This window comes from Heteronotia binoei, chromosome 18 (assembly GCF_032191835.1).
Source record: "Heteronotia binoei isolate CCM8104 ecotype False Entrance Well chromosome 18, APGP_CSIRO_Hbin_v1, whole genome shotgun sequence".
In the NCBI taxonomy this organism is placed as follows: Eukaryota; Metazoa; Chordata; class Lepidosauria; order Squamata; family Gekkonidae; genus Heteronotia; species Heteronotia binoei.
The window spans coordinates 33384661-33454701 of record NC_083240.1 but is presented as its reverse complement, the minus strand read 5'-3'; the positions used below and the strand labels follow the sequence as shown (position 1 = coordinate 33454701).

Here is a 70041-nt window from a genome sequence, read left to right as displayed (position 1 = left end):
GACTCTTACTCTGGAAAAACCAGGTTTGATTCCCCTCTGCTCCACATGCACCTGCTGAATGACCTTGGGTCAGTCATAGTACGAGGAGGAATGGAAAGGAGATCTTAAGCCGCTCTGAGACTCCGAGTGAAGGGTGGGGTATAAATTGAATATCCTCCTCCTCTTAACCACTGGGATGATCTCAGCCAAAAGCCATGCTACCTGGGGTGAAGTAATCCAGAAAGCAGAAGAACAAGATATTGGATTTATATCCCGCCCTCCACTCCAAAGAGTCTCAGAGCGGCTCACAATCTCCTTTACCTTCCTTCCCCACAACAGACACCCTGTGAGGTGGGTGGGGCTGGAGAGGGCTCTCTCACAGCAGCTGCCCTTTCAAGGACAACCTCTGCCAGATCTATGGCTGACCCAAGGCCATGCTAGCAGGTGCAAGTGGAGGAGTGGGGAATCAAACCCTGTTCTCCCAGATAAGAGTCCGCTCACTTAACCACTACACCAAACTGGCTCTCTTACGATAGGTAAAAACTTCGTCCTGCTCTTACGATAGGTAAAAACTTCAGAAAATGTTTTCTGGAAAAGGAATGATCCTTTGGTGGAAGAAGCTGGCCCAAATGCAATGTGGATGTCCCAGTCTGGTTCCGTGACCCTGACCTGCAGCCCTGCAGGGCTGACTGTGAGCCAGAGAAGTAATGATGAGCAAGCTGATTTGAGGAGCTGTGGAGTGAAGCTAAAGAGAGAGATGGTTCTACCGCCCAGAGCAAAAGGTTGACATCACTACTGCAGAACAAGCACCCAGGAACATCACTACTGCAGAACAAGCACACAGATGTTCTGACTCAGCAATGTACACCTTTAGCAGACAAAGTTCAATTTCTTTGTGCAGTGCAAGTACATGTCCAGCATGGGTACACACAGGTGGCTGGAAAACTGCCAGTATTGGGTGCCTCTTTCACAAGAGCAGGACAAAGATCTCCTCCCCCCCCCCACCCCTGAGATGTTACAGCTTCATTCAACAGCATGCTGAACCCCAACTGCTAATTGTCCTCTCACGGTGATGTGGCCCTTTGTAGACCTTTGAAGATCACAGCTGCGCCATCCATAGCTAGGAGGAGAGAAAGTTAACATACAGCAAAAGGGCCAAGCAAAGTTCTGAGGTAATTTGCCGTCAAGGTGACTGGAAGGCCCAGGTTCACACCCCACCCCAGCCATGGGATTTGCTAGATGTTGGCTCATGTACTCTCAGCCTGGCCTATCTCATAGAACTGTTGTGGGGATAAAATAGTGGGAGGAGTTACTGTATGGATGAGCTCCTTGGAGGAAGGGTGGGATATAAATGGCCAGACAGATGTAGCTGTCAAACCCCTCCACAAGTTCTCTGTACAGTTATTTTAACTCATGGAAGATACCTGGTAGGAAATAACATGACAGCCAGGGTGATCAAGTAACTCTGGGATGGAAGAGAGAAAGGGAGAGCAGATGTCAGACACATGTGTCCTGTCAAGTAACTTCTGACATATGGTGAACCTATGAATTAATGTTCTCCAAAATGTCCTATATTTAACAGCCTTGTTCAAGTCTTGCAAACTGAGCCAATCCATCTCGTGTTGGGTCTTCCTCTTCCTGCTGTAGCTCTTTCTATAATTATTGTCTTTTCCAGTGAGTCTTGTTTTCTTGAGATGTCGCCAAATCCGTTAGCCTTGGTTATTTTAGCTTCTAGGGGAGTTCAGGCTTGATTTTATCTAGAACCCCCTAATTTTTGGGGGGTGGCTTTGGTATCTGTAAAACTTGCCTCCTATACCACAATTGAAAAGAATAAGAAGATATTGGATTTATATCCCGCCCTCCACTCCAAAGAGTCTCAGAATGGCTCACAATATCCTTTACCTTCCTTCCCCACAACAGACACCCTGTGAGCTGGGTGGGGCTGGAGAGGGCTCTCACAGCAGCTGCCCTTTCAAGGACAACCTCTGCCAGAGCTATGGCTGACCCAAGGCCATTCCAGCAGGTGCAAGTGGAGGAGTGGGGAATCAAACCCGGTTCTCCCAGATAAGAGTCCTCACACTTAACCACTACACCAAACTGGCTCTCCTGGCTCACCAAGCTTTCTTCCTGTCAACTTTCTTCACTTCCGCCTCCATGCAGGGTGGTGGGAAATACCTTGGTCTCCAGCAACACATCCTTACACCTGAGCATCTTTTCCTAATTCTAGAACTAATTTCTTCAAGCACACTCATACCAGGACAGACTTGTCTTCTGTACGATCTCAGGATCAGCAGGTGACAAAGGTCTTCATGCCGTGCTCACTTCTCATTGTCTGTATTGCCCTGTCCTTTCACCAACTGCCCATCTCACATAGAATATTTTAAAATCATTTTTTCCACTTCCTTTTCAGACTAGAGTTGTACCAGGTATTGCCTCCAGGTGGTGTGACAGTCACAGGAAAACTGGGGCTCGTGTTGTTAACAAAGTTAGCATTTAGTAATTCACAAGCCCTAATGCCCAGGCATGCAGTGTTGCAAGTGCTGGGCTGGAGCCGTGACTCAAGTTGCCTTGACCAAGGAAAACTTGATTCCGATAATGGGAATGCAGCCACCTCTCAGGTGAAATGGCATGGCCTAGATTCCTAAGAAGCCAGTCAGGCTCCATCCTGAGTTCACGCTTGCAGGACATCTCGGTGAACGACATAATAAGAAAGTACTTGAATGCCAAACATCTGCAAGCCCTGGTGATCAGCTGAAGAACTGTTCAGATCATGTGATGCATAGCCAGCTTCAAGAGTTGATTGGATAAGCATATAGAGCAGAGCTCTATCAGTGGCTATTAGCCACAGCTTATCATTGGAACTCTCTGTATGGGGCGGAGATGCTCTGTATTCTTGGTGGGGCAGCAGTGGGAGGACTTCTAGTGTCCCGGCCTTACTGCTGGACCTCTTGATGGCACTTGGTTTTTTTGGCCACTGTGTGACACAGGGTGTTGGACTGGATGGGCCACTGGCCTGATCCAACATGGCTTCTCTTATGTTCTTATGGACCACAAGAGTTCTTTCTGAAGTCTAGCAGTCTGCTTATGAACTGTCCAGCCTGGGTCAGCCAAATGGCAGGTCCACCTAATTCAGCAGCCTGTTTGTAACAGCGGCTAGCCATATGCTTCTATAGAAGTTCACAAGTGGAGCAGGGAGGCAAATGCTCTTGCCTGCTGTTGTCCACCTGTTGGCATTACTAGCATATGGTTTCTCTGAGAGTGAGCTTGTCCCCAGGCCCAGGGACTCGGCTTACTTGGGAGGTGTGGGGTGGCTGTTTAGGAATCCGCTGGGACAGCAAAGGAGAAGTCTGCCAAGGCAACAGCTACAAGGAAAACTGCTGTAACAGCAGCAACAGGATTTGGTTTCTTTATTCCCCCAGTGCAATTACTGCCTACAGCTGTCTATAGTTCATTCCAATGGCAAAATGGGAGTGGGGTGGGAATGGGGAGATTGCAGGTCCAGCCTCTCTAATATGCTTGTTTAAGGAGCCAACGTTAATAAAAGGTTTCCATGTAGCCTCCAGCACAGATCTTAAAACAGTTAAACACAGACAGGACTTTAATTTGGTACTTGCTCTCAGCTGCTAGGACATTGTATGCACAGCTGTGGAAACAAGAAAAAATACCAGAGAAATGGGACTGGATTGTAAAAGTTTTATCGTGGCGTGAGATGGATAAACTAACTAGAACTCTAAGAGTCTATGATTTAGATATATTCAAAAAGGAGTGGAAGAAATTTAAAGGATATATGGAGAAAGAGTGGAATGTAAAAAGACATTGGACAATTTTTTAGTATTAATGAGAAAAAAAATATTGAACTTTGATTGGTTAGTGGTACCTTTAGTATTGAACTTAATCTATAACTTCGGGGACGTCAACATTGGAGGGAGGGGGGGTTGAAATATCATATGGGTTAGTATAGAAAATTTATAATTAAGTTTTGTAACCATATGTTATCAATAAATTGTTAAAACACATTAAAACAGTTAAACACCCAGCTCCCCCAGAACGCAGAAGAAAACTAGAGGCAAAATATAAAGGTAAAGGTAGTCCCCTGTGCAAGCACCAGTCATTTCCAACTCTGCGGTGACGTCGCATCACGATGTTTTCATGGCAGATTTTTTTAATGGCATGCTTTGCCATTGCCTTCCCCAGTCATCTACACTTTATCCCCAGCAAGCTGGGTACTCATTTTACTGACCTTGGAAGGCTAAGTCAACCTCAAGCTGGCTACCTGAACCCAGTTCCCACTGTGATCAAACTCAGGTCATGAGCAGAGCTTGGACTGCAGTACTGCAGCTTACCACTCTGCGCCATGGAGCAAAATAAGAACCAACCTACTGCAGTCGGAGCCCTCTGCTCACGACCTGAGTTCAATCCCGGTGGAAGCTGGGTTCAGGTAGCCAGCTCATGGTTAACTCAACCTTCCAAGGTTGGTAAAATGAAGACCCAGCTTGCTGGGGAGAAAGTGTAAATGACTGGGGAAGGCAATGGCAAACCACTCTGTAAAAAGTCTGCCGTGAAAACATTGTGAAAGCAACATCACCCCAGAGTCGGAAATGACTGGTGCTTGCACAGGGGATTACCTTTTAAAAAAACAGAGGGGCTGTGGCTCAGTGGTAGAGCATCTATTGGGCATGCAAAAAGATCTCCAACTAAAAGGACCAGGTGGAGAGGATGTCAAAGACCACTACGAGATGCTGGAGAGCTGCTGCCAGTCTGAGTAGACAATACTGACTTTGATGGACCAAAGATCTCATTCATTATAATTGCAGCTTCATGGGCACTGAGATGTGCAAGAGCACCACCCACTGGCAAGGATGGTTATATAAGTATTAAAAACGTCCTGTAATTAAAACTATAATGTAATTATTAGGAAGGGGGCATGATCTGTCATCCAAAATGGTTTCTGGGAGTGTCTTCCTGCTTGAGTTCTATAGTCATAATTTAAGCCCCTGTAATTGATAATTGAGCCTTCGGGTTCAGGGCATCCTGCTAGGTCTTAATGTCTTTTGCCTGTAGCGCCACATCAGATGCACTAGAACTTCTCGCCAATTCTTCTTCAAAGACTGGACGCTCATCAGAAAGCACAGGGACTTGTAGTGACATATCCGCCAAGTCTCCCTCTGCCGTACCTTCTTGAGTGCATTATTCATCTTTTCTTTCAATGGCTCTGTGTACCAGAAGGTAAATCTATATCAGCCAAACACATTTTGCTTGCAACGAGTCTCACAGATGAGTCACAGACGAACCTGTACATCTCCTGGTCTACATCCTCAGGAACCTGAGGTAAAAGCCCCTTCACAATCCAGAAAAGCTCTGCAGGATGACACTCAGCGGACACACTAATAAAAAAGGGGATTTTAGTAGTTAGGAGGAGGTTGATGGGCAATAGGTACGGGACAGACAAAAGGAAATGCTTCTGTGGTATCGATACGGATAGTAATGTGCCTCCAGTGATAAGCTTTGAGGCAAGCAGTGAAGGTCCTTTCGGGTTGGCCCTTCTATTTTGGCTTATCAGCTTCTCACTGGTAGTGGGAGACATCCAACTGTCCCACTTCGTCGCCCACTGGTGACTGAAGCTCCTGAAGGAGGAAACTGATAAAAAATGTGAGCGCCAGAATCATGCAGACATTTTTGTCAAAAACTAGAAGTGATGTCGTGGTGCAGGGCACTCTAGGATGTGTCAAAACTCTGTGATAAAACCATAGAGGTTTTTTTTTTTTGGCAAGTTCTCGATGGGCCCCTGCCATGTCATTTCCAGTCTTATGGTATCTCTTTTGCCATCTTTTTATTCTTAATTGTTTTGTTTTAAAAATTACATATTGACTGGTTTTTAATTGTTACATATTCTGTTGTTACCTGCCTGAACCTGTTCGGAAAGGGTGGAATATAAATATAATAAATAAATTTTCAATTTTTTAACATAAGCGATGTTAATATACTAGTATGCAACCAGGGCATCAGCCTCCACTCCCCCAAAACGCACCTGTCAATTGCTGGCTGCGGGCTCTCGACCCTGTTTCTACTGCCAACCCTAGCAGGTTCTAACAACTGTAATCATACATAGTTACGTAATTGCAGTAAGAACTTTAATGAGATAACTAAACTGTGAAGGTTCAGCTGAGAGGATGTGGAAAGTAATAACTAGGTTCCTAGGGGTGAAATTTTAACTAGGGATTTTGTGCTTGCTAGTAGTAGGAAAGGGCCCCGTGGTGCAGAGTGGTAAAGCTGCAGTACTGCAGTCAGAACCCTCTACTCATGACCTGAGTTTGATCCCAGTGGAAGCTGGTTCAGGTAGCTGGCTCCAGGTTGACTCAGCCTTCCATCCTTCCGAGGTTGGTCAAATGAGTACCCAGCTTGCTGGGGGGAAAGTGTAAAAGACTGGGGAAGGCAATGGCAAACCACCCCATAAAAAGTCTGCTGTGAAAACGTTGTGGAAGCAACATCTCCCCAGAGTCAGAAACGAATGATGCTTGCACGGGGGACTACCTTTACCTTTACTAAGTAGGAATGGAGCAGTTGTAAGCCCTTCTTCCTGGAGTGTTCCTAACACACTCAATAAACAAAATTGATTTATTTTTCAATTTATATCCCACCCTATTTTGCAAGCGGACTCAGGGCAGCTTACAATAGTAAAACAACATAAACAAAGCCTCTCTTTACCTTCAGTCTGGTAGCGGGATTCCAAAAAGTGCTTTTCTCCAACTTCATCAATCCTTCCAGGCCTGTTCCTGGCTGTAGGTCTCTTTTCAGACCTCTAGTTTCACTTTCCTTCCTGTAGCGTTTCACTCTGTAAATCTTTTGTTATTGCTGTGCTTGAATGTGGGGTTTTATTTTTATGTTGCTGTGGGTTAAAATGTAGAGCCAGTTGGGTGTAATGGTTAAGTGTGCAGACTCTTACCTGGAATAACTGGGTCTGATTTCCTACTCCTCCACTTGCACCTGCTGGAACGGTCTTGGGTTAGCCATAGCTATTGCAGGAGTTGTCCTTGAAAAGGCAGCTGCTGTGAGAGCTCTCTCAGCCCCACCCACCTTAGAGGGTGTCTGTTGTGGAGGGAGAAGATATAGGAGACTGTAAGTCGCTCTGAGTCTCTGATTAACAATGGAGTAACGGAGCTGTAACTTACTAAAGAGCCTGTCCTAGCTGGCTGCATGTGGAGGAGAGGGGAATCAAATCCGGTTCTCCAGATTAGTGTGTGGCACTCTTAACTACTACACCAAACTGGCGATGAGGACAAGTGGAGCCCCAGGAGGAGGAGAAAGCAAGCAGTTGGCAACTGGCTATTCCGCCAGGGGAGCACAGGGCATTAATCTGTCCCTGAGAGTCAGTTTGGCGTAGTGGTTAAGTGCGTGGACTCTTATCTTGGAGAACTGGGTTTGATTCCCCACTCCTCCACTTGCAGCTGCTGGAATGCATCAGCCATCGCTCTCGTAGTTGTCCTTGAAAGGGCAGCTTCTATGAGAGCCCTCTCAGCCTCGCCTACCTCACAGACTGTCTGTTGTGGGGGAGGAAGGTCAAGGAGATTGACTGCTCTTAGACTCTGATATTCAGAGTATAGGGCAGGATATAAATCTAAATTATTCTTCCTTGGTAGCCAGGTGCTTAGGTAGCAGGAGACACTGAAAGTAAAGCCTCTGAGCTTGGAAGGGGAGCTGAAGGTTCTCATCCCTTCAGTGGGAAACTCCTATGTTGATCAGGTGGTGGTGCAGGCTACCCTCAAGAGAAAGGAAAGCCCCTCTGGGGAAGTTGGAAACCCCAAGCAGGGCAAGGCAGAACAGGGCCAGCAGGTCAGAGCAGGCGTGTTCTGCCACAACCTTTCCCACTGTAGACTGCTCATTATTTTAGGGAACGGATTGCCTCAAGAGGTACGAATGCCACCGCCTTAGACAGAATTAAAAGAGGACTATGGAAGATAAATCTATCAACAGCTACTACCCATATGAGGATTTAATGCATTTGGATTTATTTGTCAGCCATTTCAAGCAGATCTCTGGAAAAGTAACATCTAAATTTTCTTTAAAAATAAATTACATCTAAATGGAACCTCCGTGTTCAGAGAAAGTGTACCTGCTGGGAGTTAACATTGGGTGTAGTCTACACATGCACTGTCATGTTACAACTTAGAGGACAGAGGATTGCTTCACAGCACTCTGCTTTCTCAGGAAGTCTGGAATGTCAGTTTGGTGTAGTGGTTAAGTGTGCGGACTCTTATCTGGGAGAACCGGGTTTGATTCCCCACACCTCCACTTGCACCTGCTAGCATGGCCTTGGGGCAGCCATAGTTCTGGCAGAGGTTGTCCTTGAAAGGGCAGCTGCTGGGAGAGCCCTCTCCAGCCCCACCCACCTCACAGGGTGTCTGTTGTGGGAGAGGGAGATAAAGGAGATTGTGAGCCGTTCTGAGACTCTTGAGTGGAGGGCGGAATATAAATCTAATGTCTTCAATGTCTTCTTCTTTTAGTCTACTGAGGAGCTTTGGGGGATGAGGAGAAGAGGAGAAAGATTTGGAACAAATGCAATTGAACAGAGGGGAGGGCATGCTATTGTGTGTTACTCTACGGGTAGCCTTTATTGCTTATGCTGATAAAAGTAAACACATCATGCCAAAGGCAGATTTATATAAAGATACCTTAATTTTAGAGCTCTGCAGTTCTATAATTGCATCCATTCATAGTAATTCCAGGGGGGAATTTATTCCTTTGATGCTCAAAAGACCCTTACAACAAAGAGTGTTACCACATATGGAACAAGAAATGCCAGATGTTCAAGCTGAATTCAGAAAAGGAAGAGGTACTAGAGATCATATTGCAAATTCAATTTGGTTCCTGGAGCATATGAAAGAATTTCAGAATGAAATTAGCTTGTGTTTCATAAGATACAGCAAAAATTTTCTAACTCTGTGGATCATGAAAAAAATGATGGTTGTTTTAAAATACGGTTACCATATTTTGAGAAGCAAAAGAAAGGACATATTTCCTGACTGACTACTTCAAACAAGAGATCACTATGACAGATTTCATTTTAAATGCCCCTGCTATTTAAGTTGTGACACGTGCTACTAACTAGGAATAGTCCTAACCTGCAAACCCCAAAAGATATTTTCATCAGGTTTTTAAAAAGAGCTCAAAAGAGGCCAGACACCCCCCAAAAGAGGACATATTAAAATTATTTTAAATTAAAAAGAAATTAATGTGCCACAACATCTCATTATTTGGATGTGGAACCTGGACAAGAGGCTACTGTTAAGATAAAACATTGAGAAACAAAATGGTTTCAAATTGGCAAAGGTGCCACACAAGGATAAATTTGATCTCCCTGTCTTTTCAATCTATGTGTAGAACACATCATGCAGAAAGCTGATTAGATTTAGATGAAAGTGGAGTGAACACTGGGTGAAGAAACATTAACAGTCTGAAATATGCAGATACCACCACATTACTGGCAGAAAGCAGTGAAGACTTGAAACAACTTCTGATGAAGCAGAAAGTGCTGAAACAGGATTACAGCTGAACATGAAGACGAAAGTAATCACTACTGGGGAATTACACAACCTTAAGACTAATGATGAAGGAAATGAAATTTTCTATTTCTTGGCTCCATCATTAACCAAAAGGGGGAGATGGCAACCAAGAAATCAGAACAAGATTAAAGCTGAGAATATTATAGTAATGCATTCTACACAGGTCAAAGTCAACTCAAAACCTCCAGCTGGTAAAGAACACTTTAGCCCAGTTACTACTGAGTGCCAAGTGGGGCATACATGTCCCCCACATTCTGCAGTCATTCCATTGCTTACTGATCAGCTAGTTGGTCTAACTGAAGGCACTAGTTGTCACTTACAATACCTCTTAATGGCCTTGCAACCACATACCTGCAGAACCACCTCTGCTGCCACATGAGAGCTTTACTCATCTGAGCAAAGCCTTCTGAAGGTAAAACTACCAATTCTTGTGCATTTTCTGTGCACCTGTTGGAACAGAATGCCTTGGAAGTCCGGGGATGCCTCTACACTTTCTGCAGAAGTGCTTAGCACAGCATGTTTACAAAGGGATTATAACTGTAGCAGAATGGAAGAGTCTAATGGAGGGGTTGTAATGGAAGAGGAATGTAGTCTATTGCAGTGATTAGGGTATTACTTTACTGCATTATCCGCTCCATGTTTGCAATACCACTTATTATCTTACTTACAGTCTTGCCTTAGGCAGTCAACTGTCTTCCCTGTCTTGTAATTCTGTAGGCACTTGAACTGTTCATTGTATACCTTATGCTTAGTATCTTGCTTTCATTCTGTCACCCACCTTGAGTCTTAGCAAGAGAGACGGGCCACAAATAAAGTCCACAATGGAAGAGGTGTGTGGTCTGTGCCATTTCTCTGGCCAAACTTGGGAGTTATACAAGAGAAGCTTCCTACACACTTATCCCCATTGAGATTTCCTCATTTCAGCACCTGTCAGGGCTACGAAAAGCACTCAGTGTGTAGGGCTGCTGGCCTCCAGGTGAGGCCTGGAGATCTCCTGGAATGACAATTGATCTTCAGACTACACAGATCAGTTTCCCAAGAGAAAAACGGCTGCTATGAAAGGTGGATTTTATCCTATTATATCCTGCTGAGGTCCCTCCTCTCTAAGGGTTGCCAGCCTCCATATGGGGCCTGGAGATCTCCCACTTTTACATCTGATCTCCAACTGGCAGAGATCAGTTCCCTTGGAGAAAATGGCTGTTTTGAAGGGTGGACTCTAGGACATTCGTAATGTGCTGAGGCCTCTCCTCTTCCCAGACCTTTCCTGGATCCACCCCCAAAGTTTCCAGGTATTTTCCAACACAGAACAGGTAGTAATCCTATCCCCCCCACAAAATGCCACAACCTCCCCAGTTTCGAGGAATTTTCCCACCAGTAGCCGGCAACCTTCCTAGCATTGCGCTTCAGCCTCGATTAATCCAAGCCAACCAGCACAACGCTGACAAAAACTGGGGCGACCTCTTTTTCCTCTCCCAAGCAAGCCGTCCTGGCAAACAAAGGCGCCACCCAAGTAGTGTTGCCAAGTCTGACTCAATAAATATTTGGGGAGTTTAGAAGATGACGACTGCAGATTTATACCCCACCCTTCTCTCTGAATCAGAGCGTCTTATGATCGCCTATATCTTCTCCCCCCACAACAAGCACCCTGGGGGTGGGGCTGAGAGGGCTCTCACAGAAGCTGTCCTTTCAAGGACAACCTCTGCAAAAGCTATAGCTGACCTAAAGCCATTCCAGCAGCTGTAAGTGGAGGAGTGAGGAATCAAACCCAGTTCTCTCAATTAAGAGTCCACATATTAACCACTACACCAAACTTTAGGGATGGAGGCAGGATATTTTGGGGATGGAGCCAAAATCAAGGGTATGACAAGCACCATTGAACTCCAAAAAGAGTTCTGCCAATCACATTTAAAGGACCATGCACCTTTTAAATGCTGTAATGGAGGATAGGGGCACCTTCTTTTGGGGCTCATAAAATTGGACCCCCTGGTCCAATCCCTTTGAAACTTGGGGAGTGTTTTGAACAGAGGCACCGGGTGCTATGCTGAAATTTTGGTGCCTCTACCTAAAAAACAGCCCCTCTGAAGCCACAGATACCCACGGAATCGATCTCCATAGGGTATAATGGAGTGCCCAGCAGACATTTCCCTCCCGGGGGTGGGGGGGCTCCAAACCGGGGAGCCCCTGCCCCCAACTGAGGATAAGCCACCCTATACCCAAGGTCGCCTTCCGACGTCTTGCAGAGCCCTCTTCCGTGGCGCAAAGCCTCGAGATCGGGTCAGAATCAGCAGAGCGCCACCGTCCCGCCCCCCCCCCCCCCCAATACATGCGCAGAACCCCCGCGGCTCCCTCCCGTTCCCTTCCACTGCGTCACCCACCGGCGAGGGGCTCCCCCAACCAGCCGCCCTTCAATCCCGCCCTCTCTCTCTCCCTTTCGCGCAGGCGCAGCGCGACCGGCGCAGTCAAGCCGAGAAGGGCAGGCGGTTTTTCCTCCCTCGTGACGCCATGGCGTCGGCGCGGCGCGCTGACGTAGGCGTTGCCGGGGAACGCTGCGTCCTCCCTCCCCCCCCTGCAGTTCGCTCGCCAGCCAGCCCGTTCTTCCTCCTCCTGGGTTCAGACCCAGCTGGTGCCGGGAGGGAGCCTGAGCGGGCCGGCGAAGCGGCCGCCATGGTGCTCGTCAAGGAATAGTGAGTTGAGGGGACCAGGGGGGCGGCCGTTCTTTTCCGTTCTCCTCAGGCGGAGGAGGGGGAAGGGGCTCCAGCGGCAGGGCTGGGGGTGTCGGTGCGGGGGAGGCGAGCGGGCTCCCTTCCCCGTCCTCCTTGAGGCGGCTGCGGCTCCTTGAGGGGACGGGCGCCGAGGCTGCCGCTGCCGTGAAGGTCATACTGTGGCTTGTGCCGCGCAGTAGGAGACTTCTCGCCCCGTCCCGTCCGCCTCTCCTTCCCCGTCCCGAAGCCCTTCCTCTTAGAGAAGCCCCGGTCTCCCCCCTCCTGCCGCGGCTCCCCCGAGCCAGCCTCCCCCATCCGTGGGTCTCTGGCGCTCTCCGTCCCTCCTGGAAGTTGCCCTTGAGGTCGGCAGTTCCTCTTCCGAAAAGCTGCCGCAGTAGGGTTGCCAAGTCCAATTCAAGAAATATCAGGGGACTTTGGGGGCGGAGCCAGGAGACTTTGGGGGGAGGGGTGGAGCCTGGAGCAAGGTTGTGACAAGCACAATGGAACTCCAAAGGGAGTTCTGGCCATCACATTTCAAGGGACCGCACGCCTTTTGAATGCCTTCTCTCCGTTAGAAATAATTTAGGATAGGGGCACCTCTTTTTGTGGCTCACAGAATTGGACCCCGCCCCCCCCCCCCCCCCCGTCCAGATCCTTTTGAAACTTGGAGAGTGTTTTGAGAAGAGGGAGCGGATGCTATGCTGAAAATTTGGTGCCTCTACATTAAAAAAACAACCCCCCCAGCCCCAGATATCCGCGGATCAATTCCCCATTATACCCTATGGCAATCCGTTTCCATAGGGAATAATGAGTGCCCAGCAGACATTCCCCCCCCCCCCGAACTTTCTGATGACCCTGAAGCGGGGGGAGGGCCTCCAAAGCGGGGGATCCCTGCAGAAGCCCTGAAGGGGGGAGTGGGCTAGGCAATGCCAGTTGCCCTGCCAGGAAACCAGGCAGGAGTCCCTCCCCCCCCCCAGGTGGGGTGGGGGGGGACCTTGAAGATTGCTTCTTCACAATTGGGGGGACACTTTCCTGAGACAGGAGCTCACTTTTGTCAGTTGCAACAGGAAAAGCAATTCAGATGCCATTGGAAAAGCTTCGGGTTTGCAAAAAAGGAGCTGAAAGGGGGGGGGGGTAGTAGAGAAAAGCTAATGGGGGGATTATCTGGCCAGCCCTCACAATCTCCAAGCCCTGGGTGCAGCTTCAGTGTTATCTCTGTGCTCTCCAAGAACAAAAGCCACAGGGCAGCCTTCTTCTTTCCCCTCTCTGCAGCTCGGAGTGATTTTTTTTTTTTTTTTTAGGCTGCAGAATCTTGATTTTTGTGTTTCTTCCCAGCAACTTCTCTGTAAAGCGGTCGCTGTTTTTGATGCTGATTTGGATGTGAACTGGAACTCCCTGTAGGAAGTGATTTATAAACTTGCCTGTGTTTGTGGCCCAAAATAGACACATGTGCTGGTTTGTGTATCAGAAGAGTGCAGTTCCTTTTTAGGAGCCCCTTTTCTTGTTGAGCTGGGATATATCGCTGCTTCAGATGTTCTTCTGCTTGGCTGTTTGTCACCTGGTGTTTCTGATTCTTGAAAAGAGATTATTTGGGCCAGGGACAGGGCTGGAAAAGTTTGGTGCTTCTTAAGTGACTGCGCAGAGCTTTGAGCTGGGCATTTCATAAAATGTAGATTTTGGAAGCGTTTCAGGCTTCAATTGCAGTCCTTGTCCTCCTCTTCTGAAGTGCTGAAGAATTGCCTGATGCCAGGTGTGTGTCTTCTCTTTGATCCTCATGTGGTATCTTCCAGCATATTTGTGTAGTGCCAGTTTTGGAATGGGATTCACCCATGTAATGTGCCCATCTCTTATGTAATCGATGTTAGCCATGGGGCTTAAGCCTGGGCTGGTCCCTGCCTTGCTGCTGTGGCTTGTGATGGGTGCTGATGGGCCGAATTTTGTATTTGGGAAGATACTAGCATCTTCCAGGTGTACTTCTGTTTGTGAAACTAAGGGGGCGTTAAGCTGCCCTGTGGGTGCCCTTTCTTGTTCCCTTTCCCTGCTGGAGTTTGCTTTCATGTACTTTATCGGGCTTGAAAACATCATAAGCTTTGCTAAGTTCTGGTTTTTATACATATATATAATTAGGGCCTTTTTTGAGCAGGAATGCACAAGAACACAGTTCTTGCTGGCTTGGCATAAGGGAGTGTGGCCTAATATGCAAACGAGCTCCTGCTGGGCCTTTTTTTTAATTAAAAAGCCTTGTGTGAAACAATGGTGATATCAGGGGATGTGACCTTATATGTAAATGAGTTCCTGCTGGACTTCTTTACCAAAAAAGCTTGTATATAATGTCCTGTTATATTTTTTGCCTTTTGTGTTTCCTCCTTGTGATGCTATTGACATAAAGCACTAAGGTCACCTGAGCATCTTTTAAGTGTGGCCTGAGGCCTAGAAGTAGCTTCTTTCAAGGGTATACTTTGGTGAGGTATTCTGCCTTGCTTCAGGAAAGTTTTTGGTATGTGCTGTTAAGCTTACTGGAGACATTCGTTTTACTGCTGTTTCTCTAAATCTGGCAAATTTCTTACTTTTGTTGTCGTTCTGTAGCAGCTTTGCCATTATGTGAATTAATTTGAGATGCTTGCCATTGGTGTTCTTTTATGGTCCGCTAGTCAGGAGCCCCATGGCACAGAGTGGCCAGCTGCAGTACTGCAGTCCAGGCTCCACTCATGACTTGAGTTTGATCCTGGCGGAAGCTGGGTTCAGGTAGCCAGCTCAAGGTTGACTCAGCCTTCCATCCTTCTGAGAACAGTAAAACGCATACCCAGCTTGCTGGGGGTAAAGTGTAGAGGACTGAGGAAGGCAATGGCAAGCAACCCTGTAAAAAGTCTGCCAGTAAAATGTTGTGATGTGATGTCACCCCATGGGTCGGTAATGACTCTGCGCTTGCACAGGGGCTTACCTTACCTTTTTAAGGGTATCCTTGAAATACTTTCATTAACTCTCCTAGAGAGCCAGTAGCAAAATTTAGGACTCAGGTTTATTTACCAGGCTTGAGGGTTTGCGGTTTTTATGACCATGTTTTCTAGAAGTTACTACACATGTAAAATTTCTGGGAAGCTCTAAGCTTAAAAAATGGATTTTTACTCATTTTACTGCTTTAACAACATAAGCATATAATTTATAATTTAGAATACAGAGTTGCATTTGGCATATTTATGAAATTTATGCTATAATGTCTTGGATTTTGATAAAACATACAAATATGCCTAATATATTAGAGAGAGCTGCTAACTGCTGCACCCTATGCTATCTTGCCAAATGAACCTTAATTTTTGCTATCTTGAGAGGCAGGAAAAATAAACGTTAAGGGTAGAAAACACTCTGTAGTAAAACAAGATACTATATTTTGGGGACAAATGGTCAAAGAGTACCATTAGGTAAGGCCAGTGAGATATTTGGATACGAAATTAGTTTTTAAGTTGAACACTATTTCCTGTTGGGGAGAATGCACATTATCATTGAAGAAGTGGCTGTCTTTTTTCAATACATCCATTCAGCCTCAATCTTGGATGTTTGAAAAAGTCTGTTAATCAGTACCAAATTGCTATGTTTTAATGATTGATTTACTGAAAGGTCTATTGACCACATGATAAAGCATGTAATGCTGAACTCTGTTATACTTACATAGCATTGTTGCCAAAATGATTCATGTTTAAACAAGTATGCCCTTGAAAATATATTTATATCACTATGTAGATCATCTTGCATAGATTTTCTTACTGTACATTCATTACAAGGGAAGAAAAATCATAACTTTGTTTCAGTGCTTCATCAAATGTTTACCTCTTCTCCCCTCAGACCCTCTTATCTTTAGTGAGTACTATCACAAAAACTATTCCTAAATTCTTCTCATAACTTCATTAATGTTAGGAAGAGAATTGTGTTGCAGTGAGGTGATCTTGCTTGTTATCACAACAAAAAAGCTAACTTCCCAGCCTGTCATAACTTCTCCCCAATGTCAATAATTGCTTTTAACCCCCCCCCCCCCCCACTGAATTGAATACTGGAGCCAGTACAGAAACTGCTAGTCAAGAAAGGAATTCCTCCGTTATCACTGAAAGGGACAAAGCAGTGGCCAAGGTAAAAGCAAGCAATGGCAAGAATGTCATGCACATGCATTTTCATGTCATATCACAAAACATTCTGATGTTTTGTATTAGAGTGGTAAAGCTGCAGTACTGCAGTTGGAGCCCTCTGCTCATGACCTGAGTTCGATCCCAGCGAAAGCTGGTTCAGGTAGCTGGCTCCAGGTTGACTCAGTCTTCCATCCTTCCAAGGTCGATAAAATGAGTACCCAGCTTGCTGTGGGGAAAGTGTAGATGACTGGGGAAGGCAATGGCAAACCACCCCATTGAAAAAAGTCTGCCGTGAAAACGTCGTGAAAGCAACGTCACCCCAGAGTTGGAAACGACTGGTGCTTGCTTAGGGGACTACCTTTACTTTAAAGATTGCTGAGACACTCTCAGTGACATACTGGGCGCCATAATGACATGTAAATGTCATGGTGACCTGTGCATTTTGGGATCTGTCAAGCCTTGCTTTATGGAAACTAGTAAGATGGGTATTATAAAATGTTTTGCACGCCCCCCCCCCATTCTTGTTTGGTTTGTTCTTTTCTCTCTGTACGCTGTTAGCCTTCTTGGGTCCCCATCATGGAAAAAAGCGGAATATAAATATGCTACATAAACCGGTCCCTGGAGTGAGTGGCCATGGGGATTGTGGCAGCAAAGCTCAGCCTCCTCTTGGTAGGTGTGAGAAATGACATGGAGGCCGTCATGCATTTCAGGGCTTGATAAAAATCCCAGGCACCAGCCATCATAGTCTTTAGACATCATAGCCTTCCTGGCGGAAGCTGGGTTCAGGTAGCCAGCTCAAGGTTGATTCATCCTTCCATCCTTCCGAGGTTGGTAAAATGAATACCCAGCTTGCTGGGGCTAAAGTGTAGATGACTGGGGAAGGCAATGGCAAACCACCCTGTAGAAAGTCTGCCAAGAAAACGTCAGGATGTGATGCTACCCCATGGGTCAGTAACAACTGTGTGCTTGCACAGAGGACTACCTTTACCTTTATTTTCCAGTTTTAGTGATTACTAGATTTATATTTTGTATCTTTGGTTGTTTCTGACTGACCATTGCAAGTTCTAGTCTTTTTAAATTAAAGTGCTCTGTATGGAACTGTTCTACAACTATGTAATGTATATCCTCCTTAATTATTGTATCATCTTTTGCACAATCTTAATAAATACTTTAAATTTGTTTTTTTTTTAAATATTTGTGCTTGACGTTCTTGTCACTGCTTGTTTATATGTAAACCTAACTTTACATGATTCAGTGGTGGCGGATGAATTCATTTCTTAAACAGTTGCTTTCTCTGTTCGATTACATGGAGTGTTTAAATCAGTAATTGTAAAGAAAAAAGAAAAAGGGAGGTTACAGGTTAGCTCTTTGTTATGGTGACCCCATATGGTGACCAGGGTTACCCCATATTTATGTTTGTATAGTATTAATACAATTGAGATTTGTATAGTGTTAATAAAATTGAAGCGTTTTAGGATTAGATATGAAGATATGATCATAAAACATGAAACTCTGAATGAGACTGACTCCTAAGTTTTTTGCCTGCCTACTAAGGCCAGAGAAAATCTGTCAAGGCATGACATAGCTAAAAGTCGAACCACTTGGGCTCAGATCCTCAGAGGGGGCATTGAGCTTCTGCTTTTGTCTAAATTTCCCCAGCTACCAGGCCTTAGTCAATCTCCTCTTGTGTTCTGTTTTCTTGCAGTCGCGTCATTTTACCCGTCTCAGTGGAGGAGGTAAGTTTGTTCCTGCTTCTTCCTTTTTAGGCCTTGTAAAAATTATAGTCGTGTTTAAACTTATAGCCAGCACCAGAAGTGAAAGATGGATACTGATGTTCATCTTCTCAAAGATTACCGAGGATGTGGCAAAACTAAATGTACTATGCTGCTTTAAAAGTTGACTGGCCCATTTGTAACCTGTGGCTTGCGTAGAAAAGAGTCTGCTTTGTCAAATGCAAGGAGAAGCACTTGGGATCTGTTGCCAGGTCATTAAGGGGTTCTTGGAAGACATTAAATGAATTGCTGGGTTTCACATTTGAAGGTTGAAATGCCCTTAGAAGGGCAACAGGCTCTTTCCTGGGCAGATGGTGTGCTTTGCTTCATCTTCACAGGTTGGTCATCCAGTGAACTGGCTAGTCCACATAGGGGCTATTCCTGCATGTGTGCAATAGAAAGCAAACACCAAGGACCAAACTATACAAACTGTGCACGACTGTCCCCTGGCTGCTTCTTAAAAAACAAAAAATAGCATTCTTGTATGTTGAAGGCAATAACTTTTTTCTCCTTCGGCTGTTTTCATTTTCAAAATCTCTCTTGTGCACACCGAGCTACCGTACTTTCCTTGAAGAAAAGCTTTATATGTATGATTTTTCACCTGGGGAAGTATAAAGCAGCTGTGTTTGTATGTGGCAGTTTTATGCATAAAGGGAATAGCTTGGATCCTTAGAGTACTAGTAATAGCACTTGGAGTTTAAGTGAAGTGTCCGTTGTGGGAAGTGGTTCATGTATTTAATGATTTCATTCTCACGACAGCCCTGTGAATTAAGCTGGTGTTCCTGTCCCCCTTTTGTAGGTGGGGGAAGGGGTGAGGCTGAGAAAGAGTAGCTTGCCTAGTGAGTTTGTGGTAGGAGTGAGATTTTCCACAGGGGATCTCCTAGAATGATCATAGCCCATTCTCTTAACCCGCTTGCCAGACTTCACGCAGATGGGCCCCTAATCCTTCATGGTTATGCTGTATGCCACGATTATGGGTGATGTTATTTGCTGTGCTTTTATTGCAAGCATCCTCAAGAACCAATTATGAATAGAGATATTTAAATAAAATCCAAATACTTGCGTTTTCCTACCCCAACAGATGGCGGTTCCTGGGACGGAAAATCACTTGACCCTCTTTTGCAATAGTGAAAAACCGCCGCATGCACTGGGGCTTTTTCCTGAGCAGGGTGTGTGCGCACACCGTTTTGACTGTGAGGCAAGGCTGTGCCATGAGACCGAAATGTTGAAAGAGGGCAAAAGTCAAGCTTAAATACATAATGTGCACTGTCAGTTTATCAGGAGGCAAAAGAACAAAAAAGGCCTGCTGTGTCTTCTGAGCTATCTATTAAAAAATGGGGTGGTGTGAGCAAGAAGCCAGGAGCCTGTCAGAGGGGACAGGACAAACAGAAGCACAGCATTCTTGGCAAGTGCCTTTGCCAGCCAGCTTTCGTGTTTTGTTTTGGGGTTTTTTTGCATCCTTCTGCAGGAGCTTCTAACAGCATCAAGAACAAAGGTGCCTTAGCTGAGCTAAAGCTCATTTGTGCTTAGGAGCTGCCATTTAGTGATAGTCCACAACTTGGGGTGTTACCTGTAGGGTGTTATCCTGGTGTTACCTGTGGGAATTTGGCATGTTATGAATCATGGGGAAGTGATGGCAATTAGAAGAGGCACCTGAAGTAAATGTGTGGATCAATCCAGAGGGGTTAAAAAATGGAGTTCTGTGTGAGCTGCCTAACTGAGGGGAGTGCTCTCGGCAAGATCTTGTGAGGAAGCCCCTCCGCTTGCCTGAGTTACGTGGGGCTTATACTGGTTTCTTGGTTCTGGAATCCATAGTATAGCTCTGCTCTAACAAGCTAAAGCCATTGACTGGAGTTGGTATGTGTTGGCTGAGGTTTTGGTGGAATGTGGCCCCCTCAGCTATAGCACTTTATGGCTTTAAGCAAACCACTACTGCTAAAAACAGCAAGAGAAAGATGTATATGGAGCATGGAGCCAGTTGAGTCCTGGGATGACAAAGCAATGAAAGGAAGATAGGGAGATGGCAGAGAAACCGAATGAGTTATTTGCATTTGTTTTCACTGTGGGAAAATGTGGGGCGCATACCCACACTGGAGCTGCTGTTTTGGGAAAGAGTTTCTGAAGAACTGAGTCGGATTGAGCTGATGAGGGACAAAGTTCATCGACTGCTAGGCAAATTGAAAACTGCGAAGTCTCTGCATGTGGATGGCATCCACCCAAAGGTTCTTAGGAAATTTAAATGTGAAAATGTTGCTCTAGTACAAGGGTGGCCAAACTTGCTAAACGGAAGAGCAACACAGAATAAACTTCAGATGTTTGAGAGCCGCAAGACATGAATGTCAGATGTTTGAAAGCTATAAGGCAGGAAGGGGAGAATGCAACTAGAAGTGGGCAGGAAGGGAGGGAGAGGTGGAAAGAAATCAGCTTTAAATGCATTCTCTAAGCCGCCGGCTGGCTTGGAGAAGTCATCTTAAAGAGACAAACGCCTTCTCTAAACTGGCTGACAGGGCAGTGGAGGCTTCAAGAGCCATACAATATGTGTGAAAGAGCCACAGTTTGGCCACCCCTGCTCTAGTAACTAGTATATGTAAGTTGTCATTGTCATTAATCTCTGTACCAGAGGAGTAGAAAGTAGCAAATGTCACACAGATTTTTAAGAGGTCCAGAAGGGCGTCCAGCAAATTATAGACCAGTGTTTGAGCAATTTAACAAGCATATGTGATACAGTATGTGTACAATACAAGGACTGGTATTGGGAGCAGTGGTATTTAATTTGTTTCTAAATGTTCTGGAGATAGGGATGAGAAGTGCATTGGCTAAGTTTGTAGACTGTAATTATTCAGGACGGTGAAACCCAAGGCAGGTTATGAAGAGCTCCAGGAGGATCTCTCTACATTGAGTGAGTGGCCATTAACATGACAAATGGAATCCAGAGTAGTGAAATGTAAGATGATGCACATTGGAACAAAAAAATTCTGACTTTAAGTACAGGCTGATGAGGTCTGAACAGGCTGACTATGAGCAAAAGGGATCTTGGATCTGTAGTGAATAGTTTTTGAAAATGGCTTAAAAGGGGGATTATACAGATTCATGGAAGAAGATATTGGACTTATATCCCGCCCTCCACTCCAAATCTCAGTGTCTCAGAGTGGCTCACAATCTCCTTTATCTTCCTCCCCCACAACAGATACGCTATGAGGTAGGTGGGGCTGAGAGGACTCTCAAAGCAGCTGCCCTTTCAAGGACAACCTCTGCCAGAGCAATGGTTGACCCAAGGCCATTCCAGCAGGTGCAAGTGGAGGGGTGGGGAAGCAAACCCAGTTCTCCCAGATAAGAGTCCGCACACTTAACCACTACACCAAACTGGCTATGTCCATGAATGACTACTAGCCATGATGAATACAGGAATCCCTTTATATTTAGAGGCAGTAAGGCTCTGACTACCACTGCTAGGAGGCAATATTGGGGAAGGCTTTTGTCTCTATGCCCTGTGTGTCGCCCCTCCAGGGGAGCTGGTTGGCTGCTGTGTGAGACAAGGTATTCTATTAGCTGGACAACTGGTCTGATACAGCAGTTCTCTTCTTATATTCATTCTCAGCACCTTGTATGTAGAAATGTGATAGATGGTTCTCTCCAAAATGTGTGTGGGTGCTTTCAGTTAACTCCCAGTCAAATTTTTCTGCATGCATGGAGAGTTCATTATAAGAAGTTGGTCTGGCTTTGTTACTTTTGTGTCTGCAATGAAACTCCTGCTTTGCTACTGAGCATAGTAACACCAGCCAACCTTACAGGGTTGTTGTCATGAAACCTGTGTAAGGGAGCCAGTGCAGTGTATGAGTTAGGGTTGGACTTGGTTCTGGAAGACCCAGATTCAGATCCCATGGGGACCCATTCTGCCAACTTACTGCTGAGCTCACCTTGTGTCAGTCACTTTTTGGAACATCCATGAGCAAGGCAGTGAACTTCTGGATAGTGAGGTTGACCTCTGTGCCCTATTATCCTTTCAGGGCAAGCTGGTTGGCCACTGGTCGGATCTAGCAGGGCACCTCTTATTGTGGTGACCCTCATTGCTGCAAAGGTTTGTGGTGAGGATAAACTGGGAAGGGGAGAGCCATTGGGAACATCTATGAGCGGATAGATCCAAGTGGGCAGCCGTGTTGGTCTGAAGCAATAGAACAAAGCAGTAGTCAAGGGTCACCTTTAAGACCAACTAAGTTTTGTTCAGAATGTAAGCTTTCGTGTGCTCTAAGCAGTCTTCATCAGACAAAAATGGAATGGCAAGCAGTCCTAAATATAGAGAAAATGGGCAGTGAGTATCTAGAGTCATGGAAATGTTTTTAGCAGATTCAAAGAATCACAAATTGGGGTCTGTGTTTGTTAGTTAGTGTTGTTAACTGGGCTGAAACAACAATGGAGGGTGATAAAAAGCAGATTGGTGTCATAGGTGTGAAGTGCCATAAATAAGTTTGTTGTTAGTTCTGGGTTTAAATAGAGGGCATTAGCAGTGAACTTCTGGTGGCAATGTGAGGTTGATCTCTGTGCCCCATTATCCTTTCCGGGCAAGCTGGTTGGCCATTGGTCGGATCTAGCAGGGTATCTCTTATTGCAGTGACACTTGCTGCTGCAAAGGTTTGTGGTGAGGATAAACTGAGAAAGAGAGAACCAGGTATGCTAGTCCCCCTGAGCTCTGTGTAGGAAGAAAAAGACCACTAGATAAGCGCACAGGGCAGCTGGTGTACATTAAGAAGAATGTACCGTTCTGACCCTTCAGTGGAACGAGAGGCCTGCCTCCTGGTATCCTTGTTCTTCTCTGATTCCGCCCTACAAGACATTGAGCAAAGAAGAACAGAATGTTGTGTGCACGCACATCAGTCATTTGTGACGCATCTTCAGGAGGGAAGGGAGGCTCCTGCCTCCTCCCGCTGTCTGAGCATCCCATTATCGATTAGCCTTATGGTTATAGCACTTGGGCAACTCCTGGAATTTGCCTGCGGCTTTGTGTAGGATGGAATGGAGCGGGAGGGCTGCTTTTCTGGGCCCTTAAAAGCAGCTGATGATCACCGGTCGGCCTACCCCGTCAAGCTCTCCTTGAGATTTTCACTCTGGTGTTTGGGCTTAGGAAAACGGATGCCCCCAGTTTAATTTAAAGAGCTGAATGAAGCAGCGAACCTTGAAAAGATAGATTTGGGGTGGGGCCAGAGGACTTTGCTTCCAGGAAGTACTCCTGCTCATGAGCAGGTTATCTTTCCTATCAGCCTTCATGAACCAAGTAAGGATGATTTGATAGTGGGGGTGGGAGAATTTGAGCACTTGGATTGGATTTGGCCTGAGGCTCTTAGTCACTGACAGTGTTTCTCCTAGTACTTCCACCTCCACAAAAACCATTCCTTTCCGTAGTTTCTGCAGAGAGATCCGTTTTGCATTATGCTTTTCCAGTTGCAGCACTTGGATTTGGTAGCCATTGGTCTGTTGTCCCTGTTCTGTGCTTTCATTCATTAGTGAAGAGAAGGTGTTTTGGTGGGCTATGATGGAGGGGGGGGGATAGGCTTACAATCAAGAGGGGGATTTAAGGCTTAGCTTTGAAGCTACCCCTCCCTCCAGTTATTTGGCCGCAGTCAGCTTCAACAGCATACTGTTTTGTGTCTTTTGTGGGCACGGGCCCACGTGTTCCATGATGTTGTTTGTGCTCACTGTGTGCCATCCCTGCCCCCGTCTTCCTGTGAGATGGAGGCTTTCCGTTTTCTTGCAGAATTCTGCATGACGAGCTGTTCCAAAGCAGCTTGGCTGCGTTGGATCCTCAGCCGCTCAGGTGGTGATGCTCGACTGAAAAGCCTGTATGCGGAATCATTGCAACAGGCAAGGGGGAATGCTTTTAATAGTGAGATTGTAGCTCTGATTCCAGACCTGGAACTGAAGAATTAAAGCAGAGTCTGTGTTCATCAGTCTCGTGCATTTTTTTTTTGGCATACTGGAAAGTGCTACAAACAGAACACGGATGTGCTGAAAGCACCATTCTGCCAAAAGAGCAGAGAGCGCTGTCAGGTGAATTGCGCTAAGCTGCATTCTTTGCGGGAAGGAAACACACACTCCTTTCTAGAATTGGGGCCCTAATGTCTCTGTGTACATTTCCTCCAGAGTGCCCCCCAGCACTGCTCTTATTTAACGTGCCAGTTTATCGGGTCCAGCTTCTTTGTACGAGTGGGATTAGGGGATCTGAAATAACAGAGAAGATTAACCAGCGAAGATGGCAGCGTGGCAGCCTGATTCTCTCATGCTCTAACTTGTGTTGGAGAGTATGAATGAACAGAGAGGCATTGTGGGCAGCAAATTATTCTGTATTCCCAGGGGACCCCTCTGGGGGATCTGCCTGAGAGCGGACAAAGCAATTAAACCTGTGCCAGCACATTCCCTTTCTACCGCTTGGTTAAGGTAGTCGTTCTTCCACGGAAGGATTTACATAATTCTTCTGCTGGGAGCTAGTATCTGTTCTGATGAGCACAGGATGAATGGCCTAGTTCCGGGTGGAGGAGGAGGGAGGACAGTATGTCACTGAAATCTATGAGCCTTCAGTGCTGCCCTTGACAGAATGGGTAATGAAAAGGATTGAGACCTTTCTTTAAATGTGCAGCAGGAACGACCGCTTAATCTGCTGAGCGCGTACAAAAGATCAGGGGGTGAATCTGCAGAACTTGGGTTCTGCCTCATTCTGGGTGTTTTTCCCCAGGAAGAAGGGGCGCGTTGGCTAGTTGAACCTTTGGCACCCTTGGGCACGTTGTTTGGGTTGCTTTCATACCTGCTGCTCTTGCTTTGCTGTCGAACTGTACGAGAGGGGAAAGCAGGACCCGCTGAGGGCAAAACAGTGTTGCAGGTTGCGCTTGCTCCTTTGATTGGATCTCTGAGAAATGTGCTCCTGCTGCTGACATTTCTTAACTGGCCCTTTCTACCTAAGCTCCTAGGACTGCTGATTTAGGGCAATCCTTCAGAAAATAACTGTTCCTCGTTTGCTAAAAATGACAAAGCATGGAAAACGTTTGATGGTCGGTCACAGTGTGGCCTGACTACCCGCTGCTGAACCAATGTAGACCTTGTTCTTGGATCTCCTCCGTTGAGGTCAGTGTGTAGGTTTTTGAATGGGAGCTGAAATACGGAAACAGATCTCTTGCCCTACTCAAGCTTTTACAGGAAGTCCCAAGTAGAGCAAAGGCTGTCCAAATGGGAAATTTCAGTTTAGTTTTTCTACCAGCCTATTTTTGGCATGCTCTTCCTCTGAGGCGCTCAGGTCGGAAGACATGGTTCTCTCCTCTCTCATCTTTGCAACAGCTCTGTTAGGCTAATGAAGCATGACTTGCCAAGACCTAGTCCAGTGCTTTAACCATGACGCCAACACTAGTTCTGGTTTCTCGCTTTCCTCCTGCTCACCTAACTTTTCTAGGTAGAGACTTGGACTTTGCTGTCCTGAAAGGCGGGAAGGACTAAACCAATATGAATCCAGCGCCATTTGCAACTCGGTAGTAGTTCAGTTGCTGAAAAGTCTGTCCGCTTTTTCTACACATAAAGGAATACCTCTGGTCAGGAGGCATACAATTATGTGCGGAGGAGAACTTAAGGGAAGCAACAGAATAAAAAAGATCTTTTGCAGTTGCTGAAGCTTTGCTGGGCTTACAATATGTAGTCTGTACAGTCCAGATTCGTGGCTTGCGTGCCGCAACACTGTTAAGCCCAATGCTTTCCTGCCTTACCGATCTGCCGTCTACCTTGCGCGTTCTGCAGTAACGCTGTGGTTTGACTCCTCCTCCAGTATCAAGTGGGGCAGCTGTACTCTGTGGCAGAAGCCAGCAAAAATGAAACGGGTGGAGGAGAAGGGGTTGAAGTCCTGGTGAACGAACCCTATGAGCGTGACGGAGAATGTGGCCAGTATACACACAAGATTTACCACTTGCAGAGGTACGTGGTAGAGAGTTGATGGCAAAGGGCAAAAAAAATGTACTAGGGTTTAGGAAAACCCTTGGCTAAGAGTGTATCCAAAGTAGTCTTGCTTGGTGTTCTGGGGCAGGAGGTGTTGCCTGTTTGGTATTTTGTCTGCTTGGCTTACGGGTCTTCAAGGGGTAAGGAGGGAGAGAAGGGTAGTTGGCCCCCCAGTGTGATATGTGATTGCCTTATTCTCAGAGGGTTGGGAGGGACCAGGGGTGGAATTCTAGCATGAGCTCCTTTGCATATTAGGCCACACCCACCTGATGTAGCCAATCCTCCCAAGAGCTTACAAGGCTCTTTTTTGTAAGCTCTTGGAGGATTGGCTACATCAGGTGGGGGTGGCCTACTATGCAAAGGAGCTCCTGCTAGAATTCCACCCCTGGGAGGGACCTTCTTGGGACTTTGCCCAACCTGCTTCCAGAGGGACAAATCTTAAACCAAAGTTCTAGGCGCTCTTGCCATCGGCAGTGGAGACTTCGTGCCTGGGAGGTCATCTGGGTACCAGTTTTCTCCAGACTAGCTCTCTCAGCACTGCCAAGTGAAGATTCCTGCACACTGCCTCCTACTAAAGTGCTCCACCTGCATTACTTGAGGAAAGTTCTTCCTAACGTTCAGTTGAAAACATTCCTCTTAGCTATACTTTTAGCTTACGCTTCTCCTCTCTGCAGCAGAGATTACCTGATTCCCTTTTTGCTTTGCTGTCTCTTGGGTGGAGCAGGGTGGCCTTCCACTCATCGGCAAATCCTGTGGACTGGCTTATTTGCACTGCCGTGGTAGGCTTGTAGCTGTTGCTCCTGGAGAAGTCTACATGCCTGATCTGGGCATAGAGCCAGCCTAGGATTAGTTGCTTGAGAAACTAGGTTCCCCAAGTCTGCTAGAGCTCTGTGGCACCTCTGGGTTTAGCCTTTCAGGCTCGGGTTGGGGCTGAGTTGTAAGCGGCATCCCATATCGAATGCTGCGGCTCTCGGCTTGGTGTGACCTTTTTAGGGTGTTGCTTAATCCCTTGTATTAACAGTGTGGGAGGGACAAAGCATTTTCCATGGAAAACACTTGCCAGCTGGTGTCCTTGTTCTATAGCAGCTGGCTGCAGAAAGATAAGTGGTCCCAAGGCTCTAGAGCCCGTCATTCCTCTATGCGTGTGTGTGTGCCTGCACATGTGTGTATGTGCTCCAATGGCACCCAGTTGAAACAGGCAACTTTCTTGTTTCTTGTCCCTGCAGCAAAGTCCCCCCTTTTGTGAAAATGATAGCCCCAGAGGGAGCCCTGAATATCCATGAGAAAGCATGGAATGCATATCCTTATTGCCGAACGGGTGAGTACTGGTGGAAGGGATACAAGATGACTATGGTTTATGCCAATAAAGGGACTGACTGACTGACTGGGAGAAGGAAAAGAGATTAGGTTTATACCCCGCCCTTCGCTCAGAGTGGTTTACCAATCTCCTTTCCCTTCCTCTCTCCACAATAGACACCCTGTGAGGCAGGTGGGGCTGAGCAAGCTCTATGAGAACTGCTCTTGAGAGAACAGCTCTGTGAGAACTGTGGCTGATCCAGAGTCACCCAGCTGGCTCACCCAAGGTCACCCAGCTAGTGTATGGAGGAGTGAGGAATCAAACCTGGTTTTCCCAGGTTAGAGTCCATGGACTTAACCATAACGCTAAACTGGCTCTCAAGCTTTAAGGAAGTTCTGTGGTCTCTGTATCCAAATGCAAAGCAGTCCTGGACTTTGGGAGTGGTACCCAGTATCATTCAATGATGCTTCTATGAATTCTGCATCTTATGAGAGTCTTTTGCAATATAAACTTCACACGTCGTATTTTTGTTTTCTGTGTTTGGGTGCTGAACGAGGGTCAGTTACCTTCGTTCTTGGCACCTGAAGTCATTGGGCGTTTTCATGCAAAGTCATAGATCGGCTGATAATGTAATTGCTTGCCATGTCTCTATATTGCCCATATCAATTTATCCTTTCAGGAATGCTTCATATGAAGTACAGTATGAAGCTAGGACTTTCTTTGCTGGGTTAGCAGAGCTGGCATGGGAGTAGCTTGAATCTAAGTTGGCACTGTGCAGTTTCAATGCGCTGCCTGTTCAAATGCTTATGCGCCAAGAAAGCCTTGGGTCTTTTAGTCTTGAGATACAAGGTCCACAAATCAGACAGTGGATGCAAGAACAGAGTACATTCTCAATGACTACTCTTCAGTGTGGACTTCTGCCTGTGGTCAAAGCTCAAGGAGGCTTGTCTGTTCACTGGTCCTGGGTGGAACATTTGTCACTTGGGAATCGCAGAGCTACAAAGCATTAAAGTGCCTGGCTCAGCTGTCTCGGCAAGAAATGCCTCCTTATGTCGACTTACCGCATTAACACTTTGCTTTGAAAAAGGATGCAGCCAGGGCACTGCTGGTGCTTTCCAGGTGCAGCAACTGCGTAGGCTAGGGGTGGCCAAACTTGCTTAACATAAGAGCCACATAGAATAAACATCAAATGTTTGAGAGCCTTCAGACTTGAGAGCCACAAGACATGAATGTCAGACGTATTGAGAGCCACAAAACATAAACATCAGATGTTCAAGAGCTGGGAGGAAGGAAGGAAGATGGGGAGGGAGGGAGAGGTGGAAAGAAAGCAACTTTAACTTTAAATGCATTCTCCAAGCCTCCATCTGGCTTGGCTTGGAGAACTGATTTAAAGAGACAAATGCTTTCTCCAAGTCAGCTGACAGGGTAGTGCGGGCTTCAAGAGCCACACAATATGTGTGATAGAGCCACATGTGGCTCCCGAGCCTCAGTTTGGCCACCCCTGGCTTAGGCACAGCCTTTCCCTTGCCACATAGGCAGGCTTGGTGGTGGATGGCTTTCAAGCCTGAGAGCACAGGATGGAGTGACTGAAAATGACCTACCCTCAGGGTTGAACATCAGACATTGACTCCCTTAGCATCCGTGGCTGCTCTATAGAACTGTTGTTGTTTGCAGCCCGGAGGCCAGGCAGGCATGGATCCGTGCAGCTCCCTTTTCATAGCAGGTCCACTGCGTTGGGATTTCCCATTTTAATCCCTCTAAGCTGTGGAGTCTTGTGGGCAAAAATTCTACTCTGTGAGCTAGTGGCATTAAAGTTGTGAGCCACTGCATAAATTAGTTTGTTCTTGGGCCATTTTCCCTGGGCTAAGACAAAAATGTGTGAGCCAGAGGTTAAAAAAACTGTGAGCTAGCTCATACTAACTCAGCGGACAGACCACTGCCTCTCACCCTGGGACAATATCTTGAGTTTCATTTTAAACTTCTTCTTTTGTTTGCTCCATAAGGGAAAGGAGGTGCCAGGAGGCTTGCCTCTTTGTGCCTGCTCTGGCCTGCTGGCAGCTTGACAAATTTGGGTTTGGCTGCCAGCTCTCTTTGACCTCTAAGCCTCCCTTTCTTGCCTAGTAGAAGTTCTGAGGCTGTATGTGGAAGGGGACGAGAAGTGAGAGATGTGTTCCTTCACACGGCAGTTAGTGTTGCCAACACCTGATTGCAGAATCCTGGGGGAGGAGCTCAGCGAGGATATACTGCCATGGCTTCTGCTCCTCTGAAGCTGCCGTTTCCTTCAGGGGAACTGATCTCTGAGGTCTGGAGAGCACTCGTGATTCTGGGAGAGCTCCAGGACCCACCTGGAGGTTGGAGCCCTGCCTGCAGCTGTGTATACCTTCACCTTCTCAAGGTTTCTCTGTAGAAATCTGCAGGGAGAAGGGAACTACCCACGCCCAGGCCAACCCGGCTGCCCACTCGCGGTGCCTCCCTTTAAAAGGTGAGGCTAACCCTGCAAAAATAACCCTCTGAGCAGAGCTCCGATGCATCATTTTTGAAGCTTTGGCTTCGTTCCCTTCTAGTTTTGACTTCTTGTTTTTAAGAATGGAAAGAACGGAGGCGGCCAGTGTGAGCCGCGGCTGCCACCCGATCTTCCATAGCTTTGCTCATGAATAATTGAGGTTGGCTATTGGCAGGGTCTGGTTACCGGCAGCAGACTATAGAGCAAGGGCGCCAGATCTGGTTACCAAATGCTGGGATGAGGGAGGGCTGCAGCAACCTGCGAGCCACCCTCTTTCCTTGGCAGAAACGGCAAGGGATTGGCGGACTGCAGTCAGCTGGTCACGCTCGTTCCATCTTCTTATCCGGATGGTTCATGTCGGAGGAGCAAATGGCAGCAGTGCAGAACTCAAGGCTGCTCAGAGGTTGCCCATCTCAAGGCTGTTGCTTGCGAAATGGGCTGCCTGTCTTTCACATGGCTTAAATTTTGTAAAAGGTTCAGACAACCTGTAGTGGTAGGTCGATGATTCTCATGTGTTCTTGGATAGCTGTGTTCCGGTTGTGCATTCATTTAGCTGGGACCACAGAGCGGCTGGGGAAGGCAATGGGCAACCACCCCGGAAAAAGTCTGCCAAGAAAATGTCACAATGTGACATCACCCCATGGGTCGGTAACAACTTGGTACTTGCACAGGGGACTACCTTTACATTTACCTTTTTACCGAGTGGCTAAAGGGATGTGATGAGACTCCCGTAGGTGGGACATAGCCCACTCCTTCCCAGGAGGCAGGACTAATGGAGGTCTCTGACACGCTGTTTCATTCAAGGCTGCTGTCCAGGATAGAATCTGATCTTTTTCCCCTAGAGGATATTATACCAACAGGGTATATGTTCCACTTCAAGCAGATGCCACTTCAAGGTCTGTTAGGACCAAATAATCAGGCCCCTGAGCAGAATACATTGAGCTCTCTCTAGAAGCTAAAATGGCTGAGGCTATTGTACTTCGGCCCCGTTACGAGAAGAAAAGAGTCAATGGAAAAGACAATCATGCTAGGAAAAGTTGAAGGCAGCAAGAAAAGAGGAAAGCCCAACAAGAGATGGATGGACTCCATCAAGGAAGCCGATGCCCTCAGTTTACAAGACCTCAGCAAGGCTGTCAGGATGTTTTGGAGATTATGAATTCATAGGGTTGCCATGAGTCGAAAGTGACTTGAAGGCACTTAAAACAAACACACCCCATCAGGGCTTCAAGTAGTGGTGGATGTTGTGGGGAGGAGTCAAGGATCTGGTCTTGTAGGAGGTGGATTTCGAGCAGCAGAAGTGCTTGTCCTTTTACTCTTGGGTTGGAATAATGTGAGCGAAGCACTTGTCCCTTTGTGCAGCTGCGTTTGGCCACAGAAAAGACTTCAAATGGGCTCTTGAGTGTCGGTACCTGATTGACACTGCTGTCTTTGGGTGAGGGCAGGTCTTTTTCCAAGCAGGAACACAGTTCCGGCTGACTTGGCATCAGGGTGTGGCTTAATATGCAAATGAGTTCCCCCTGGGCTTTTTCTACAACAAAGCCCTGTGGGGAACCAATGGTGATGTGAGGGGTGTGTGGCCTTATATGCAAATGAGTTTCTGCTGGGTTTTTTCTACAAAAAAGAAAAGCCCTGGGTGAGGGGATATTGCTGCATCTCTGAATTCCTTCTCTCTCTCATTAAAGCTGTGTTTTTCCTTTCCATGTGTCGACTTTGGGAGCAGTTATTACAGTAAGTATGGCTTTTTAGTGATTTCCTTGAAAGTGCCTGTGTGTGTGTGTGTGTGTGTAAGTTTAGAGTGTTTATCTTTGGCTGGAGGCTGCTGGGGACACACCTTTCTCAGCTGGATTTGGCATAAGCCGCTGCTGTGGTTTCAGTGGTGAATGACTTCAGGTACATTTAACTGATTACAGGCATCTGTTTCTCACCTCTGAAAAGGGCAATGAGCCTAGACTTCTGTGGAGATGCTATACTCTTTGCATTACTGTAGGGGTTTTCTCTTTTTAGCTGAAGAAGAAAGCAAACCTCCTTCAGTAACCTCCAGCCCCGATTCCTTACTCCCTGCAGGTGAGATTTTCTGGCTGCTCCAGAGTTTGTCCCAGTTGGCCATTGAAGCCTCCTCCCCCCCCCCCTGCCCTGCATCCAGCGCATGTGCATTTTACTTTGAGCTGCTTAAGAGGAAGGCAGGCACATAACTATTTTGAAGACATTTCCTCTTAATGCTCATGGTAACTTTCAGTGCACATGTGCTGGCTAGTGTATTTCTGTATGAAACAGCATACGTGCATCTCTGTATGTGCAGCCTCTTAAGAAAATTTGGCAGCTGTGACGGGGATGCCGGCAGTCATATCACAAAGAAGTAAGGATAGCGGCCCTCCAAAACCCCTTGTAATTCTCCTGTGGTCCCAGAGGCCCTCACCTGTCAGAGCAGATATTGCTAGGCTAGAGTAATATGACTTGATATGAAGTAACCATGTGTTTCACCCTGACCCTTACTTGTCTAGCCATGCCTGTCTATATTGCTTCCTTAGGGTGACCTTCTTTGTGTTTCAGTGACAATGGTCAACTTGTGCACCATTTAAATGTTTAACATTTTGGTGTTCCCGTGTTCTTCCTGTCGAATAACATAAGAACACAGTTTATAGAAATGCTCTTGAGGACATGGAATCCCCATTGTCACTAGAATTTGAGCACATCTAGGATTAGCCACAGTGTGTGTGTGTGTGTGTGTGTGTGTATATATATATTTGGCCACTGTGTGACACAGAATGTTGGACTGGATGGGCCATTGGCCTGATCTAACATGGCTTCTCTTATGTTCTTATGAGTGTGTGATATAGTGCCCTGAACACACATGGCACTTTGTGGAGTTCCAGAAGCAAAAATGGGCTGGTCCCTCTCCCAGGGGAGCTTGCCATCAACTTCCTAACAGTGGGGAAGAAGAAGGGAAGATGCAAGGGATGCAGTTGTTCTCTTGGCTGTTGTTGGATTATGCCACCGACCAATCAGTATTCTGATATGCATTTCTTAGCTCCCAGCAAGGTAACTGGATCGTCTCTTTTTTTGCAGAATGAGTACATGAAAGACGACTTTTTAATCAAAATTGAAACCTGGCACAAAGCAGACCTCGGGACACAGGAGAATGTAAGTGTCGCTGGCAGGGACTGCTGCGCCTGGATCTTGGCCTGTCTTGGAGGCCGAGCTGTTATGTGGCTGCAGTAGGACTTCTTTGCCAAAGATTTTCTTCTGAAATGACTCTTGCAGCAAAACGTAATAATAAAACATGTTTTTGTGAAGCTGTCTTAATCCCTGGGTTGACTGTTCTGGCAGCTGCCCTGTGAGAAACACTGCTGGAATTCTTACTTTGTACACAATGCAAAACAAGCTTAGCCCATTGCTGGGTGGGTGCTCAAGCACAAGTGTAATTCTTCCTCGGGTGCAGGAACTTGACGGAGTGACTGGTTTTCACAGTAGACTAGATGTCGGAGCCTCCTGCCCCCCCAGCACGGCCTCTGACATATCAAAACTTGTTTATCAAAAGCATCAAGTTAGCATTTGAGAGTCAGGACTGCTAATGGAGCTTTCTGTGAGGTGGTCTTCATTAGGTCTTTGCAGGTCTCTTGAACTTTTTTTGGTGTATTTCCTGTGCCTGCTCTGGGAGGAAAAGAACTGATGGGAGCTGCATCCTTTCCTGTCCTTAGGTTCCCCTTCAGCAGCTAAGGACTGGTGTCAGTACAAAATCAGTGGGCAGGAAGAACTTACCTGCATCGTCTTGCGCGTGTGTGAGAAACTGTGTTCCTTTGCATGCAGCGTTAGCATACCACTTGGGCTACAAATGGTGTGCTAACATTGCACACAAAGAAGCTGAGAGCTCAGTACAGACAAGATGCTGGGTTTAAAAGTCTGCGTATTTGTGCTAAGCCGGTCCTAGGTTGGGGTGGGTGTCCAGACCAAAAGCCATATCTGATCCTTTGTGCTGTCTGCAGGTACATAAACTGGACCCCAATGAATGGAAGAACGTGGAAGCCGTCTATATAGACATTGCAGACCGGAGTCAAGTGCTTACGAAGGTAAGGCAGCCGATAGTGAGAGCTTTACCGAGGTGGATACCTGTGAGGAAAGGGCTCTCTAGGATGGTTGGCTTACTGGGCATGAGGAGAACGAAGAAGAGACGGTGTCCTGCAAGCAGGCAGCAGCCATGCCCTTGGAGCAGAGAGGCCAGCAGCATGAGCATGGAGAGTTAACGAAGTTGGGGAAGTTCTGGCTGCAAGGACTGGGGTGGATGTGCCTTTGAGATTTTTTTCTACAGGCAACTTGTGTTGTTGGCATGACTACCTGCATGGAACGGCCACATGCTTCTCAGAACCCCACTTGCGTTTTCTGTGTGTGGGTTTTAAATGTTTGTTTTGAAGGCCTGTAGGAGATCTAAGAGTTCTTTTTTTTACTTTGGGACTGGATCTTGTTTCAGACCTTCCACTAGTGATATCCTCGGCACTGGTAAGGTTGGAAAGTGACAGAGAGGTCAGCCCTCTGTGCTTCCAGCAGATCGTAGCCACGAGCTCAGCGCCTCCTGTGCAGGAGCTAGAAGAGCTGGTGGCTCAAACCAGCCAGCCAAACCATGAGCTGTAGGATAAGGAGACAGTGGGGAGAATTGTGGGGAATCTCTTTTGTTTCCTAATATACTGGCAACCATGGGGTTTCGGGCACTTTTCTATTGGCCATTCCAATATTTAGTGCTGCAACAGAAGGATGTTGTCTCTGAGTGGTGGGTGCTCCTGTCTTAGTGGCTTTGGATTTAAATGTGAGGTAGTGATGAAGTTTGTAGTTGTTTTTCAGCCATCTTAAGGATAAAAAATCCTGGAATCCTAGAGGCTGATGGTGGATGTCCTAGAACAGGGGTGGCCAAGCTGTGGCTCGGGAGCCACATGTGGCTCTTTCACACTTATCGTGTGGCTCTTAAAGCCCCCACTGCCCCATCGGCTGGCTTGGAGAAGGCATTTCGCTCTTTAAATCACTTCTCCCAGCCAAGCTAGCTGGCAGCTTGGAGAATGCATTTAAAGTTGAAGTTGCTTTCTTTCCACCTCTCCTTCACTCCTATTTGCTTTCCTTTCTCCCTCCCTCCCTGTCTTGTGACTCTCAAACATCCGATGTTCATGTCTTGCAGCTGTCAGACAACTGACATTTATTCTATGGCTCTTACATTAAGCAAGTTGGGGCATCCCTGTCCTAGAATAAAGCCCACCAGAAATGAATTGGCTCATTGTAACCTCCTTCCTGTTTCTGTCTGCCCCAGGATTACAAGCTAGAAGAAGACCCTGCAAAATTTAAATCTATCAAAACAGGCCGTGGCCCTTTGGGGCCCAACTGGAAGGTACGGCCTGTGTCTTTTTTGACTGTTGAAGGGAGAGGACATTGGTGTACTTAAGCCATTGTGCTAGCTGTGCAGAAAGTGCCATGCTGTGGGAGAGTTGTGGCACAGTTATGGGAGCTGTCAGATAGTTAAGGCAAGTGGGCTTTGTCAGACTTCTGCCATTATGCAACCATAGAGTTCTATTGGCAGTACAATCAAAAACACTTTGGCCTGCTTGTCTGACATTTGGCACAGAGAATATACAAGGTACAATTTGGCCAAGTCCCAGAAAACACAGTAACGGATAAGTTAAAGCTATTTAAAATTTTTGCTTGGAAGTGTAGGTATTCTGGCCTATCTTACAAGTTCGATATGCAGCTGCAGAATATTTATTTTATAAAGTTATGTCCCACGTTTCCATTCCCCAAGAATGCCCATACAGCTTATGAAAAAAATATACATGCATAGCTGCCCAGATAAAGAGGCTCTTCATCAGGCACCCAAAACCCTCAAACCATAAAGGCCTCTTCCATCAGCTCACTTCAAGTTCATACAGGTGGAGGTGTACTTTCAAGGACTTGGAACCGAAATCACCTCCAAGACATCTCTTCAGAGAAAGTCCAGGAGAACCAATCCTCCCTACATTGTCTGAGTTTTAGGAAGGAGGGGGTGTTACAACACCATTCAGAAGAGATTGTATACTTATTCCCAAAGTGGTATTTTCCCCATATTTACAGCAGCTCACTGTTGTCTGAATAGAGTTTCAGTTTGCTCACATTCATCCCTTCGACCAACAACTGAATCGGGGTTTCCACTGCTTCCCTTGACTCTGATGGAAATAAGAGAGAGTTGGGTGTAATCTGCGTACTGCCTCGGAATGGTCATTTTTGTCAGCTACAGCGAAGCCTAAAAGGAGGCTTTTGGCACCTAAAAAACTAGCGTGTTTATTGGACTAGAAGTATTGTCAGGGTACTGCTGATGCTCATCTTCAGGCAGCCTCTCCCAGGGCATGGGGGTCAGGATGGAGCCCTGTGGGTTATGAGGGCTAAGAGAATCGCTGCAAAAGTTCCAAGCGAAATACAAATCCTAGCATATTACAAAGTCCTAGTGTAGCTATATATCTCCTTCTCATGAGGCATTGGGTAATTAACTGAATTTCTTAAAACAACAGAAACCTTCAGCACAAAAGAAGCAGCAAGGTGCTGACCGGTATTCCCTCTAAGTCAGGGGTGGCCAAAGGTAGTTCTCCAGATATCTTTTTGCCTACAACTCCCATCAGCCCCAGCCAGCATGGCCAATGGCTGGGGCTGATGGGAGTTGTAGGCAAAAAAAAACAACCAGCCTATTTGCCTACCATTGGCCACCCCTGTTCTAAGCTGTGAGCAAAAATTCTGCTTTGTGAACTACTGACATTAAAGTTGTGAGCTGCTGCATAAATTAGTGTGCTCTGGGGTCATCCTTCCATAGCAAAGACAAAAATGTGTGAGCTGGAGGCTAAAAATCTGTGAGCTAGCCCACGCTAACTCAGCTTTGAGGGAACACTGGTGCTGACCAATCTGCCCACTCACCAAAAAAGCATAGAAACTGTAGTTAAGCACTTGCTTAACTTCCGTACAATGTAAGCGGGGGAAAAAATATTCTGCAGTCTCCGCCGTGTTCGCTTACGGCTTAGCCTGTCTTGCCACCCACACTTTCCTTGGGTCTTTCAGCTCCCTGTCTGCTTCCATGGTAGATGAAGTACAACCAAAAGAAGATTAAGCTGTGTTAGATGGTCATGTGCCCTGGACTGGGTGACTGAAGCCTGGATCCTGTCCTGAAAGATTGTTTCTGTTTACAGAAAGAGATCCTCAAGTCAGACTGCCCGTACATGTGTGCTTATAAGCTAGTAACAGTCAAATTCAAGTGGTGGGGGCTGCAGAACAAAGTCGAGAACTTTATACAGAAGGTGAGTGAAGATGGAATGTTAGTACTTAACGGGGAAAGGTGCATGAAGGAGCCCGACTCTTTGCTTGGCCCTTTATTTTTTCCAGCATGAGAATAATCTGTTCAGGGTGAGGAAAAGATTTTTTTTTAAATCACTTAGCGTTTGCAGCCCTCCCAAATTTATTTATTGTATTATTTATTAGATGTTGTGTCCCTCCCTCCCCACCGAAGCAGGCTCAGGGCGGCTCGCAGGCTCAACGGCAATTGAAAACACAGAACCATTCAAAGAACAATAAACATTAAAGAATGTAACGGTGCTATATAACAACAATGTATCAGAGTGCTAGGCAAGTTACTTGACAATCTTTGCCATCGCCAGCTGCATTCAAGTGATCCTGATGCAGGGGCATAGTTCAGGTGGTCAGCTCCAAAATGACAGTGCAGCCGTCTTCAATTTCAGCAATTAAAAGCTTGATGAAAGAGCTCAGTCTTGCAGGCCCTGCAGTCTCTGAGAAATGATTAAGCCACAGTAGTGGCAACTGGTTGTTGAAAGGTTGAATGAATCAGAGCGCCATTCCCCTTCTCATGGCAAGAGCAGGCATAGTAAAACTGTGGAGCCAGCTAACCGTGAACATATGGCCCCCATCTAAATCAGGATAGCCCTCGCTCTATTTTAAGCCAGTAAAACTTGAAAGTACAGCATTCTGACCCTGGGGCCCTTTAGAGTTGGCGTTGCAGAAGCAAATTGTAGAGAGAAATGCCCCTGTTGCTCTCTCTCTCACACCTCACAGACAGTCCTGATTCAAACGCCAGCTTTGGAAGGCAGCCTCTGACTGAGGCAAAGGCAGTGCCGTGGCAGAGTAGAGCCCCAGTGCTGTGAACGGCTCCATAGAGATTGAGAACTTTCTGATGGCATAACAGGCAGTGACCCACTTTGCTGAGAGCGCTTCTGCCTCTTGTTTTATACTTCGAGAGCCACTGTGGTGTTGCGGTTAAGAATGGCGGACTCTAATCAGGAGAACCAGGTTAATTCCCCGCTCGTCCTCTACACAGAGCCAGCTGGGTGACTTTGGGTCAGCCACGGCTCACTCAGAGCTCTCTCAGTCCCACCCACCAGGATGTTGTTGTGGGGAGAGGAAGGGAAGGTGATTGTAAGCTGCTCTGAGACTCCTTTGGGTAGTGAAGGGCAAGGCATAGGGAGGGACAGTGGCTCAGTGGTAGAGCATCTGCTTGGGAAGCAGAAGGTCCCAGGTTCAATCCCTGGCATCTCCAAAAAAAGGTCCAGGCAAATAGGTGTGAAAAACCTCAGCTTGAGACCCTGGAGAGCTGCTGCCAGTCTGAGAAGACAATACTGACTTTGATGGACCAAAGGTCTGATTCAGTATAAGGCAGCTTCATATGTTCATAAAACCATATCTTCTTGGCTGTGATTGCAAGGTCTTAGAGTGGTCTGCCAAGGTCCCTGAAGGAAGCAGATGAAAAGTACATCCTGTGATTGAGGGGAAAGGGAAGGTGCAGGGCCTGTTCTCCCAGCTGTAGCAAACTGGCTCCCTCATGTCATGGCTCTGTCCGGTCCCATCACAATTTGTTGTGCCTTGGATGCGTCGACCCAATTTTGTTGCAGCAGCAAAAAAGGCAAACTCTACATTAGGGTTTATTAGGAAGGGGATTGAGCATAAAATGGCTGATATTATGATGCCCCTGTATAGATCTGTAGTCCAGCCTCATTTGGAATACAGTGTACCGTTCTGGTCACCGTATCTCAAAAAAAGAATATTGCAGAGCTGGAAAAAAAAGTCAAGGAGGGCGACCGAGATGATTAGGGGGCTGGAGCTCCTCCTGTATAAGGAAAGCCTGAAGAATTTGAGACTTTTCACTTTAGAAAAGAGACGACTAAGCGTGCGGGGGGGCGTCATTAGAGGTTTATAAAATTACGCATGGGGCAGAGAGTTGACAAAGAGAATATTTTCTCCCTCTTCCAAAATACTAAAGCTCAAGGGCATCCAATGAAGCTGATGGGCAGTAGATTTCAGGGCAGACAAAAGGAAATACATCTTTACGCAGAGAGTGATTAAAATGCAGAATTTGCTGCCAGAGGATGTAGTGATGGCCACAGGAATAAGCAGCTTTAAAAAGGGATTAGACAGATACATGGAGGATGGGTCTGTCTGTGGCGGCTAGCCGTGGTGAGTGGGGAGAGCCTCCACATTCAGCACTAAACCTCTGAATCCCAGAGCCAGGAGGCAACATCAGGGAAAGATCTCAGCCTCTAGGCCCTGTTGCTGGCCCTCCAGAGAAACCGGTTAGCCACAGTGTGAGACAGGAGGCTGGACTAGATGGACTGTTGGTCTGATCCAAAAGGACTCTTCTTACGTTTTTATGACCTCGTGCCAAGTGTCAAAGCTCCCTTGTCTCTTTCGCAGCAAGAAAGGCGACTTTTTACAAATTTCCACCGGCAGCTATTCTGCTGGCTTGATAAATGGGTTGACCTGACGATGGAAGATATTCGCAGGATGGAGGACGACACCAAGAGGCAGCTGGACGAGGTGAGTGGCACGTGGGCAGATTGGCTGCTGGGGTTTCTGCCACACACCCTGCATAGGACTCTGTGGGATGGTGAACTTCTTCGGGCTCTCTGCACCCCCGAGAGCAAAAGCATTTTCATTGGGCAGGGCAGGGCTTGCCCACAGAGCAAGACTCTGCTGAGAGAGATCTGCTTCCTGTCTCCCTTGCTGGCCTCAGAAAGGTTATGTCATTCCTCAGCCCTGTTTCACAAAGCACTTTCCCCCCCCTGCTGCAGATGAGAGAGAAGGATCCCCTGAAAGGAACGTCGGCCGCTACAGATGACTAGTGTGGATTCCTCCTTGTGCTTAGTAGGTACCCAGAGTGCTTTCCGGGCTTGCCTTCCAAACTGGGAGGGGGGAGGCGGTTCAGACAAATGTGGGCAATGAAATAAGATGCAGGGTATTCCTGGGTGGTATTTCCACAATTTAGTCAGTCTGTTATAACCAGTGTTCCCTCTAAGCTGAGTTAGTGTGAGCTAGCTCGCAATTTTTTAGCTCCCAGCTCACACATTTTTTTGCCTCAGCTCAGGAAAAATGGCCCCAGAGCAAACTAATTTATGCAGCAGCTCACAACTTTAATGCCAGTAGCTCACAAAATAATTTTTTTGCTCACAAGACTCCACAGCTTAGAGGGAACATTGGTTATAGCCAGGGCTTTCTTGAGCAGAAGCACATAGCAACGCAGTTCTGGCTGGCTTGGTGCCAGGGGGTGTGGCCTAACATGCAGAGGAATTCCTGCTGCTTTTTTTCCCCACAAAAAGGGCCCTGGTTGTAACTATAAATGGTAAAGAGAGATCTTATGTTACACCAGCGGCTCTGCAGTGCATTCTTCAGGTGCAGCAGGTACCTCTGGGCAGACTCCAGAGGCTGAGGAGGGGTTTCTTGCTGCTGAGCAGAGGATGGAAGGAGGTCGGGCCTTCAGTCCCTCTGCAGTTCTGTGATGTGCAGTATTGATGTGGGTTTGTTCTCTTCACAGAAAGCAAAAACACCATTCCTGTAATTTTAAATTTTATTGGTTTGCTTATTATCAGATTTATATCCTGCCCTCCCCGCAAGCAGGCTCAGGGCGAGGCACAACAGTACGTCATTCTTGGCAAATTAAAATTATTAAAGCAGTACAACACAGCACTCTGTCTGCTGCCCACCAGTGCTCCCACTGGCCCAGGGCGTATATCAGCTTAACAGCAGAGCCCATTCAGCAGCAGAAGATGATGATATTGGATTTATATCCTGCCCTCCACTCCGAAGAGTCTCAGAGCGGCTCACAATCTCCTTTCCCTTCCTCCCCCACAACAGTCACCCTGTGAGGTGGGTGGGGCTGGAGAGGGCTCTCACAGCAGCTGCCCTTTCAAGGACAACCTCTGCCAGAGCTGTGGCTGACCCAAGGCCATTCCAGCAGCTGCAAGTGGAGGAGTGGGGAATCAAACCCGGTTCTCCCAGATAAGAGTCCGCACACTTCACCACTACACCAAACTAGCAGGTGCCAGGACGGTTCCTGAGGGCAGTTCACCCAGGCAGCGTGGGCAGGGGAAGGTCTTCAGGCGTCTGCCACCCCACCAAAGGCCTGGCAGAACAGCTCCATCTTGCAGGCCCTGTGAAATAGCACAATATCCCACAGGGCCCTGATCTCGAGTGGGAGCGTGTTCCACCAGGCTGGGGCCAGGACAGAAAATGCCCTGGCCCCTGTTGAGGCTAAGCAGACATCTTTTGGGCCGGGGACTACCAGCGGATTTGCTCAGCAGAGCACAGAGCTCGTCAGGGCACACAGGGACACAATAAATCTTGTGGGGGGGGGGGGTTGGGCTTTTAAAAACACCCTCCCCGCCAACCAAAGAACTGCACCATCCATAGCCTTGCTGATTGCTACAGACTTAACAGTTTAAAATGCCTCAAGGGCTGCCTCCTCCTGCTTGCCACTTGAGAAGCCCTAATCTCTGTCCTTGTCTTCAGCAGTGGGGTGGGCGGCAACCAAGGACCGGGTGTTTTCAGCAGGGGCCCCTCTTCCTGTGGAATGCTGTCCCCCTTGGGTTTTAATGGTTGTCTAACCCTTTGAGCGTAAGTCCAAAACATTTTGTTTTTATCCAGGCTTTTAACTAGGCGGCTAATCTTATTAAACCGTTTCTACAATCTGCTTCTAGCACGAGAACTTACGAGGATTATTTAGGCTGCCGAACGTTTTAACGCTTCTGCACTTTGTGTGCTTTTATACTTGCGTATTTTTTTTTTAAAAAGCAGTGGTTAACTTCAACGGCTCCGTTTGTATGGTTTTCTTTAATTGCGTGAGCCGGTCTCTGAAGTGGTGGCGTATCGATAAATTCAAAATAAGTTCTGCTATCCCCAGCCTGCAATACTGCCTGTTTGGAGACACGAGCCCGTGACTTAAAACAATCTTTTGACTTTCTCCTCCAGTTGCAAACGTCAGCAGGAAGGCCCAAGAATTCTATCTTCTTGACCGATGGACCATCTCTGGATCAAGTTGTCCTCTATCCAGTTGGCAGGCAACTTCCAGTCTCCCCTAGCTAACTCTAGTTGCCCCTTTAATATTGTGAGCAAAATAGACAGTCGTTCGGTCCTGAGCACTCCAGCACTGGCTCCTGGGAAGGAGGCTGCGCCGTGGGGACAGCTGCACCCGTGACTTCACCTTCTTCTGCAGTGTTCAGACCCGTTTCTATGTGGCCCTCTTTTGATTTCTATGTGACATTTTTAGCTGAAAATAGTTTTGTGACGTGATTTAGATTCCCTATGTGTACATATCATTTCCTTTTAAGCATTTGGGATAAACTCCGCTGCCTTTTGTTTTGTTTTGTTTCTCTCCAGCTCCTCATCTTCCTTCAGTCATTTTTATGGAGAGGGGAACTCAGTATTAGAGTTGCAATGACTGCTGTTCCATAGGAATCCAGAATGATGTGCAGGGTTCTTGTTGTCCAGGTACAAGGTGGTGCTGCTACCGCAAGAGCTCTTGAAACGTGGGAGCGGGGGAGGGGGCTCCCTTACCGCTCGCCTCTAGTCTACCGCGCACCTGGCCATTGCGGTTTTGGAGCCCCTGTTTGCTGCGTTGGGGTTGTTTCAACAGCAGAGTGACCCCTTAAAATAGTTGTGAGAACTTTTGCTTTCTTGTCCTCTATTACAGTTGATAAGGAAAACGGACTTTCATTGGACCACCAAAAAAAAAAAATTGTGCAAGCCAAATTCAGTTTTTTTCTTTAGGTCCTGCTCAGGTACCCATGTGCTGCTCCGTAAGCAGTAAGAGGGCTGGCCCTGAGAGGGGGGGACATTGTGGAAGGAGATTCATTTGCCTTTGCAGAGGATTTCTAAAAAATTAAAAATCACAGGTTCTACTTACAAGATGGCCAAGCTCTTTGCTGCTGGAAGCGTGTAGGCCTCCTGAAGACCAGACTCCACCTCTTCTTGTATTTGTTTTAGACAATCAGACAAGCAGAACGGAACCGAAAGAACTCTGCTTGGCTTGATTCCGGAAGTGGGCAGTTGAAACCAACTAGTTGGGTCCCCGTGGTTTCCTGTGAGGCAGCAACTCTGCAAGTGGGCCTCCTTTCTCTCAAAAGCGAGCTGCGTCTCAGAGAGAGTAGTCACTCTCCACCCCTCCATGGTGGGCTATTACTGGTTCCACCTGCTAGGGATTCTGAAAAGCCCAGAGTTGTGCGTGGGTAAATCAGTGGGTGGGAAGGACTTGGTGTGAATGTAGGTTAAAGCTCTGCTTTTGGAGGGGGGGGCCTGCTTTGGAGGAGGCAGTTTTTATCCCTGTTCATTCTTTTGCCTTACTGATGACCAAGTGCAATAAGCAGACTTTTCAGCAGATGCTTTCTCGATGACCATGCGGGGCTTTTTTGTGTGTGCGTGAACATTGATTTTTAGGAGACTGATCTGTTGGTGGTTTTTTTTCCTAAAAGAGAAGCCCTGTAGTCAAGGCAAAGCTGTTTTGGCCCAGGAAACAAGCAAAGGGTGCTCCTTAATCCTTTTCCTCCAGAGCAAGTGAGCTGTCAGGCTAATCTTCTTGTAATGTGTGTAAAATACTGAAGGAGAAAAAAAAAACCCTGGGGATTAAAACAAAGAAGTATATATTATATATATTTATTGACTAATGTATTGTAAGAAGGATTTCTGACGCTTGAGACTGTTTTCACAGCTGTTCTTACAAAACAGGGAGGCTTGCTTTCTGGTGACACTGTCTCCATGGAAACAGACTGTGACATTTTAAAGAAGTAGGATGGGGGAAAAGAGAAATCCAGAAATATTCTGGGTTATGAAGGTACAAGCTCTTATTTAAAAACTCAAAAGCTTTCCTGCATTAGCAGTAAGAGCAAGAAGAATGCAAAGACCTTCCGATCTGTTAGTTCCTCCCCCCTCTGAGCTGCATCTGAGCCCTTCCCTTCTCATAGCTCCTGCTGCTGCTCAAGCGCTGTATAATGTTTTGCATTGGCTTCACGATCCAGAACCCCTCACCCCAGAGCTTCTGGGAAGGAGGGCGGGTCCTGTGCTCCTGTCTCCGCCTCTGTTAGCTCCGGGGCCAGGGAGAGGAGGAGGGGGGGATGACGACTTGGTTCTGAAATGCATATCCTTTGTCGCCTTGATTAGCTGATCTCCTTGTTTTTTTTTTTCATGTGAGTTTGTGCCTTTCTGTCTCCTGACCTTCCAATACTGGCCTATTGGAAGCCACTCCAATAAAAAAATCATAGAGCAAAGCAGCCTGCCGTCTGCCTCTGTTTGGGCTGGGAGGGTGGCTCGATGATGCGAGGGATGGGGGAGCGGGGAGGCAGTCCCAGGCGCTCCCCATGGACAGGGACTGTGGCTTAGTGGTAGAGCATCTGCTTGATAAGCAGAAGGTCCCAGGTTCAATCCCCAGCATCTCCCAACAAAAAAGGGGTCCAGGCAAGTAGGCGTGAAAAACCTCAGCCTGATAACCCTGGAGAGCCGCTGTCAGTCTGAGTAGACAATACTGACTTTGATGGACCGAGGGGCGGTCTGATTCAGTAGAAGGCAGCTTCCTATGTTGCAGGGAACTCTGCTCCGGCCCGTCACCGGAATCCCCCCTCCCATCTGCGCTTGCGCCCTCACCTCCCCACCTCTCCTTGCCCCGCTGACTCCGTGGGCGGAGTCAGGACCTCATCCAATCCCGAGGCGCGCCTTCTCGGCTTTCCTCTGGTTGGTTAGGGGGATCACGTGAGCCAGCCGAGAGCCTGACAGGCCGGGGAGACCTTCTCTGGCGGCCGCTCATTTTTTCACAGCTCTGCCTCCGGCCCGGGGATGGAGCCGGAAGGGGAAGCCGCGGCGGCGGCGGCTGGAAGGAAACGCCTGAGGTGAGGCGGCGGCGGCTCCCGCATGCGCGCTCCGGGGTTGGGGAGGAGAGGGGGGCGCCTCGCTTGTCTGCGGCGGGGCAAGAGCGCTTCTGAGGGCGCGCAGAGGGCCGGCTGGGCGGGTCCTCGAGCCGGCGGCACCTTCCCGGCTCAGCTGTGGCGCGGAATGGTTGTGAGGCTGGAAGGGGGCGGCGGCGACGATCGTAGGCAGTCGCTCCCTCGGCCGTCTCCTGCTGATGGCGGTGCTCAAAGGCCTGGGAAACCCCGGCTCGGCTCTGGCTTGACGGTAGAGATGCTGCTCAGCCTCGGCCGCCTGCCTCGCTCTCGCGCTCAGTTCTCCTGCTGCTGCTCGCCACAGCCTCGTGAACTGGGCTTAGACTGAGAGAGAATGACCGGCCCGGGGATCCTTGTTCAGCTGTATGCCAACGGGGGTGGTGGTGGGGGTTTTGAACCTTTTTCTTCTCTACACTGGCGCTCTGAGCCTCCCTCACAAGATTGTTGTGAGGCTAAACTGAAAGAAAGCAGAACCAGGCCTGCCAGCGATTCCAAAGGTGGGATAAAAACAGGACAACGGCTCATAAATACAAATGCCCACCTGGGAGAAGGAAGGACCGCAGCTAGGATCTAAACCAGGGGTGGCCAAACTTGGTTAACATAAGAGCCACGTAGAATAAACATCAGATGTTTGAGAACCGCAAGACATGAGTATCAGATGTTTGAGACCCACAAGGAAGGAAGGAAAGCAAGTGGAAGGCGGGAGGTGGAGGTAGAAAGAAAGCAACTTCAACTTTAAATGCATTCTCCAAGCCGCCGGCTGGCTTGGTTTGGCTTGGAGAAGCGATTTAAAGAAAATGCCTCCTCCAAGCCAGCCAACATGGTAGTGGGGGCTTCAAGAGCCGCACAATATGTGTGAAAGAGCCACATGTGGCTCCCAAGCTACAGTCTGGCCATCCCTGATGTAAACCATATGGCGGCAACTTGGCTTGATGGCCTCAAGTTGAGGAGGCTGCCCAAAACAGGGGGCCCTTTTTAGCAAAGGGAGTAGTGATTGCCAGTGGATTAGTGAGAAGGGGGTGAGGTCCTGTTGTGTTACCTGAAACCTGTGCCCCTCTCCCTGAGGCTTCAGAAACGCAGAGGGAGGTGCGCGTAGCTGCTCAGATGTTGTTTCCTGTAGCTCTTTAGTTGTGCGTCCTGTTGGACTGACCCCGTCTGAAGTAGATATGGCCTTATGAGAAAGGGTATTGCCTGCTATATCTGCTGCCTGGCTGCTGAATTCTGTGGTGTTGAACCTGAAGAATGACCCCTGGAAAGGCTTCTTCTCAAAGATAGGGAACACATCTGGAAATCTAAGTTGTGCATAGTGATGTGCGCCATGTTTTCTCTCCGACAACAAAAAACTGAGGCATGCAAAATATCAGTAGTTATCTGTAACAAGTGGTGTAGCACAGCCCAAAACACTACTCAGAAATGGATTATCCAGTGCATGTGCCCATCATCTTATGAGTGGCCACATGTCAAATTTAGGTCCCTAGAGGTAACAGAAAGGCTCCTGGCTGTCTCACTCTGGGAATGCATCCCAAAACCAGAGATTAAGTGTCTGCAGCATGCTAGAAGAAGCATGTGACTGGACTCATTAGCTTTTCTTAAATCTTGGGGGCTTAATGGCATTAAACCTTGGAGAATGCAGCACTTATCCATGTGACGCAAGTTGAGGACTTGCATGGAGCAACAAAGGGTGAGTTTTCCCGGTTGGGCATTGCCTTTCAGCCAGGCCATAGTTTCAGTTTTTCATTTGTACTACTTAATTTTACACAAGGGAAAATTCACAAGAGATTCCTGTTTGAACATAACTGAGAGCCTTTCTGGGCCTGGGCTCCTTTGGGTTGGGGGGAATGTGGCATCTTTGGACTTGCCATTTATCATGGCGCTTGACGTGGAGAGCTAACCCCATTTCTGCTGCTGCCCAGCCAGCAGGAACCTTCACCTGCAGCAACAAGTTACACGGTTCTTTGTGGCTTGTGTGGAGGATGTCAGTTCACATTATGAGATCCCGGAAGAAGTCTTAGGCACAACAGATGAAGCATTTCTGAGTTGTGTGTGTGGTGGTGGGGAGACAGGAAAAGCCCCAAGAAATTGGACCACGTTCCTTAGCTAGCTGCTGTATAGTTTTAGGGCGAGATTGCAGATAAGGGCTGCTGACTTCTCTATACACCGAGGGAGAAAGAGGGCTGAAAGTGTATGTATCAAAGTGGCGGCTGCAGCTGTGTTTGCATTTTAGCATCACTGTCTCTTGTTGTTGTGTTTTGTTGTTGTTGGAAGGTTGCACTTGGTAACCTGGAATGTGGGCACAGCTTCTCCCCCTCCTGATGTTACCTCTTTACTTCAACTCAATTTGCAAGGCCTGGCAGTGGACATGTATATTGTTGGGTAAGTATTAAGGAATAAGACTCAGGGTTTCTATTGCCAGTTTTCTTGGCTGGTTTGTGGGTTGCCCCTTGGAGCTCATCTGGTAGCATCACCTGTGAAAGGGACTAGAGACTGCTGTTTTAGTGCACGCATGAACCAAAGTATCCCCTTCCACATCTTCTGGGTTTCTGTGTGCAAAGCATGCTGTTTCAGGGGCAACTTAGCCATGGATGAGGGGACTTAGAAAGAAAAGAGCTGCCATTCATTATTATGCCAGGCCTACAAAGGTTATGGGGTTGTTTGGTATCTTAAGAGTACAGGACGTTCTGTGTGGGTAGTGCTATATTCTAATGTTGCTGAATTCTGCCATCTTGTGGTGATGTTGCATATTCTTTTGTTATGCAGGGCTTGGTGAAGGTATCAATTATGGGGTTTGTTTCAGTTGGCAAACAGGCAGGAAAAAAAAACGTGTATGGCAGTTTCTGATGTGTTTAAGACTGTTTAGTAATGTTGGGTGGTTTTTATCCTTAAGAGGTATGAAGAATATGCGGTTAACTCTGGTGGCTTCAGTTTGCAGGAAGTGAACTCCAAGATTGTGAATTTCTTATCAGACTTGGCTTTTGATGATCCCTGGAGTATTTTTCTTGAGACGATTTTCTCTCCTCTGAGCTATATCAAGGTAACCAACTGACTTTCCTACTGATAGGCTAAAACTCGTATCTTGTACTGGGACCGTTCTCTTTTCCCTGGTTGAGGCAGGGAGCTCTGTGGGGCCTAAGGCAGCTGCTGTGGTTGGCCATTTGCCAATGCTGTCCCTGCCTCAGTGGGCTTTTTGAAATTATAAAAGTAGATGAGATTGGCAAGAACATCATCTTCTGACACTGTGGTTATTTCTTGCACAAAACTGTGCAGAGAGATGCTGAACCCCACCAACATCCCCCCTCCCCCGTCATACAGCAGCTAGGGTCCAGTTAAATGCTACCTAGCACCAAGGGGGAGATTTTCCCTATACACCTCTGGATGTACAGTCAATAGGGGGCTGGTTTATGCATACTTCTTACATCAGTAGATACCTCAAGGTTTTCCTGCCCATCAAATTCTAATTATTAATTTATTCTAGAATGCTTTAAAAATAGGCAAAGCTGCAAGTTTTTACTTATTTGTTTTTAGATAAACAACCCTAACTTTGGTGATGGGGGGTGCCACCACCAAGTAGTCTACCAGAACTTGGGATGAGCCAACTCACTGCTATGGCTGTCACACCTGTCTCCTCGTGTTAGGACTTTTATCTGTCTTAACTGACAGAAGTCTAGTTAAATAAGCTCCTCCTAATGGAAGGGACTGTGGCTCAGTGACACAGCTTCTGCTTGGCATACAGAAGATCCCAGGTTCAATCTCCAGTTAAAGGACTGAGTGGTAGGTGATATGAAGGCCTTTCCATGAGACCCCGGAGAACTGCTGTCTGTCTTAGTAGACAGTATTGACCTAGATGGACCTACAGCCTGATTCAGCAGAAGGCAGTTTCATGAGTTCACGTGGTATGGAGCAGGTGAATGGCCAATTAGAGACAGTCCCCAAAACAACCAGCTGCCCCAAAGCAGCCACATAATCCCATATGATATGCAACAAAATAAGTGCATATGTTAATATCCAAATCCACATTCAGACCAAATGTTGTGTGATATTTCACATTTGTATGTGTCAGATTTGTTTTTGATTGTTTATGTCTTCAATAACTGTTCGAATCTGATAACTCCCCATTTAAGGAGCCTACTAGCTGTCCAATATTTATAGAGAATTTTTTAAAAATTAACTGTAATCTAAGGTTCAGAGACGCTTGCTTCTGTGTTATACTGTACTTGCCATATTGTTTTCTGGACTTGGTTGCTGAGCTGCATATTCCAGTTCTGCTGTAGTTCCTCAGTTATAGGTTTCTGATCATGTGTTAAATAAGTGTATGAAGAGCTGCGGTAATTTTAATTGGAGGTAATTGTGTAGATGTTGTGAAGGAGTAGCCTCGTAAGCACCATTCCTCTGAGTTCCCGGAAGTCAGAAAACCCTGTGTTTGTCTCAAATCTCTGCTTGTTAATGCTGCTGCTTTTAGTAACCCAGGGAGGTATTAGTCTGAACTACTCTCCTTATATCTGTACATAGACCACAGTGGGTGCTGTGCAGCAGGGAGTTCTGTGGTCCAGGGAGTTCACTTCATGAATGGGAAGAGCAACAGTTTTCCTTTGGCTTCAAGTTAATTCCATTGCAGTGGTGTTTGTGGGACTGTCTCCCCTTAGCCCATTGGGAGACAGAGCTTCAGTTCCCTTTCAAGGCTACTAGCTTCCAGGGACATCAGCATTTTTACTTGCCTACAGAATTTAGAGACTATCTTAAACCATTTTTATCCTGTTTTTACGCTTGGGAGACCCACAAGGCTTGTGGCCAAATGTGCAGAGTTTCTGGACTTGCATTTTGCCTAGAGCTTCTGTCCAGTTTCAGGATGGCTTCTTTGTTGCTTTATTTTTGCAGGTCTCTTCCATCCGAATGCAGGGCCTCCTCCTCCTGATCTTTGCAAAGCACGCCCACGTCCCCTTCATACGGAACATTCAAAGCCAGTTCACTCGCACGGGCATGTATGGATACTGGGTGAGCTTCCTTGATTACTGTGGGAGTTTTACACCTCTGGGTTTTTGCTTTTTTGCCTGGAATGTTTAAGTTGGCCACTTGGGTGTACATTTCCCAGCAGAATGCCAAGATCCAGAGCTTGCTTATGTATTTAGAAAACATATTGCCTGTTTCCAGAGCATATCCTCAAGTGTAGTTTCTGAAACAGTGAGATACGCATTTGTAAATTCTACAGCGCTTCATCTGTGCGGCAGTGCAGGATTGTAACTAAAAGGTTTTTTACATCAGCTTCAGCCAAGGGCATGTGACTCCTATTGCACGTGCTTTTCTGCTTGGAGGGAGGCTGGGCTGCTCCCAAGTGCTGCAAGTCTGCTTCTCATGCGTGTGTGATGTGCTGTCAAGTCACTGACAACTAATGGCAGCCCTATGAATGAACGACTCACAAAATATCCTGTCATTAACAGCCTCGCTCAGGCCTTGCAGGCCGAAGGCTGTGGCTTCCTTGACTGAGTCAACCCATCCCATGTTGGGTCTTCCTCTTTTCCTGCTGCCTTCAACTTTTCCTAGCATTATTGGTTTTTTCAGTAACTATGAGAAGACGAGAGTGATCCTGCAATAGCCTCAGTTTAGTCATTTAAGCTCTAGAAAGAGTTCCGGCTTGATTTGACCTAGGACTCACTGGTTTGTGTTTTTGGTGGTCCATGGTATCCATAAAGCTCTCTTTCAGGACCACATTTCAGATGAATCAACTTTCTTCCCTGCCCAAATTTGACATCCATACATAGTAACAGGGAATACTCTAGTATGCCTCTCCAGTGACACATCCTTACGCTTAAGAATCTTTTCTTTAATGGCTGCCCCTTCCCAATCTGAATGCCCTTCTGATTTCTTGATTTCAGTCTCCCTTTTGCTTGATGATGGAGCAAAGGAATAGAAAGTCTCGACCAATTTTAGTTCCATCATGGTCAACCTTAAAGTTGTGTAATTCTTCAGTAGTCATTACTTTTGTCTTCTTGATGTTCAGCTGTAAGCCAGCTTTGGCACTTTTTGCTTTAACCTTCATCAGTAGTCACTTGAGGTCTTCCTGTTTTCTGCCAGTAACATGATGTCATCTGCGTATCTCAAACCGTTACTGTGCCTTCCACCAATTTTAATTCCAACCTTGCTTGCATACCCTATAGTAGGGGTCACCAAGCCCCGGGCCGCGAACCGGTATCAGCCTGTGGACTGTTTCCAACTGGGCCATGCAGCCTCACCGCCCACCCCCCGCGCAGCTTCTCTGCCCCCCCACGCAGCCTCCCCCCTGCTTTCACCATTTTAAGGCTGGGGAAGGGGCTATGAAGCGCTTCCCAGGCCAACCTCCCCCCCAGTCAGCTGAGGAGGCAAGGGCAGCAGCGCTCTTTCAGTGGGTTGCTTGCCTCTGTGATTTTCCCTACTGATCAGCTGAAAATGGTGAAAACGGGGGGGGGGGGGGCAGCGAGGCTGCATGGGAGGGGGGTGGCGGAGGAGGGAGGAGGAAACGGGGGAAGGAGGAGGCACCGCAGGGGGGAGGCTGAATTGGGTGCCCCCACCCTGCCAGCCCTAGGGCTGCGGTGGGCAGGTTGGCCCTGGGGCCAAAAAGGTTGGGGACCACTGCCCTAGTTTCCTTACTGAAAAATCGAAATGGGATGACTTTCCCAGTCCACATGGAAAGGATTTTTATGAACCCTGCTTTAGCCTTTGGACAGCCTCTAAAGAAGGCAAGGAGTATAACTGCAAGACGGGAGACAGCAAGTTGGACCCATTCCCAAAACCTCTTATCATTTTTTTGTATGATGGAGAGACCCAACTCTGCTCACAGTAATTGGTATATATGAACAACTTGCTTCTGTGTCTTGCAAAGTCGAACCTCTGCAGGCTTCGCTTGAATCCTTTATTGAAAAACAAAGCTGCTTCTGCAACAAACTGTTTGCCACTAATACCAGAGCTGTTTAACAAAAACAGAAACACAGTTTAAAGTGTAAACACAATGCACACAGTTTTCATTAGTATTGTGCTTAATAGCAAAGCGCCACATTTTGAAGGAGATAGCAGTTTAGTTAATTTGCAAAAACATTCAACTGCACCCTTGAAACACTGTCAAACTGCTGTTGAGACCGATGGTTGTGTTTTACAAAGTTACAATCGGACATTGCACTTAAACCAGGTCTCTAATGTCTTCCAGGGAAACAAGGGAGCAGTTTCCACCCGTATGTCCCTCTACGGGCACATGGTCTGCTTTGTGAATTGCCACTTGCCAGCCCACATGGAGAATGCGGAGCAACGGCTGGATGACTTTGAACACATTCTGGAGATGCAGCAGTTTGAAGGCGAAAAGGTCCCTGGCGTCTTGGATCATGAGTGAGTGACAGCTACGTTTCCCCAAGGCGTTCTCTGCTGCCTTTAATTCTAGGGAAAGAACTTGTCATTCTAGATGTCGAGTTGGTGTTTTTGAACCAAGCTGTTGCAGGGTCTCAAAGGCTGTTAGAGTTTTTTCAGGGCTGAGCACTGAAATTTATTGTCTAGAGAAAACTGGAAGAGAGGAGAACAATGTAAGCCCTTTGGGTTTTCACTGGGGAGAAAGGTATAGTTGAAGATAACATTTTTAAAAGGAGATATAAAACTTCTGAAAATTTGGGGGCAGTGGAAGAATTCATTTTTCCAGGTTTGTTCTGGAGGGAAAAATTGAAACTTTAGGAGGAAAAAATTGAAATATATGCAATAATTGTTTATTCTTTTTAACATGAACAACATTATTAGGGTTTGTAGAATCTTTTGGGCTCAAGTGCCGTGTTCTACTGGAGAAAGTTTTTCTTCCAGAGGTTTCGTTCTCAGCTGCGGAGAACATCCTCAGTGGCGTTGCAGCCGGAGCAGGCGCTCTGACCTTCTTGGCTGCTGTGCATTGACCCACTCAATGCACAGCAGCCAAGAAGGTCAGAGCGCCTGCTCCGGCTGCAACACCACTGAGGATGTTCTACGCAGCTGAGAACGAAATGTCTGGAAGAAAAACTTTCTCCAGTAGAACACGGCACTTGAGCCTGAAAGATTCTACAAACCCTAATGATGTTACCAGCCGTGAAAACCTGAAATCTTTGATGAACCACATTGTTTCTTTTTTTCTTTTTGGTATTTTTTGTATATTTGTGTGTTTGTGTGTCTGCACCTGGAAGTCATGGTGACCTCTGGTAACTGACCCCTACTGGGGATCTAGAGGTTATTCAGAGAGGTGGCTGAATAGAGCCTGCCCCTGGTCCCCCTGACTGGGTATTTCAAGGTCTCCCATCCAAGTACTTGCCAGAGTCACCCTGTTTAGCGTCTGAGATTTGATGAAATCAAGCTTGCTTGGGCTATCCAGGTCAAGGCCAGCGTGAACAACATCATTGATAATTTAGCATATACAATTTGGCACACTTATAAAATTTAAAATTATAAATAACTTAATTTTTTTCCAAAGAAAATAGCTAGTGTACTCAATATTAAAGAGATAGGGATGCAAATGATATCACTCTGTGCCAGCACATATATCTTAGTTTTTGCAGCTGGAGAAGTAGGAAAAATAAAAAGAAACTAAAGAAAATGTATTATTTGGATAGAAACCATCTCGTATAGTTTCAACAGGACAAGAAGCATTATTTGGATTTATTTAGCATTGCAAACATTGAACTATATACTGTACGTAGCAAAACTGGATAAAAATTATATTTAAATATATCATTGAAAATATTGTATACTTCTAGAATTATCAGTATTTTCTTTGTGAATGCAGGAATGGTCAATATAGCTGACAAGTGTCACAGAGCGTAGATCAAAAAAATCTTCACAGTGGGGTTGTGTACATGTTAGATTTTTCTTCCCTAAATCCTGAAATAAATCCCTTGCTTGTAAGCAGGGCTTTTTCTGAAGCAGGAACTTCATTGCATATTAGGCCACACCCACCTGATGTAACCAATCCTCCAAGAGCTTCCAGGGCTCTTAGTACAGGGCCTAATGTAAGCTCCAGGAGGACTGGCTACATCAGGGGTGTGTGGCCTAATATGCAAAGGAGTTCCTGCTACAGAAAAAGCCATGCTTGTAGGAGGAAAAAGTTTTTAAGGATAGTTCTGAAAACATACCATGTGATAGAAGCAACATCTGTAGCTTTAAGAAACGAATGGCTGCCAAGATCTCTCAAGACTTTGTTGTGAGGTCTCAGTGAATATTGGTGTTCTCTCTGCTACCTCAGTAGTATTGTCAAAGTCTTTGTGCCTTTGTTACTGTCAGTGAAGTTGGGGAAGAAACTGAGAGGTTGGGAGAGAAGGAAGAAAATAGGGAAAGGAGAAAGATGGAGATAGAGGTGAGTAAGAGAGAAGAAAAAGAGGGATGGGCAGGGAAGCTAAGAACTGGGGAGAGGGTGGGTAGACGGTGGAGAAGAAAGCAGGGAAGGGGGGCCCAGTGGCTGCAGGAGGGAGGAAATAGTTGGGGATACAAGTGGGGGAGGGGAAAACAAGAGGGAAAAAAGGTCCCCTGCTTGGCACTATATAATGCTGTAGATTATTTGGCATAAATATCTTCATGTTCTACATTCTGAGCAAGTAAAATATTGCTTTAAAAAGCATATCACTCATATTTTTAAGCAATAAGAGCTTTTTCAATTCTCCCCAAAGCTTCTTGTTTGTCTATTGGAAAAGACTATTGGGGGGGGGGGGAAATCTTCAGGAAAAAACTGTAGAGGAAAAAAAAACTTTGTGAACTGCACCCCCCCCCCCCTTTCAATTTGGTGTAGTGGTTAAGTGTGTGGACGCTAATCTGGGAGAACCGGGTTTGATTCCCCACTCCTCCACATGCACCTGCTGATATGACTTTGAGTCAGTCACAAATTCTTGCAGGCTGTTCCTCTCAAGAGCAGTTTCTGTCAGAGCTCTCTCAGCTCCACCTGCCTCACAGGGCATCTGTTGTGGGGAGGGAAAGAGGATTGTAAGCCACTCTGTGACTTCTTCAGGTAGTGAAGGGCGGGGTATAAATCTAATCTCATTGTTTTTGATCCGCAAGGGACAGAATGCAAGCTGATGAATATAGGTCTTCACTTGCTCTGAAGCCCCTTGTTTGGGTTGGGACAGAAAGGTGTTTGCCTCTCTCCTTTGACGGAACATCCATTTTCTCCTGCCTCTGAGTGGTTAGCCTGATTGCTTAGTTAAACGTGTCATTATTGATTTTGGGTGCTGTTTCCTGTGATTGTATCAGGTATTGAACAAAACAATGCAATTCAGAGCAGAGCTACTGATTAGGAACTTGAGTATTAAGGAGAAATGCAGTTTTTGATTCTTAAGTTCCACCGATCCCTCATTCATAACCCTGCTGTGTCAGTCATCCGATTTTTCCTGTTCCTTTCAATCTCCTACCAACCCAGCAGCATTCTTTTCTGGTTTGGTGATTTAAACTTCCGGATCGAAGACTACGGGCTGCATTTCATCCGAGAGTCAATAAACAACAACAGATTCAGCCTCCTGTGGGAAAAAGATCAGGTACTGCCTCTTAAGTGCTCCTGGTTCTTGCACAGATGCCAAGCATGTCTCATCCTGTCCTTCCCACTGTCTTGCCTCTTCTGGCTTCTCTTGGCAGGAGATGCTCCATTGTTTGTTGTAAATTTGGACAGGTCCACAGACCTTTACATGACTTTCTGACAGTTTATTCATACATTTTACATTGCTGTGCTGGGTGTCACCTTGTTATGGATCCATATCAATTTGGGATGCCTGCCTGGGAGGGTGTTTGGACTTGTCTGGCCTGTTCCTCTTTGACTGCTGTTGTGTCTCTTCTCCCCTCCCACCATGACAACAGAAAGAGAGGCCAGTAGCCCCTCATTTGCTTCAGCCGAGCAGTTGGCATTCCTAAACGGCTTTTTCTTGTTTGTTCAGCTAAATATGGCCAAGAAGAAAGAGGCCTTTCTTCAAGAATTCAGAGAGGGGCCTCTACAGTTCAAACCTACCTACAAGTTTGACCTCAACTCCAATGAGTATGACACCAGGTAAATGCGGTGGGGGATCACCCATTATGGAACCCGGCTCATGGAACTGTAGGCCATGTAGCCCAAGAAGAAGGGGCCTATGGGGAAAAGAGGGGCAGGGCAAGGCAGGCCTCCTCAAGATTAACAGGCTTCTCAGCTGTTCCAAGAAAGTCCCAAACGGAGAAGGAAATGCAGATGGTTTGTTCTAATATTGGTTTGTATTTCCAGGGCACAGAAGATGCTGTTTTGGTTTAAGTAAGGAGCTCTCCATGTGATTCCCTCCCAAGTCTGGAACTGTAGCCTGTTAGATTATCTCTGGCTTCCGAGCTGTTGCTACTGCTCTTTTTCTCTGCGGCTAGAAACCCAACCCCATTGTAGCCAGTTGGCGTGACTGTTCTGACAGCAAAAGAGCCAGTCGCTTTTCGTGTGCAGCAGGGAGTGTCCTCCACCACAATCCAGGAGACAGCATAGAACAAAGTTAGAGTCCTGTGTTAACATTTTCACTGCTTTGCATGCTAATTTACTGCCCACCCTCTATATGTACAACTGCTATTTCTAGTTCCAGTTCCTTGTCAGATAAAGCGTGCTTGCACATAAAAGCTCATACCTTGAATAAAACTTTGTTGGTCTTAAAGGTACCACAGGACTCTTAACTTTGTTCTACTGCTTTAGACCAACACAGCTGCCTACCCAGGAGACATCATGAAATTGGTGTCTTGGGACCAGTTAGTGTGAGCTAGCTCACAATTTTTTAGCCTCTGGCTCGTGTTTTTGTCTTAACTCAGGAAAAATGGCCCCAGAGCTAGCTAATTTATGCAGTAGCTCACAACTTTAATGCCAGTAGCTCACAAAATGGAATTTTTGCTCACAAGACTCCACAGCTTAGAGGGAGTATTGCATGGGACCAATGTTCCCTCTAAGCTGCAGAGTCCCGTGAGCAAAAATTCTACTTTGTGAGCTGTTGGAATGAAAGTTGTGAGCTGTTGCATAAATTAGTTTGCTCTGGGGCCATTTTTCCTGAGCTAAGACAAAAATGTGTGAACTGGAGGCTAACAATCTGTGAGCTAGCTCACCTTAGAGGAAACATTGCTTGGGATCCCGGTCCTTTTCAGTGCAGTTTGTTCAGAGGTGTTCCCCATACTCCTGCTGGTGGCACTCTTGCATTTCCACCAGGCCTCCTGAGTGGGCAGGATGAGACAGGACGGCTGCCCGACACTGCTGGAGGGCACTGTCTGCCTCTCTGCTGGATGCTGTTGAGTCAGCTGGGCTCTGCTTGCCTTGGACCAAACGGCATTAAAGTCTGGGCTGCTTGATTTGTGGTGAAGAACTTTAATCCTTTCAAGCCCTTCAGGTGAGAAGGAAGGGAGGACAGTTGACTCCTCAGGAGATAAGAATTCAGTGGGCGGTTCTCCTTGCATACCTTTCTGACAGCTTTTTGGATGTGATCCAGGCTGGTGTCTTGGGACCAATTGCTTACTTTTCTCTCTCCAAAGAGCTCTATAGAAAATTGTTGTCTTGATGTTCCTGATGATGGGCACTGTGTCCAAAAATTGGAAGGCGGGGGGCAATATCCAAGATGCACCATCCTAATTGTGAGCAACCCTCCCCCAAGCACTTGGCAGTGACGTGGCCTTTTGTGTACCAATGATGCTCCCATAGCAACTTCCCAAGTAGCCTGTCGTGGGTGGAAAAGCTGCTGTTTTTCCTTCTAGTTGCTCTGATGATTAATGTTGATTCACAGTTGATGAAAATCCCCTTCTCTGTTCCTCCCTTAGAGATCTGTTTTGTACGTGTAACACAACTGTGACATCCTGTTAATTGCTTTGTCATTGCAGTACTTTTTGTCCTCTGTTGCTTTTACTAAGCCTGATCGAAGATGCATATAAGAAACTGGTCTGTTTTCTTGCTGCCTCCTTTTGCTCTTCTTTTTTTTGTAGTGGGAAGAAACGGAAGCCTGCTTGGACAGATCGGATTCTGTGGAGGGTGAAAAGCCTTTTGCCCTATGCTTCAGAAGCAGGGGAGGTGCCGGAAAAGCAGGCCATTTCCGTGTCTCTGCACAGCTATGCCAGCCATATGACCTACAGCATCAGCGATCACAAGCCTGTGACAGGGACCTTTGGGTTGGAGGTACGTGGGGTGGAGCAGGGCTTGTTCCCTTTGGGCTGTGAATGTTGGCTTACCTTTTTAGGCCAGAGGGGCTTGAACAGGCTAGGGCAGGGGTGTCGAACATGCGGCCCAGGTGCCAAATCAGGCCCTCGGAGGGCTCCTATCAGGCCCCAAGCAGCTGGCTGTTATTTTCTTCCTTCTCCCTGTCTCTTGCTTCCTTCTCCATGTTTTGCCATGCTTGCTCAAATGCACAAGAGCTACAGAGCAAAGCCTCTATTTTCTCCATTGGCTGAGGCGCCTCCTGTGGGGAGGAAGTAGGAAGGGAGCCGAACTACTGAGCCAAGCCTCTCTTCATTTCCCGTCCTGGTCCCCTGGGGAAGGAAGGAAAGAGCCAGAGCTTCCTTTGCCCGCTTCCCTGGATCCCATGGGAGAGATACAAAGAAAGCACCTTTAAGACTAACGGGTGCTAATGTTTTAAGCAGGTTTTATTTTAAGTTTTTAAAAAAATCTTTAATTATGTTTGTGTTCTTTATAAAGTTTATATCTCTGTTACGTAATCTTATATAGGTATACGCATGGCCCGGCCCAACAAGGTCTCATTTATGTCAGATCCGGCCCTCATAACAAATGAGTTCTACACCCCTGGGCTGGGGTGTCCTTTTCCTAGGCATGGTTTCTGGCCTGTAAAGCCATCTTTTCTGATTATGAGGAGGCAGCTTCTTCATCCCTCGTCAACTTGGTCCACTCTTCACATCCCAGGGGCTCCATCCTGCCTTTTGTTACATCCAGTTGCCTGTGTAGGTTCTTGCAAGCCCTGATGGAATTGGAGAACTGTTTCTCAGTCCCTCATTAGCATTAAGGATCACTGGGTTGCCTTTTCCTTTTTGCCAGCAGCAGCCCCCAGGGAACTGTTACTCAGCAGCAGAGAGTTCTGGGCATGGGTATAGTACTGGGCAGTGCTGCCACCAGAGGCTCCTGGCTTTTTCCTTGCCCTCTCTAGCTGAAGCCACTGGTATCCATCCCATTGGTCACCCTGCACCCTGTGGGCGACTGGAACACGGAACGGGATGTGATCGTCAGCTACTCAGCTCTTTCTGAATTTCAACACAGTGCCTGGGACTGGATTGGCCTGTACAAGGTAACTTTGCGCCGCCGAGTGGGGCTGTAGCATTCGTGAGTTTGGTGCTTATGGAATCAGCTACTGTACAGAAATTAGTCCGGGGTTTCCAACCTTTTTGAGCCAGTGGGCATCTTTAGAACTCTGTCGCAGGGGGCTGGGTGCAACCACAAAATGGCTGCTGCAGGAGGTGAGCCACACACACCAAGAAGAAATCCAAGTGCAGCAAAGATGAGGAGTAACTGGGAAAGAAGGCAAATGCAATTTGGGGCTGTATCAACAGAAGTATAGTGTCCAGATCACGTGATGTGATGGTAGCACTTTACTCTGCTCTAGTAAGACCTCACCTGGAGTATTGTGTTCAGTTTTGGGCACCGCGTTTTAAGAAGGATATAGACAAGCTGGAACGGGTCCAGAGAAGGGCGACAAAGATGGTGAGGGGTCTGGAGACCAAGTCTTATGAGGAAAGGTTGAAGGAGCTGGGCATGATTAGCCTGGAGAGGAAGTGGCTGAGAGGTGATATGATTACCATCTTCAAGTACTTGAAGGGCTGTCATCTAGAGGATGGGGTGAAATTATTTTCTGTGGCCTCAGAAGGTAGAACCAGAACCAACGAGTTGAAATTAAATGAGAAGAGTTTCCAGCTCAACATTAGGAAGAACTTCCTGACCATTACAGCGGTTCATCAGTGGAACAGGCTTCCTCAGGAGGTGGTGGGCTCTCCTTCCTTGGAGGTTTTCAAACAGAGGTTAGATGGCCATCTGACAGCCATGAGGATTCTGTGAATTTAGGGGGAGGCATTTGTGAAATTCCTGCATTGTGCAGGAGGTTGGACTAGATGACCCTGAAGGTCCCTTCCGAATCTTTGATTCTGCAAGAGAATAAAACCAATGCTGTGGTGGCAGCTGCCGCCAGAGCAATGTTATTTTAGTTTGCGCAGCCAATCTGATCGCTAATGGCCCATCAGAAGCTGTCCTGGGCAACAGCCCGCCCCCCCCCCTTCCCGATCCTACTCACTTTCTACAAATACCAGAAAAGGTGGATGCCAGAAAAGGTGTCAGTGGGCACCATCTTGGAGACAACCTGAGTGAGTTGCTGATGAAGCTGTCAAGCACTTGGCAGAACCAGTAGGGTGGGCTCCTGCTCCCTGGGCTCTCTGTTTGCAACCTGGCAGAGCGCCAAAGACTGTCCTCTGCCTGAAGCACACTCAGTTCAGGTTTGGGGTCCTGTGTTGAAGAATGACTGAACAAGGAAGGGCTTTGATGGCTTTTGTGAGGCGAAGGCATGCCATGTTTTAAAGGGTTTGCTAGTGGGGGGTTTTGGTACATACACAAAGCCCCATGGACTGCCTCCATTTGTATCAAGAGCTGGAAAGCCAAGGGGCAGGGGGAGACTTGTGATAGTAACAAAATGAGGCATGCAGAGGGAATTAGTACATGTAAGTCTTTGACAAAAATTCCTGTTTTCAAAGAGACTCACCACCAGTGAGGAGAGGTCTGGCTTTTGGTCTAGCGGCCCTAGAGTCCAGTTCTGCCACTGTGACGTAGAGGGTAGGGATTAGGATCAAGGAGATCTCTGTAACAGGTGACCTTATTCACAAGATTTGCCATCTTTGAGTGGGAAACAGGTGGCAGGGTGGGTCCCGTGTCATTCTGTTATCCCCACAGGAAAAGCCTTCCTCTTTGCAAGAAGCTCACAACAACTGTTTTAAAAAATCTCCCTTGCAGGTGACCTTCAGGCATGCGAATGACTACGTGGTCTATGCCTGGGTGCAGGACAATGAGATTTCCTCTGGAGAAGATGCTAAACAGGTGAGGGGCAAACAGTCCAGAATGGCCAGTGTTGGCTTCTTTCTTTTCTGATGTTGCCAACCAGCTCTTGCTTTTCCTCCCTAGGTTTATCTCAGCACCGAAGGGTTCCCCACGGAAGGAGGACAGTTTCTCCTGGGGTATTACAGCCACACAATGCAATCCATAGTTGGCCTTAGCCAGCACTTCCAGGTAAGCTTCGTAGCTCCTTGAATTGTCAGGTACTTTGCTTTGCATTTGAACACTCCGGGATTGTACATACAAGTCAGGACTTATTCTGAAGCCGCATCTTCAGTTCTTTCCTAGTGGTAATGGTGGTGGTGATGGAAAGGGTCATGAAGCCCTAGCTGACTTGCCCCTTGGGTTTTCAAGACAAGAGATGAACAGAGGTGGTTTGCCATTGCCTGCCTCTGTGTTGCAACCTTTGGCTTCTACCCAAATACTAATCAGGGTTGTCTCTGCTTAGCTCCCAGGATCTGACAATATCAGTTTAGCCTGGACTATCTTTCCTAGCAGGAGCAATTAAATTGGCTTCCAGAGCCAAGCCAGCACCCCCTGGCCCCCAACTACAATCTTACCCCTAGTGTTTTGGGTTTTTTTAAATTTCTGGGCTACACAGAATTGGATCCAAAAGCTCTTGTGCTTACCATTGGATGTGTTTGTGTAGTGCTTGGAAAAGTCCCTTTGATTTTACTTATTTATTTACTGATGCTGCTGCTGCTGCACAGGAGTTCACAATAAAACAGACCAAGTGCAAACACACAAAATGAAGTTACAATTGCTGTAAATTGGCCAAAAGCCTGCTGAGAAAGGAAGCTTTACAGCTGTTCTGTTTACATCCTGCCAAGGGTGTTGATTTCCTGGCCGCCTCAGGCAAAGGCAGACCTGAGGAGCTGCTGCCACAAAGGTACTTTGGTAAAGCTGGTTTCAAATGATGAATGGAGTTTGTATAGTGAGGTGGGGGAGGGGGTAGAGGAAGCTCGGAAGGTCAAGTCCAGCACCTGCAAATGGACCTAGAGGTGCTGAGGTAGGAAGATGCCTTACAGGCTAAGAATGACCTCATTCCTAGCCCTGACAGGAGATGTGTAGCTATATTCTTCTGGCACCCAACTCTTGGGAAGGAGAATACTGCTAGGCATTTAGACAACACTTTCAGAATTCAAAATGCTTCACATACGTTGCCTTGGAATCCTTACGTACTGGATGCTGATCCTCAACAAGCAGGCCAGTACATTAAGAACATAAGAGAAGCCATGTTGGATCAGGCCAGTGGCCCATCCAGTCCAACACTCTGTATCACACAGTGGCCAATATATATACACATACACACACACACTGTGGCTAATAGCCACTGATGGACTTTGCTCCATATTTTTATCCAATCCCCTCTTAAAGCTGGCTATGCTTGTAGCTGCCACCACCTCCTGTGGCGGTGAATTCCACATGTTAATCACCCTTTGGGTGAAGAAGTACTTCCTTTTAACCGTTCTAACCTGACTGCTCAGCAATTTCATTGAATGCCCTCGAGTTCTGGTATTGTGAGAAAGGGAGAAAAGTACTTCTTTCTCTACCTTCTCCATCCCATGCATAATCTTGTAAACCTCTATCATGTCACCCTGCAGTCGACATTTCTCCAAGCTAAAGAGCCTCAAGCGTTTTCACCTTTCTTCATAGGGAAAGTGTTCCAAACCTTTAATAATTCTAGTTGCCCTTTTCTGCACTTTTTTCAATGCTATAATATCCTTTTTGAGGTGCGGTGACCAGAATTGCACACAGTACTCCAAATGAGACTGCACCATCGATTAGTCTGTTTCATTTGGGAAATTTGTATCCTACCTTCCTGCTGTAAATAAAACACAAGAGAGCTTATAGAGGTGACTCTCCCCCCTTATCTGATTTTTGAAATCCTGGCCATCCTCTGAGCTGCTTGGGGCAGCATGTCTGTTCTTTTTTTTCCTTCTCCTGTGGGGTAGGTTCTGCTTAGAGTGAGTGACCGGCTGATCATCACTAGAAAGCTTCGTGGCTGAGTTCTGCACTTCAAGCATTGTGCCACACCAGCTTTCCTTAAATTAGAATACATAACAGAACTAAAAAGATTCAAGTCAGAAAATAAACCAGCATAACATCAATCCAAGGAGCAATGAAAAAGCAGAAAGTGAACCTAGTAACGGCATATAAACTCAGCAGTGCAAGTTACTTAAAACAAGCTGGGAAGACCTGCCAAATGGAAGGTTGTTTGAACACCTTTCCAGAAGAGTGGGGCAGCAGTGGATTAAACCCTGTGGAGGCCCCTAGGCAATCAAAAACTGGGGGGGGGGGGGGCTTGTATATTATCTCCTAATATCTCCTGCAGGCACCTTCTCAAAAGCCCCTTTGACAAAGCTGCAGGGAAGAGGCAGAAAGATCCAAGCTGGCCCGGGGCCCCTAAAGGTGTGGGGGCCCATAGGCCAGTGCCTATTTGTTAACAGGCCCTATTTGGCCTGTTTGTTAATCCGGCCCTGGAGTGGGGGGTTCTCAGGCAGATGGAAGCATTGCCTTGTCCAAAGCCACATGGAAACAGTGCCTTGCCTCAAGACAGAGGGGCGTTTGTGGTAGGGGGTGAATTTCAACAAAGATCTTCTCAGATCACAACACAGCCTCTGAGCCATGAAGCCTCTCCTGCTAGTGCCCGTCTCGGGTCCCCTGTTGACTTTGGGAAAGGAGGAGATGGCTTTTACACACAGGCCCCTCCTAAGTTTATCTCCAGGTCCTGGATGGTCAGCTTGAGGAGTTATCTATTCCACCTGCTTGCTGCTGCTCCAGTGAGTTGGTGGCACTTGGAATCAGCCCTGCATGCTGCTTCCCCTCCCCTGGCTCTACTTACTGGCTGTTCTTTCCGGCAGCTGAAGGGTAGCTAGTGCCATGAGCTGGAATGTGTCTTATCAGCATTTTAAAAAAACCTTATTTGCAAAATTTACCCATGCTTCCTTTCTGTCCTCATCAGGGGCCACCAAAGTGGCAGACGTTGCCAATGTCCTCTACAAAGCTTTCTCTTCCTTTCAGATTCAGCCAAGCAGAATGCAGGCAGCGAAGGACCTGGCATGGGATGGAGAAGCTCTGCAATGTGGAGCTGCTGAATGAGTTCTGAAATGCGCACGTCACCCACAGCACAGGGCTGAGGGACTCCGGGACTCTTCGTGGAGGAAGTGACAGACATTGCGGAGGGGCCTCCTCATGAGTTAGGGCAGCTGGGAGGCGCTGTTTCTTAGGTAACTTCAGCTGCTGTTGCAGGTGGGTTCTCATGCCCTGCACGGATACTAGAAAACCAACAGCTGCGAAATCTTGACTATCCAATGGATAAGTGGCATCCATCCCCCTTCCAATGGCTAGCCAGGGCAGAAGAGCTCGCTGCTTCTCCCTTTCTCCAGGCGCCATTGTTAGGACTAAGACAGTGCACTGAGATGTGGTTAGTCCAGCAGTGCTTCAGACCATAGCTCGTAATATTCAAGAGAGGCGCTTAGAATTTACTGGGAAGCTGAAATACACTTTTTTTTTAAGCTGGAGTGAAAACATAGCTGGGACGTATTGGTTGGGAGGAACAAGCAGTCATGAGACAGCAGACGGGAGGGAGGAAGGAAGGAGGTGAGTCTGTGGTTTGCGTGGCAGTTTGCTTGTGGCTTTTGCTGTCTTCTCCTCTCTGCCTTGCATGCCCATAGCTTTAGTTCTCTTCCAGATTTAATGCTTGAAATAAGGAAAGCAGACATATGCTCAACAAACAGACCTTTGCTTTGCTTTTGAGATTCCTTGATGGTCTGTTTTAATGTTAGGAGGAAGTCTTACAGGCCCCAGCCACCTCCCTGGATTCTCTTTTAAGCTCCATTCTTGCAGGATAAACTATAGGTTCAGGTTCTCCCCCCTGCCCCTTCCCAGGAGCTGTGCAAGAACCAGAAGGCCATAAGTCTCAAATTTGATAGCTGCTGCTCAGAGTCAACCCCTAGTCTGGACTAATACCTACATCTTTGCAGATGTTCACTCCTCGGAGGATTTGCCATACTACAGCTAGTGGGGTGATGCGAGTGCTTTTGCCACAGCTTTGTGTGGATTCAGGTTCTGAAAGTCCCTGTTTGTGGTGGGTGATCACCGTCACACCGAAATCTTTGCATTGCCTCTGAAACAGATGAGGCAATCCATCCCTCATATGCATCCTTGGACCTAGCTGTACAGACCGTTTCTGCGAGCGACCAAAGCAGAAAGACTGTGCGGCATGTATATGGTTTATTTCTCTTCCTGCCAACCTCTGTGCAGGCTTCCTCCGCTTTGTAGAGACTCTGTGTTGCCTGTACGAATTTGCCACGTACAGGTCTCTTGTCCCGAAGTCACTCTAGAAGGGCGAGATGGTGGACAATTCCATTGCATCTGGTGTAGCGGCCCTTGGCTACGATCATAGCATTTGTGTAGTGAGAAGGGGACCCCAAATGAAGGACATTTGGGAGAAGAACCAAGGTCGTCGTTTGAACGCAGCCTGATATTAAGCTGTAGAGGTGAGAGGCATTCATTGCCCCCCTGTTCTCCTGACACACCTGTGCTTGCAGTTATTTTAGTCTCGATCTTCTTGTTGCCTCACAACAGGGCTCCTTTCTGGCCTCTGAAACAGAGCGGGGCTTTTCCTTCTTTCTCATCCCAGCTGGTGCTTCTGGGAGGGCAGAATCATCTCTCTGCAGTTGTAAACTTGGAAGGCTTTTAAACAGGCACAGTTTGTTTTTTTTTAACATGGCTGATAAGTGGTTGTTATCAGCTTAGTTCCTGTCACTGTAAAAGGATTTTAAAGTAGTGCGTACCCAATCTGATTGTAAATAGCTTCTTTTGAATGTCAATTGTCTGTAGGGAAGGGAGTCTGGCTGGCTGGCACCAACCAAGCATCTTTGCTTTCTTGTACCATGACCCTGAGCTTTGGCATTGTGGCTGAGACAGCAAGTTCTTTGAAAGCAAACTGTGTATTAAATAGGAATATATTGATAAAGGATTTACGTAGGTCATTTTCTAATGCTCCTGGGCATTTATCTGGGGGAGTTAAGTTTTGCAATAAACGATCCTGAGCAATTGCTAAGGGCTGGTCGTTTCCCTCTAGAAATTTTTTTTAAAGTCTCCTTTTGTGACCTTGTCATTGCTGCTTAGTAGCATTTTATTTTCTTGCTGCTTTCCAAGTGGTTCTGCTTTGCTTCACTGCATCTCTCAGCCCAGAATGACTTTTAGGTTCAGCCCTGAAATTATGACTCGATATTTTGAAATGCAGCTCTTGAGTAGAGATGGGGAAAAGGGGTTCGCCTAAGAGTTGCTTTGGCAGGAATTTTACAACCATGTTGTGTCAACGCACAGTACTAGCAGTGCAAGCAGTGATGTAAAATTTCCAGAAATTTTGAAGCCACGTAAATCAAATTTGTTTTAGGATGGACTAGAAACTTCAGGAAAAACTGAAATATATGCAATGCTATCTTTCCTATCAAAGCAAAACTTCTTTAACTCTTTTAGAAGTGTAAAATGCATTGTTTATAGCTTAGCACATTTATGGAATCGAAATATATAAAATTGCAAACGTACCCAATGTTTGAGAGTTTCAGACTGCTCTATCCTAGGCTGCCTTAGAACCTCTCTTATTTTTTTTTTTTTTTGCCGTCTGAGAGGTAGGAAAAAAATAAAAATTGAAGGTAGAATTCTGTAGTGAACAAAAGAGTGTATTTGGACAGAAGTATTCATTCAGTCACAGTATGTAGGACTGTAGCATATTTGGATATTAAGGAACTTTGTAACATTAAAAACACTGGACTTTTTAATAATGTATTGTCATTAAACACATTCTAGCATACTGTTACCCAAATTATTCACATTTAAACAACAGATATATTCTTTAAGATACAATATGTGAGTATAATTATTAAGACTGTCTTATTTTATATAAACATTTTCATACTATGTATTTTGAGTGAAATTGTGCTTTTAAAACATTTCCAAAAGCGGAAAAAACATCCATAGTGATTTTTTTCAGTGCTTCTCAAAACTTCCCAGTTTTTTCACTGGACAAATTTTAAAAGTCCTCAGACTTTTAAATGCTAAAACATTTTGACTGAGAAAACCTTTAAGACGCCCTTCCCAAAAGAAAAATAATTAAGAGGCGTTTCTTTTCAGTTCTCCAAATTTTAATCCTTTTTTCCCTGATGGAAAAAGTGGAAAAAGAAGCCTTGGGATTCCTGCCCCCCTTTTTTTATTTCTAGCCCTCAAATCTGCTATTTTTTTCCTGTTTGCTTGAGCAACTCAGAGCATCTTTTTGTAGGCCCTTTCCCATCCCTATTTAGCTGGATTCCAGAATTTATTAACCCCAAAGTCGCTTGCTGCCTGCAGTTGAAAGTCTCTTCCATTCAAAGGTGGGCTTGAGTAGAACTTGGATTGGGGCCTTTGTTGATGGGGTCCTGTAGAATCAGTTACTCTTGGAGGTCTGACTATGTATTGTAGACCATGTGCAGATAATAAAAATAGGAAATGCACACTTAAGGAAGCTACCTCAACTGCCAGTACAGCTATGACTTCTGGCTTACATTACAAGAAATATGGGCTGAGTAATTATCTAAGAACAATTAAAACTTTATTTTTAAAAACAGGGGCAGGAATGTCTTACTGTTCAGAGTGTTTCCTGAAAATACGGAAGGGCCTGACCCTGAAAACTTCCTAATAAGAAAAGCAGAAAAGGGAGTGGATTCTGCCATTACACTGCTTGCAAAGAAACAAAGAATTTGACTTCAAGACATAATTTAAAATTTACTTTTTTGAAACAGAACTCTTTCAGTATGTCTCTTCTAATACATAGCAAATGAGATTGGTTATAGGAAACCTCAGAAATGGAGATGTATGATTCAAACGGGGTTTCCATGTCAAGTTCCTGCTTAATCACAACAGGAAAAATAATTTTAAAATGAACATCTGAAGCTGCCTTCTACTGAATCAGACCCTGGGTCCATCAAAGCCAGTATTGTCTACTTAGACTGGCAGCGGCTCTCCAGGGTCTCAAGTGGAGGTTTTTCACACCTATTACCTGGACCCTTTTTAGTTGGAGATGCCGGGGATTGAACCCAGGACCTTCTGCTTACCAAGCAGATGCTCTACCACTGAGCCACTGTCCCTCCCCTAAATGTGTGAGGGTAGCGATCTATTAATTATCTAAGATACGGACTCCCTTCCCCTGGATCATCTGTTCCAGTCACAAAGATGGCAAGGAGAGTATTACCAGCATTGTCGCATGAAACAAGGAGAAAAAGCATCTGGAAATCAAGAAAATGGGAAAGCCACAAACACTTGCAGATCAAAACCACAGCATAACAGAATAGGAGTCAATTGCACCTTTAAGACAAAGATATTTTTATTCAGAACGTAAGCTTTCGTGTGCATGCACACTTCTTCAGACGAGGAATGAGGTACACTAAGTAAGAAAGAATGAGGTACCTCATTCCTTGTCTGAAGAAGTGTGCATGCACACGAAAGCTTACGTTCTGAATAAAACTAAGTTGGTCTTAAAGGTGCAATCGACTCCTATTTTGTTCTACTACTTCAAACCAACACGGCTGTCTATTTGGAAAACCACAGCATGTTCCATCATCTAAAAAACTTCAGGCACGTCATTTCACAGCCTGTGATATAAAAAGAGATGCTGCTTGAACTACCACAATCTTGATTGACGGAGAGAAAACATGGAGATAATCAAATCCTCTGTCTCTCCTAGGCTGAAGAGAGAAATCCCTGATCCTTTCTTGTGGTTTGATTTCGCCTGGTCTGGGCCTGTTTGGTGGGAGGAGGGGAGAAATTATCAAAGGGGAACTCAAAGGGAAGGGAAGTGGTTGTGCCATTTGATTAGCCCGGGACCATCATAAATTGAATAGAACAAGCAAGAATTACTACAGGTAGTTAATTCTCAGTAATGAGTGTTTTTAGCTTGACAATATCAAGAGCCAGAATCGAGCTGTTGAAAGGAAAAGAGTATTTAATTCCCTTACTTTAAAAAAAAAATCTAGTGATGCTGCTGGAGACACATGAAAGCAAAAGGGATAATAGGAAGCAATTTTGAGGAATGATTATGGGAACCTGAACAAATGCATAAAATTAAGTGCTCCGAAAAGACATAAACATATGGAAATAGTGATGGGAAATTGGAGACACAGATGAAAATCAATTGACTCTATCTGAAATGGATAATCAGCAAAGTAAGACAAAAGCTGCTTTTCACAGCCAAAAAGGAGGGACTCTCTAAAGGACAATAAATCTTTTCTCAAGTATGCCAGTATTTCAGAACCTTTCCAGTTACACTATTTCAAGAAGGGGGGGACCCACAAGGACTTGCAAGAGTCACCATACTTTCCTCTGTATCCCCCCCCCCCCAACAGTGTCCTTTTTTACTTCTTATGGTAACCGATATTCACTTCTGCTTGCTCCCCTTCCTACCCACCAACCTACATCTCCTCATTTTCAGTTATATTTATTGTTTATTTCATTTCTACCCTGCTTTTCTCTACAATAGATATATCGCAGCTTACATCAGTCCCTCTCCCTGGCTTTCACTTATCTGTATGTGATCCACCCTGAGCCTGTCAGGGAAAGAGCGGAATATAAGTGAACCAAATAAATAAACCAAAGCTTGAATACTAGTAAAATTGTTGCGGTTGCCAAGTCTCCACAATGGCAGCTGAGGGCATTGTTTCTTCAAGGTACAGGTGTTGCTTCTGTTGTTTAGGGGTATTTTAAATCCTTCCCAAAGTATTTTAAGACATCGGGGGAGGGGGTTTCTGCAAACCTGTAGCCTTCTAGAAAGATCTGTTTGCTCATGGTTTCAGCCGCTGCGTTTTAAGTATCCACAAATTTCTCCACGATGAGAATGAGATATATTAATTGATGATATACTATACCCCTCTGATAAACCTTGCAGA

At 46.5% G+C, this 70041-nt stretch overlaps 2 protein-coding genes across 4 annotated transcripts; both read left to right on the top strand.

Annotated features, from left to right (window-relative positions):
* The first annotated feature begins 12106 nt into the window (after positions 1 to 12106).
* Positions 12107 to 44430, top strand: PITPNA (phosphatidylinositol transfer protein alpha). The gene is made up of 12 exons (XM_060259194.1): positions 12107 to 12223; positions 18065 to 18095; positions 25930 to 26075; positions 27323 to 27414; positions 31617 to 31624; positions 32963 to 33037; positions 33880 to 33963; positions 35187 to 35264; positions 37081 to 37188; positions 39590 to 39712; positions 39967 to 40039; positions 42140 to 44430. Exons 1-11 carry the CDS (start codon positions 12204 to 12206, stop codon positions 40015 to 40017), a joined length of 816 nt encoding a protein of 271 aa, XP_060115177.1. The 5' UTR covers positions 12107 to 12203; the 3' UTR covers positions 40018 to 40039; positions 42140 to 44430.
* A 508-nt stretch (positions 44431 to 44938) lies between these two features.
* INPP5K (inositol polyphosphate-5-phosphatase K) lies at positions 44939 to 66938 on the top strand. Of its 3 annotated transcripts, XM_060259287.1 has the most exons (13): positions 44939 to 45045; positions 47362 to 47469; positions 48019 to 48127; positions 49969 to 50085; positions 52268 to 52443; positions 55472 to 55583; positions 55977 to 56086; positions 56294 to 56320; positions 58003 to 58192; positions 59172 to 59309; positions 61016 to 61099; positions 61184 to 61288; positions 64139 to 66938. In XM_060259287.1, exons 1-13 carry the CDS (start codon positions 44993 to 44995, stop codon positions 64214 to 64216), a joined length of 1407 nt encoding a protein of 468 aa, XP_060115270.1. In that variant the 5' UTR covers positions 44939 to 44992; the 3' UTR covers positions 64217 to 66938. The 3 variants fall into 3 exon arrangements, 2 of the variants coding, with proteins under 2 accessions (XP_060115270.1, XP_060115271.1); XR_009556402.1 differs by lacking the exon at positions 64139 to 66938 and having other exon boundaries at positions 59063 to 59309; positions 61184 to 61268; XM_060259288.1 differs by lacking the exon at positions 56294 to 56320.
* The last annotated feature ends 3103 nt before the right edge of the window (positions 66939 to 70041 follow it).

Bases quoted from the DNA above. Each gene is read 5' to 3' on its own strand.
- PITPNA (XM_060259194.1), top strand. From the start codon at position 12,204: ATGGTGCTCGTCAAGGAATA. The intron at 33,964-35,186 runs GTAAGGCAGCCG...TGTCTGCCCCAG, and splicing joins GGAGTCAAGTGCTTACGAAG to GATTACAAGCTAGAAGAAGA. The intron at 39,713-39,966 runs GTGAGTGGCACG...CCCCTGCTGCAG, and splicing joins CCAAGAGGCAGCTGGACGAG to ATGAGAGAGAAGGATCCCCT.
- INPP5K (XM_060259287.1), top strand. From the start codon at position 44,993: ATGGAGCCGGAAGGGGAAGCCGCGGCGGCGGCGGCTGGAAGGAAACGC. The intron at 58,193-59,171 runs GTACGTGGGGTG...TGCCCTCTCTAG, and splicing joins CAGGGACCTTTGGGTTGGAG to CTGAAGCCACTGGTATCCAT. The intron at 61,100-61,183 runs GTGAGGGGCAAA...TTTCCTCCCTAG, and splicing joins CTGGAGAAGATGCTAAACAG to GTTTATCTCAGCACCGAAGG.